Source organism: Eutrigla gurnardus (genome assembly GCF_963514095.1).
Source record: "Eutrigla gurnardus genome assembly, chromosome: 7".
Lineage (NCBI taxonomy): Eukaryota > Metazoa > Chordata > Actinopteri > Perciformes > Triglidae > Eutrigla > Eutrigla gurnardus.
Window position 1 is genome coordinate 18,985,411 of NC_139921.1, and position 69,717 is coordinate 19,055,127.

The following is a 69,717-nucleotide window of genomic DNA, read 5'->3' on the forward strand; positions in this document are numbered from 1 at the left end:
AATACTTTTTCAGTTGTTTATGTGAGAGTGTTTCAGTAGGGTATATGAGAGCATTTCACATGTGTGTGTGAGAGGTAATTCTGAATTATGTCCCAGACGGCCCCTCATAGCTGGGGACCAAGTCCTCACTCAGTCAACTGTGTCTTTTGAATGTTTCCAAAAGTCTACCTCATGTTGTGAGCACACGCACACGCACGCACACGCACACACACACACACACACGCACACACAGCGCCCAGGGCTTGAATGGGTCGTTAACTGGGTCGACTCAATCCCAAAATATTATCATCCCGCACATCCTGCGCACAATCACTATCTCTCTGGGTTTGTGTGCGTGTGTGTGTATATGTGTGTGTGTGTGTGTGTGTGTGTGTGTGTGTGCGTGTGTGTCGTGTCACACTGAGGGTGTTTAAGAGGTCATGATTCACACAAAGCTCTTGTTTAAAGTGAACACTTCATATTGATGGTTTTAATTGGTTTATAAGCACATCCACACACACACACACACACACACACACAAAGTGCTCTAATTAATTAGTGTGCAGTGACTCCCTCACTCCGAGCTCCTGTTATATCACAGCGTTGCTGTCCTTGTTGTAGGTTAATGGCTGGAAAAGCTTCATTCCTGGATGTTTGTGTGTTTTTTGTGTGTTCTCTCGTGTTAACAGGGACTGGATGTCTGCGGTGACATCGTTACAGGACGTTCGGCACGTCACCTCCATGTGACCAAAACAGCTGCCTTGTTCACATGATGGAAAGGAGCCTAATTAGAGAGGATCTTGTCCCAGATGCCATGTTTGGTTTCACCTAAATACCACAGAGGAAGAAAATGACACGCTTCGAGGTTCCATTTATTGTCATCATTCAACATGCACTGGGCTGTACAACAAAATGCAGTGTGTCGCCCCGTTGTGCTACATAAGAACTGCACACAACAAAGCAGAACTGGATTATGTGGTGGAGGGTGGATGACGAGTTTAGGAGTCTCTTGAGGAAAGAAGCTGCTCTGAAGACAGCAGCTGCCCTTCTGCATTAAATTATTTTGTCCGTGTTGTTTGGTCGTATGATCCCAATCTGTTTCATTTTGCTTACGTTGTCTGGTGTCGTGCAACAACAAAACCAAACAACTCGAGTGAAATAAGATGAGAATTCTTGCCACTGAAATTAAGGAGTTTTTGATTAACATCGTGCCTCCCATTAATTCTTCAGCTGATCCTGCTTTATTGTAGTTTCTAGATTTAATTTGGACATCAAACTGAAAAAAAGACATTTAGTCTCACAATGAGGAAACAGTTGAACAATTAAAATATAAAAAATGCAGTAAACAACAGCATCAGTAACAAGCAACAATATTCCTGCAGCCTTTAAAGAGAGAGTGGAGGAATTACTCCCATCTAGGGGTGAAATTGTATTTTGCAACGAATAGTGCTCTCTAGCGCGTCGCTTTGTTACAACTACGGTCGCCGTTATGTACCAAGAAGCTATGTCATCCAATAGCACTTCACCAGTATTCTTTCAGGTGATGAGGTTTCAAACAAACATGTGGGAGCATGTATAAGGAATGACTCCTCGAGAAAGAAAGTGATTTATCTTGCCATGTTTTTATTGGTTTATTTTTGGTAGCCTTCCATTACTATGTTGTAGCCTATAGCATCAGCTAACAACCAGACGCACCACAAACACAAACGAATGCTACTAAAGTGCTTGAATTGCTCTACAACACTGACTGTAAACGGCAAGAAGTCCGGGACGTCCACCACGGGCCGATGAAAAGACGATAAAAGTCGCTTTCCAGGAGCTCCAGGGGGAGACAGCGGGGTGTGTTTGTACCGGTCCCCGGGACTTATACATCATCGGCGGATGAAAAAGGCGGTAAAAGTCGCTTTCCAGAAGCTCCAGGGCTCGACATGAAATTCTTTTCTTAGGAGGATAAAACAGATTATTGGCAGAAGTAATTATACACTTATGAGGACCTATTTATGAATGAAGATATTGATTTTAGCTAATAAATTACTTAACATGTTACACACTGTCCCTTTAAAGGCTTCACCAAGCTTTCTGTCTTCATATTGAATCCAAACAGAACTCTGTCAAGCCATCCTCCAGACAGATTATGAGTAAAATTCACACGGAAGGAAGCCGCAAGCTGCTTGGATCCACACTATCCCACATAAGGTATCATCAAAGAGAAACTTAAAGGATTTGTGGGTAACTTACAGAGGTTATACGAGGATGAAATACCTGTTGTTTTAGAATGTGACTCGCTCTGCATGCATAATGTTCCTGGCAGTTATCATTTAATTACCAATATCTGTGAATGTAAGGATATTATTTAAAACTGAATTCATCTTTTTTGTTTTTATCTTAACAAAGAAGAGAAAACTAGTGTATTTATTGTGAATGCTAATGTTTCTTGCTGTTGAAACTATTTTGCATAACAACCTTCTGCAGTGAAGATATGTCAATCTGAGTTTACAGACTCCCGAGTTCAACTTTGACAACATTAAAGTGATGGTTCGGAGTAAAATGCACCCTAGGTCATTTCCACCGTGACATCCAGCCAAATACCCCCTCGGAAGCATTTTTAGCGATGGTCAGCATTGGTCAAGATAGGGCGATCAGCCAAATGGCTTGGTACTAGCGCTATGGTACAGTGGGTATATCTCGTGAATTACCCCACTAATAATGCATGGAATGTTACCAAACTTCTCCAGTAGTACACATAGGGTCTGTTCTCACAAAACGAGGCATTTGAAAGTTTGTAAGTACATCAGGAGTTTATTTAAAAGAACACTTGCCTGATAGCTTCTATCCTCAGCTGCTATGCTACCACAGCATAGACGTCCCTTCCGTGTTTACCAAGCTGTTTCCGTGACGCGAGTTTCACGCAAGAGTATGAAAAAGTTTTGCTGAATTTTTATAAATGCTTGTATTATCAGGTCAACAGATTTTTATAAATGCTTGTATTATTAGGTCAACAAGTGTTGACAAGTGTTGACCTGATAATACAAGCATTTATAAAAATTCAGCGAAACTTTTTCATACTCTCGCGTGAAACTTGCGTCACGGCATCGGCTGGGTAAACACCGAAGTAGCATCTACGCTGCGGTAGCGTTAGTTAGCGTTAGTAGCCGAGGATAGAAGCTATCAGGCAAGTGTTCTTTTAAATAAACTCCTGGTGTACTTACAAACTTTCAAATGCCTCGTTTTGTGAGAACAGACCCTATGTGTACTACTGCAGAAGTTTGGTAACATTCCATGCATTATTAGTGGGGTAATTTACGAGATAATCAAGATGTACCATCGCGCTAGTACTAAGCCATTCGGCTGATCGCCCTATCTTGACCAATGCTGACCAACGCTAAAAATGCTTCCGAGGGGGTATTTGGCTGTATGTTATGGTGGAAATGACCTATTTTACTCCGAACCATCACTTTAACTCTTTTTTGTATAATTTTCGTTGTTGTTTTGTTTGTCTTTAACTATCCCGGGTACCCCAGATTTTTCAACCTTTTTTCAAATGAAAGTAACCTGTATGTATTTTTTTTTTAAACTCTAACTAGACTAAACTAGAATTTGGGAACATTGGAAAAAATATATTCAGCTTTTGAAAATTGCAAATCAAGCTATTTCATAGTTTAATTTCAAAGAGTTGAATTCAGAACGAATACATTCAGATACATGGTTTTCATCGTAAAACATTTCACTGCGATGATTTCACTGGTTAAATGTCAACATGAATCATTCAGTGGCGGCTAGAATGCAAATACTTATGCTTACTTACCCTCTCGCTTTCATGCCAGGATGCACTGTCCAACAGCTTCATGCTTCTCGGGCCCCCGGCTTGAGAGGCACAGCCTCTCGTTAGCTGGGCGTTAAATAATTAATACTCACGAAAATACAGAAAAAGATGAAAACCTTGGACAAGAAAGAAAGGGATGCAAGGAGAAAACCTGACACGAACACATAGTGGCAGTGAGTGGTGTGCTTTGAACAAGTAACCAGAAGTTTGAGGGCGTTGGCGCATATTGAGTCAGCTTTATTGGGAAAATAAAGCATTATGTGCAACTGGAGACCTTGATGAACATTTTATGCCCACTTTCTGGCAAGTTTGTTTAATACTTTTTAATAAATGGCCCAGGGAGAACGGGCTATTGAAGTTTGTAACACACACACACACACACACTGATGAACCAGCTCCTTAAATATGAGATTAATGAATTCAGTGTGTTCTTTTATTATTTTAAGCAGTAAAATCAGTGAGGCTTAGATGTAGACACAGCACTTACACAGTCAAATGCATGCATACTGCACTTTTTATTACCAGCTGGTTTAAGTCACATTTGCATCTCTAGCCTCTTTACCTCTTACTCTGTTCCTTTTCTTGTTTTTCAAGCTGCCGTCTGAGGAGGCCTGAAGGCAGGCTTTGTTAGCGGGACATCGTGAGAGCATCATGTCCCCCCTCTAATATAATCAGTTTCAGTGAATTACAAGAGCGCCTAATGGCATTAGGACCTGGTGACACTCATTTAGTCCACTTGAGTATGCATGTCTCCGACTTTGGAAAGTCGGGACTGAAAGAATGACAGCCATCTAAACAGCATCTCTTCCTGGTGAGACGGGAGAATTGCAATGGGGATGTTTAATGCTGAAGGACTTCTGGGCATAAAAACTCCAAACTCCAAAAACTCATATTCTTCAAAGAGGAGATTATCTTGACTTGAGGCACGATCTGAATCTTAAAATACGATAATCTGTCCGAAGAAAGCTTAATTTTGTCATATGAAAAACACATTTGTCCTCAAATGTAAATCACAAACCTCTGAGGAAGTGAAAACTCTGAAGCCAAAAAAATAAAGGGAGCAGAAAAGAGACGGCTGCTTTGCTCTAACACATGTCCCACTTTCAGATTAAGTAAGAAGAAGCCAAATCAATTCTGGTCATTTATTCATACCTGTGTTGCTCCTTCTCTGGAAACATACTCGCCTGCTCTTAGCATCTTTAACACGGCGTTCGCAGCCTCGTACCTTTGAAGATTCTCTGCGTGTGATTCTGGAACTAATGAGATTGAGCTACACACAGCATTCGAAACAGTTATTAATCATCTTCAAAGCTCACTTCTTTTGATGTAAAAGGCGAAAAGAATAGTTAAGGGCGTTATCATGTGTACACACATGTACATATGTTTCATTCTACGTGTGCATCATTGAGTAAACAACATAGTGGTCATGAATGAATAATATGCACACTAACGCATGCGCTTGGGTCAGAAATATGTATTGCTAATAAGCATCTGGTGCCTAAATGTGTGTTTTTATTATCACAGAGACCTCGTTAGCCACGTTCTTGGATGTGGTTCCATCTTTTTTTTTTGTAACAGCTGATGTCTTTGCATTGCAGTCACAGCTAATTAGACTTTTAAGATCGGGGGGGTGAATATTTGATGAAGCCTTTAATATGTCCAAAGGCAGTTTTCTTTGACTCAGCAAGTTCATGGTCAAACTCTGCTGGCAGCAGCTCTGGTGTATTAATTTTTTATGATTCGACTTGTCTCATTCGTTACCACTCAACTTAAAGTGCTCGGTGAAAGGACAGCAGCAGACTGACGCAACAAATGACCATCGCTGACGATTTTATTTTGTAGCTGTTTTGAAAATATGATCATTTTTATCATTTTTAGTCATTTCATATTTCATATTCAAACTTAAATCCCCTTATCGTATCTTACTTTGAACTGTAATAATACATATTTGTTGTATTCGGTTGTGTATTATTAATTTGAACCTAGAAGTAAAATAGTGTAATGCAATATATTAGAAGTAATATGCAAAATCACATCTAATAAATTCAAACCAATGTTCAACACAATGACTTGTTCCACCGTAACATACAGAACGAGTTATAATATACAATATAATCATGTCAATGTCATCACAATATGCATCCATCCATACATTCTCCTTGTGTGGTGCACCACCTGGATCCACGATAGCACCTGGATTCTATCTGTATGTTTTCATATATTGATATGTAAATGTACTGTCCATTCATTGGCTCTTCATTCCCGAGAAGATTCTCCAAGCAGACATTTATTACAGGAATAATTACAGTTACACTTATTTACCAATAATACAAATTCTTCATTTAAAAGGTTTCACTTTAGAAGAGGCATTTATTTAATTGCCTCCAGATTCTTGCGGCTGAGTAAAATATTGTGAATCTGTATCTAAATAATAATATTATGTGATATATGTTGGTCTGTCATGTTGTCTGTCTTTTTATTTTCAAGAATATTTATAGATATTGCACGTGATTAATGAAAACATCTACTTTGCAGCTTTAATAAGTCATTCCAAGTTGTGTAATCACTACTCACATATAAGTGAAATACTTTTCTCAGCGTGAGGATGATTGAACTTACCTTCAACCATAATATTACATAGAGAATTGTGGAGGAAGGTTATTATTTGGCCTCAGAAATGGACAAATGGGATTGTTACAAAAGAATCCCCCACAGAAAAAGAAACATGTAGTACAACTCATACCCGAACCGCCAAAGACTGGGCTCAGTTATTAATAAACCCTGGAACAACGACCAGACCTTGCAATATGAATGGATTTGAAAGAACAACTATGTTTTATGAAATCTTAGAGACAGCGTTGGACATGCATCTTCCAAATGGATGCTACAAAGGCAGAGGATGTGCTCAACGAAGTAACGTGGCCAAAGGTAAGTACTAGGTAAAATATTTGATCTAATGTCCACTACTTGTGTAATTTATGATTAATTACACTTAATGTTTCTGTTATCTCTTTAATAATCCACATTGAAGATTCCCATTCTTAAATAATCCAATGCTCTCAAAAAAAAGGGGATATTAGTTCCTGCTGGGCTGCACTGTTCTGGCAGCAACTGTAGGTCCCAAACAAATAGAAACCTTTGTTTATTTTTTCTACAAGAAGAGGCTAGGAACAACAGATGATTGTCTTTACAAAAGTCACTTCCTTTTATAAATCAAACCTTTTTAGTGCTGTATCCACATGAGGAGGTTCGTAGAAAAATATTATGCAATCGTCTTGGGGAAATGTAGTGTTTATCATTAAATATATACTTTGTTTTTGCCTTACAGTAAAAAATGAAATAGCAGCCGTGGTTTTGCCAAAAGAAGATTGGTCTTTTAATGATCAAGTCTGGATGTACTTCCCCTATAGATTGAGAAATTGTATCATTAAGTTAAGTAGTGCTGCTTGCACATTCTTTTCATACGGAACAATTCCGTACATTTCCCCATGAACGAGACCAAATGCAGACCAGCGGTGGAGTGAACCGTGTGACCAGCACCCACAGGAGATACCATTGTCTTACACCTAATTACATGTCATGGAATTTCACTGGGAAACAAGAATCTAGTCTGTAAATGTGTAGACGTTCTGTCTTAAAAATAAAAACAGAAAAATCGGACCAGTGCAGTTTAATGGAGACCTAAACAAAAGAATGAATAAATCACGTCATCAAGCTGTCTCTTGCCAGTTTATGCTCCGTCACGTGAAAATGTGCATGGCGTGAACAAATTGCAAAGAAGGAACACGTTACCATGGAAAATGCAGCGAGTTTGGCGGTTAACTTAAAAAACAGGCTGCTCATTTTGACTAAGATGGATCCCACCTGTGTCAGCATGAGCTTCACAGGATATCAACCCCAGGTAATTGTTATGAAAGGTCTTTGAGCTGTTTATTCTCAGAATAGACTTATCTCACACCAAAAACATGTCTCAGTTTGAAACAGGGACAGAGAGGAGGAGGGGATTTTAGAGTAAAATCAGAAGGTTAAGCCTTCAAAGAGATTTGTAAGGTAATTTCCCAGTTGTCTTAGTATTATTAGTTATTGTTACTGGAGGGTTTTTACTTCTGAAACAGTCCCTGATGGGAATCAGTGATGTTTTGCATTTCAAGCTCCACTGTTGCTTGTTTGTTAAAATGTTTGTGACACAAAAACAAAAACAAAGTACATCTGGTTCCTCGTGAGGCGATTCACTGCGAGCCAGAGTGGGCAGGACATGATATTATATTATGTGATTGGTTAGATGGATGGGAATATCGCAGATCAATGTTCTCTACACATATCTATGTTTCTAAAATCATCACAACCTGATTTACAAGGTTTCCCGGTAAACCCCCTAAAGATTTATGTGCAACAATAAACTACATTTTCCTCCTCAAATTATAAAAAAAATGATAATATCCAAATCCAAGTGGAATATTGTTTAAATTGTCAATGTCATGCAGCTGAACTTGTTATCCCACTGAGCACAAACAGTGAAGCATAGAACGCACACCGGTCACGTGGGTATTTTTCCAAATCTGATTTATCGCGGTCGACAGAAGCTTCAATGGGAATCAAACAGGGCCTTTGTCTATGAAGCCTATGAGTGGATGTACTTTGTCCGTGATGTTGAGAGGGAATAATGCTCATCTGGACATTCCCACGAGGCCCAGTTTGGATGTTTAATCCAATCTTAATTTGTTCAAACTGACTGAAAACAGTATGCTGCTGCGCTATTTTAGTCAAAGTGTGCGGGGTTCCATCTGTTGTGTCAATAAAAAAACTCAACCTTCAAACACGGCTATATTTTATAGGCTATAACAGTTTTTGTAATTCAAGAATGAAAACATTACGGTTGCAAACTTGAACCCATGTTTTATTCATAAAACAAACAACTCCAAACACGTGTAAAGTAGAACAATTCCTCACTCTGAGATGCTAAAAGGTCTGTTTTTAAAAGTCATTTGACACCTACTTTGGTAAAGTGCTGGTGTTACAAAGAAAAACAGTTTTTAAGGACCTGCATCTGCATTTAAATGTTAGTATTTGTAGTTTAGGTTGACTTGAGTGGTTGTGTTTCAGTTCAGACAGGTTCAAGTAACCTGAGAACACTGATAATAAATCATTTCCTCATCATTTCAGCTGAAAGTCTGTAAAACAAATTATAAACTTTACCTTTATTATAAGATAAGTTTTATACAAACTTTATTCCTGTTTCATTATTATTATAAATCCACCTCAGTTTGGGTTTCTTTTGAGAAAAGAGGCCACAGATAATTTTCTTGTGACCGATCACAAGTCCGATCCTGATGAGAAACTTTAAGTAGTTGAAATGAATCTCTCACTTGGTGTCCTTTCGTTTTCAGCATCTTCTTCTCCAGTTCTATGTCTGTCTGTCCTGCAGTCCCAGAACACTCTCCAAGCGTTTCCTCCGAACTGGAGGCAAATGCTCGTACGTATCAAAGCCAAACTCTGAGTGCTGTTGTGGCAGACGGAAATGTAGCAAGTGGTTCCTCAACACCTGGGAAACAGACAAGAAGAGAGAGGAGATGAGAAGAGCAGTAGAGGTGGTGATTGCCAGGATGTATGAGGAAAGATTGTGTCACCATGTTGCATGAGAATGCATTAAAAACACACACATTAGCAAGCTAGCAGAGAGGTCTACACAGTTAGCGAGATTTAGCCTCTGGGGGCATAAACCAATATTAATAATAGGGGTCAATCTGAGGTCTTGTTTGGATTTCAAAGAACACAGTATTGGAGCAAGTCTAAGATCAGATCCAGATCAACAGGATTTTGAATTGTGTTCTGAAAGAAACAGTAGTTTGCCAAAAAAAAGAGGCAATACTTCATATTGTGCTACTTAGCCAATCATCCTCACCGCAGGAGGAATTCCTTCACAATGATTCTTCAACAGAATGGATAAACAACTGAAATAGCTAAAAGTAATGGATGGATGCTTTTTATATGTAGCGAAAGATAGCAGCTGAAATAGCCACACTAATTAATAAATGGTTCAAATACATTGCTTACAGTAATAGATAGAAGAATGGACCAGATGTACAAAAAGTACAACAGCCAGACGGACAAACTCAAAACATGTGTCCTCTGGGAACAGCTGTCGCCAGCATAAAGAGGTATAAAGAGGTTTTGGAGCCACCGGGATCAACAAAGCTTTCAAGTTAAGAACTACACAAGGTATGAGGACTTTTAGTGTGACGGTTAAAGATGCGATGCAGACCATCGATGGGTTCGAGTATATGTTGCAAAATGTATTCAGTGATGCTGAAATTACAGAGAGCTTCAAACTAATACAACAACCAGGAGAAACTTTAAAAAAGCAAGACACTCTTGACTGTAAAACAAATTATATAAAAAAAATAAAGAGGAGAGGATCACCACTTACAAAATGAACAGTGATACATAAAAATTTAAACTATGTGAAAAGTGAAGAAAACATGAGAGATATAAAATATACACTTTGAAGCACACAAAGATAATAGAGAGAGTGTAAAGCCGAATAAGGAATGAAAATACCTCATCAGTCAGGTAGTAAATTTTCCTCAGCATGCTGGTTCGAGCTGCTTCAACCTCCTGGAAAAAGGACAAGAGGATTAAAGATCAAAGGACCTCATTGATGACTGCACTGATGTACTTTTTTTTTAAGTGTTTACTTCATAAACTCGACACTGCATGAGCTGTTTCTGCACCACTGCTGTAAAAAAGGCTTTATGAATGTAGAAATCAGTTTAGGTCCGTGTGTTTCTTGCTGAAAGATGTTGATACAATCTGAAAGATCACCATATTTGGTGAAGAAAATTTGCTTTCAAAAGGACCATAGCAGTGTTCGTAAATCTCTTTGACAATTGACAACATCTACCATGTTTACCAACATTTCTATTATTGAGATTTTGTGAGAAAGTTTGTTTATGTTTTTGTCCATATTCAATAAACGTGAATTTCAGGCTCGTAGTGATACGGCTCCACAGTCCCCATAAAATCAATTACTTTCAACATCCCTCAGTACATCTTCATCATATTCATACTTATATTAATACTGAGGTTGTTCTCTGAGCAGTACCTTCTTCTCTACATTGAATTGTGTATAGTCAACCAACGAGCGTTGTTTATCACAATGCTTCTTGGTTACAAAGTTCAATCAGAGCCAGCAAGAGAACTTTTAGTCAAGAGGATGCAGTCGAGGGAACATGTGTTGTGCAGAAAGTAAGAAGAGAGTGTGCTTGTTATTGAGGTCGGCGTACACCAAAATATGACTCTCTTTAACTTGAAATTACTAGCTAGCTCCACCCGGGCCACTTACGTAAACTGGAAGCAGCCGGATATAAATAACAAGTAAAACCAGAAACTGCTTCTAGCTTTAGGTGATTTATTATCAATACGCACATTTTAATGGCATTTATAAGAGTTGTTTTGGATCAAATAAACCTTGCAGTGTTTTTCACAAGGTTGGATTGCCTAAACCCATCTCAGTCTCATCGAGTGTTTTCAAACACATTTTCTTTGAAGATCGGGGAAATATCTGCTCATGGCAAGAAGTCAGAATATTACTGGTATGATCATTAAAACCCCTGTAAAAACACTCATAAATCCAACCCCCTGTTCAGTGCTGCTGTAACATCCTCTGGATTTGCCAAATGACTACATCTGTGGCAGACTGCACTATGTTTCACTGTGGCTGAAATCGAAAAGGCATGAATCCAAGTCTTCACATGAATACATAATCAGACAATTCTCAGAGGGATGTCATAGTGCTGTACCTGTGCTGCAGCATCCTGGGAGAAGATGAAGGAGTTGACATGAGACAAGGTAACCACATATAGGACGGGACACCAGCAGGGCTTCAGAGTCCCCGTGACCAAAGAGCGGAAGTAGAGATGGAGGAGAGGGAGGGAGTCTTCAGGGGGAGAGGTGAACCGCTCGATAGGGATGGAGAGCTAATAGAGAGATAATAAATTCATCCAAATTATGTGTTATATGATCATAGTGAGAGTAAGATAACAATTGGTAAATTACTTTACAAGGCAACTAATGAAAATAAAAAGCAGTTACATTATTACCTGTTCCAGAGTGACTCCCAGTGACCTCAGTATTCCCACATGCTCTCCAAACACAGCCAGCCTCATGGTGGCGCTGTACCTCCTCTGCAAGGGTAAGAGCACCCAGCACCCAAACAGCCGGTCTCCAAAGGACACAGCTTCGTACTGGGTCAAAAGAGCGGTGTACAAGTCTTGGAAGGAGGCTAGACCTGGAGGAGGGACGTCCAGGTCCAAAGAGTCCAGCTTGGATTGCCTGTAAATGTAAGAGATTTGGTTTGACTCTGTTCTCTGTGATCCATTTGGCTTTTGTACTGCAAGAAAAAAAGACATCTAAACTTTCAGACCTGCTCTGCAGTCTGAACAAACCCCAGATGAGATTCTGAACAGGTCTCTCCAGGAACAAGTCACTGGAACACAGGAACACACAGAACAGGCGGGTGAGCTTGGCGACAGGAAGGATCACCTGTAAACGTGACAAAATGTTCTGGAGGTTAGTTAGAATAACACACAGGTCCTCGTACATAGCAGACACCCTGTCAGTCCCTATAAAGGGGCTGGAGACTGCAGGGCCTTGTGTACAAACAAACATTTCTTGAAAAGAAAAAGTCTAAAAATGTTGGGTTGCCCATTGTTTTTAGGGTTATTATTGTGTTGATTAGTCTGCTAAATAAAAGATAAACCTGACTCGGTTCTGTACCTTCAGTGCTTCCTCCCTCCAGACTTCCAGCAGCAGCAGCCACTGCAGACAGTGGGACACAGCCTGCAGAGCCCCGTGTGGGAGTTCTTCCACTTCTAACCGTCCGCCGTCAGACACACCTGTCCGCTCATACAGGCTGACAAGTGGGAGGAAATGCCAATCTGAAGGCACGGTGGGACCAGTGAGCTCTGGGAGGAGATGGGAGCTGATCCAGGAGTTGCGGCTAAGGAGAGTGGTCCGGGAAGTCAGTACGGATGACTCCAGATGGGCCAAGTGAGTGAGGAAGCAGCCTCGTATGGACGGCAGCTGGACGCAGGCTTCTCTCAGGAGGGCTGCAACAGTCTGCAGACGGGGAGAGGTGTCGTGTCTTGTTTCCTCTCTGAGTTTCAGCTCCCCCAGCTCTACAGCCTCCGGTCCTCCACTGTGGCCCTCTCTGGAAAACAATCAAACTTAAACTGAATAACAGCGTAAACAAGAGATAGAAAAGAATAACAAACATTACTTTTTGTGGAAATGGATAATCTGTTAATAGTAATTTGATCCAACCCCAAAGAAATTCAACTTTAAACAATCAACCCCGTTTTTCAAGCACTAAACGAAAACAAAGAAAAATATACAGCATATGTAATCAACAAAACAACAAAGGTTTTTTTTATGATTGATTGTGTTGGCACTTACTGGCAATCAAGCCCAAATTAAACTTCGGAGAATAAATGTTAACTTACGATATAAAGTCCTTGTTGAAGATGATGGTGGACAGCAGTTCATGTCCCAGGTATTCACTGCCTGGTAGTAACCATGGCAGCAGAACCAGCGCCACCTGGTGGTACAGTGAGGCATGCTTGGCTACTTCTGGCTCAATGGGGACCTGAGAAGAAACAGAGTTGTTCATTGGAAATAAGGATGGTATTAGGCATTACTAATGACACGTGGAATGGGTTTGTAACAAAAACAACCACAACCTGAAAGAAAACCAGAAGAAAAAATGGATTCTGATCTAAGTTGGAGCCTACCAGTCTGTGTGCCAGCCGGAGCAGGAGGTAGAGGAGGTGGTGTTCGTGACGAAGAAGCCAGGCTCTGCTGTGAGACATGCTGGGTGTAGCCTGACTGCAGCTTTGCAGGTAACTAATCACAGATTCTGACAGGAGAAGACCAGTGAACTAGAGATGGGGAAAGGAGTGAGGATTGAGATCAAATAAATGGGGATTTTTTTGGATGTAAAGAGAATGTTAAGTTCCTGGTGTGTTAGGTCAATATGTCACTGTATTCCTCAGCCCATTATTGTGGTTCCCTGTCCTCCGATTTAAAATGACTAAAAGTTTTAAACGTTAACCTTGCTGCTGAGGCCTTTGTGGATGCCTGTGATTGTTTCCAGGAGGAGCCCCAGCCCCGTGAGAAGAGGGAAGGGGGAGCTGGGTACAACCAGCCCCGGGCGATCCCTCCATCCCAGGCAGGCTAAACCAGGGAGGCTTGGAATGGTCTCTGGGCCCAGACGAGTAGACTGGTAATTACACACTGCTGAGGAAGACCTGAAAAAAAAATGAATAGAAAAAAGCTGTCAACAAATTGTTTTCTTATACTGTGCTGTTGCAAACAATAAAAAGGTCAAGAACACATTTTATAGAGACAAAACAAAGACAACCGCAGTCTGCTTTGATTGTTTAGACATTATTATCTGACAAAATAACAACAGGGACTACAAATGGTCTCACAGGATATCAGACATACTTTAGGTTCTTTATCAGGCCTTGAACAGCACGGTGGGACAGCAGGGGGAGGAGAACCTCAGCCGTCAGCCGCTCCAGTTCTTGAAGAGTTTCTACAGGCTTGAAACAGTTCTAAAGAGAAGAGTCACTCATATAGTTTTAACTTTAAAATGGTTTAATTTTGGCGTGTCAATGTTTAGACACCTAGAGTTAATGATATTTGTAATAAAAAGTACAACTTGATATGTCCGAACACTTGCAGTACCTGTCTGGAGAGCTGATAGTAGTACGCTTGTAGGTAGGCCAGGTAAGATGGTATCACAGCCAGGCTGCTATCTTCCCGAACTGGATTATCTAGGCTCTTCACAAAGCCCTTCAAATGTCCCAACAAGGGTGCCTGCAACCCTGCGACATGGCCCCAAGACACTGGAGGAGGAGGAGGGCACTCTTCTCCCTGAGAGCTGTCGTACAAACAGGCCGTAACATGTAGATAAAAAAAAGGATTCGATGGCATCGTGTGATGAATTCATAAAACCACTTAAATCCTCATCTGTACCTGACCATGCCTGCATGTAGTTCCTGGTGGCAACCAGCAGTGTGTGTGACCTGTGTGAGCAGAGAAAGCAGAGCCAGGACTCGCTGGAGCTGCAGAGGCAACAGAGCATCCGAGAGAGCCAGGACTCTGTGAACAGACTGCAAGGCATTCGCTAAGCCTTGATACAGGTCTCTGTGGGAACACAATGACAGTATAGCAATAAAAGACCAGCGCTGTGAGAGAACAGCAGAGGAAGCAATTAGACAGTGTCAAGCTACTGTTAATTATGTGGTATGATTATGAAACTGTTCTATACAGATTCACTGTCTCTTAGCAGGCTCTGCAATTATTATTTGGAGTGAAGAGGAATCTCTCTTGAAGCTTGAATGGATTAACTTGCATGTATAATTTGGAGGCCTGTCCGTAGCCGGCGGCCACAGCCCACAGCCTGTAGGCCTCAGTGGTGATCCTGAGGGCCTCCGCCGTTTCCAGCAGCAGCAGCTCACTGGGCTCAACACTCAGCAGAAAAGGCAGACGCTCCATCACTCCGACAGAGTTTAACTGAGGACAGGAGAAAAGAACGTACGTACGTAAATGAGTATATGGTACCACACATGAGCAGAGGTTACAAATACAGGAACCGTATAAGTATTTTATTTTCCATTTGACACTTTTTATACTTTACAGATGGTCACAACTTGTTGGATTTCAGACCCATGCACATACTGTGTTATGTACAACAAATTATTTGATCATGTTATGATCAATAAATAAAGGTGGATGCACACTTGACACACCACTCAATACTTTCACACAAGGCTCCATTAATATAGACAGTTTACACCAGAATTCATCCAGTGAGTAAAGACCTCTCTTAAACACACATTATCAGTCATTCAAACACGCTTGCTAGCACCGGCCCTTACAGATCCCAGAGACGCACTTACCAGTCTGGCACAGGCATGTCTGCCAGAGGTAGCCAACACTCTCAACAGCTTCATGGCGCTGGCCAGTGGGAGTCCGTAAACAGACTGAGGAAGGGGAGAAGACGGCGCTGTCCACGTAGTGGAGAGGAACTCGGACACCACTGTCTCCAATAAGCGAGGACAGTCAAGCACCTGGGAGTGAAATGCAATCTTAGTGAAATTAGGCAAAAAGGAAACTATAATAAACAATAATGAATGGTAGACAAATAGTTGATTAAGTGATTTATATTGTTGCTACCTGGGTGGCAGATGAGGAGGAGTGCCTCGCGATACGAGTCAAGATCTGCAGGACGTCCTGGACCACCCGAGGAGATGGCCGGAACACCTCGAGGATGTAACGCAGCCTGGGGAGCAGCTTCATCCTTAACAGACCCTGAAACACAGACACAATAATCATTCAACCTTCATCTACAGAACTTCTTAATTACTCACAATTATTATTATTATTCACAATCTAACAAAATGGAAGTCTGTCTGTGTGTCTTTTGATTTTTTTAGACAACTGACTGACTTCACATATTGCTGAGGACCCAGGGAAGTGAAGCATTGAGTGCAAGCACTTGAGAACATATTTATTAGTAATGCATTATATAAAACACACATTTACCAGAGGCCAAGCAATTTCCAGACACTCTTTCCGGACCGGCAAGTTTTCTGCAGCACTAATACAGTATAAATTGGAAAAAGTCAAGGAAAACAAATAAACATGTTTACCTTGACCACATCCTGCGTGGCCACATCATGATCGGTCTTTCTCTCTTCCTTCTCCTTAGCCGTTTCCTTCATACATTCTGGCAGCCCTTCATCCTCCTCTTCTTCCTCTTCCTGAGCAGACGGCAGCAGAGGGAAGGAGGAAAAGCCGCGAAACCAGGAGAAGGTACAGTCCAAACACTCCTGAGAGGCCAAACAATTTAGATATGAACAGGAAGGACTAGACATTGGACTGGAATACTCTTATAAAAGAAATGTAACAGAAAACCAAAGGGTGTTATTTCTTCTACAAATCAAGCATCCATGTTTCTGCCATAGTGTGGAAAATTACAATCATATGAAAACGGGATGTTTTAATGACATGCTGTCATATTAGAAGTCTTACTTCATCCTCTTCACACACAAGGAGTGCTTTAAGAGCATGCACAGCTGCGGACATCACTCCCTCCACACTGTCGTCCAACGCAAACCGGAGCAGGAAGAGCAGGCCGGCGTCCAGCAGAGTGGACACCACGCTGCCCTTCAGGACTGTCAGGTACTCTCCAGCACGTGCCTACAGGGTAAGAGATGCTGCCACGTGAGTGACTACAGACATGTGCATCTGCAGCGGCACTGTGTGTGTTTGTTTGCGTACCTTTGAGAGGATGTTGGCCAGAGTGCTGAGGGCGAGAGTCCTCTGCTGGATGAGCTGACTCCGAGACAGCAGGAAGAGTTCCTGCAGGGAATAACCCGCCCGCTGCAGAGAAACCCTCGATGTCAAGAGTAAAGTAATTACAACGAAAAAGACCTGGACCTTAGTTAAAAATAATCTGGTTTTCAGTCTCACAGTGATGCTTCACTTTTACCCGTCTCATAAAAAGTGGCATGACAATCTGTCAAAGCTCAAGTGGAAATTGTATTCAAGTGCATGTTATGTTCAAGGCTATCGGATTCAAACCTCCTCACAAATATGCTCTCTGGGGGAACTTATTAATGCTTATACATGACATCAAAATGATATTTATTGAAACAGATATGAGCAAATCGCTGCATTCAAATGAACTAAATAACTAACTGGGGTTAATGAGCCGTCATAACGGCATTTAAAATTGCAGGTAAAATTCAGCTGGTACTGCTCTTGTGCTCTTTGTGAGAAAATCCCAGTTACTGAATATGAAAGGAAAAGTATGAAGAATAAACCTGAAGGTGTTATATACATTTTAACAAAGACACATATGAAACTGTAATAATATTAATACAATTATCAAATATATATATATATATATATATATATATATACATTGTGATTGCCTACTGACCTCAGGCTCCTCTCCATGGTGATGCAAGCCTAAATGGGTGGGCAGATCCTCAGTAGGTGGAATCAAGGTGCCTGCGAAGTCAAACCGAGCCTGCATGGCCTATCAGGACGCAGAACCACAGAATGTGTTGGCTCAATGCAGGAAAAACTTGATAACGTGCCAGATATGAGTTGAAATGAATGAAAATAGCATCTTCTGGTATTGTAGGAAATGTATCCTTACATTGTTGGTTCCTTTCCTTCTGGGTGCAGGCAAGTCTCTCATCCACTCCATCTTCTCTGGCTCCAGCTTATCCATGTGGACCCATTCCTTCTGAGGCTTTAGCAGCAGTTCCTTCTCTGAATTCACACACACGGGTTAAAAGCAAGACTTGTTACAATTAATGATCGCTTGTATGAATTGGTAAAATGGTTGTCTGTTGTAGCCAGCGCAGATAGTGACCACTCTAATGTGTAACTACCCTCAGGAGCCTGAATTCCACAGTTATGATTAAAGATTCTGGCTTTTTATTCTCAACCCAAAAACAAAGATATTTAGTTTTCTCTAAAAAGGAAAGTAGATGAGCTAATATATCATCTTTGTGAAGAAAAGGGTACACACAAACACATGAGAAGGGTCCTTGTAACCGAAATGATGACTCATTCTTTTCCAAAAAAAAAAAAAAAAAAAATTCACAAAAGGAGAGTGGTGTGCACAATTCAATAGATGGTGCAAATGAAGTGCGAGATATGTCTTCATACAATCCATTAGCAACACTTTCATTAGGATGGGGAGTATTTTCTTCGAATGATCTGCAGGAACTTAATTGCAAAGAGTGGCTACTTTTGGCTCAGTCCGTCCCTTCTGCTAATCACACAAAGTGAAATCAACGATCAGCTTTACGCTGGGATTTTAGCCAAGCATTGCACATTAGTTACACAATTAAGAGAATGGATGCTTGAGAGAAAGGGAGAGCGGGAAGAGTGAGGGCAAGAGAATCAGGTGGGTGAGATACATCAGGAGGGAGACGGAGGCAGCAAGGGAGGCAAAGACGGCCAGGCGTGATGGTCCTCTTGACAGTGTCTCTCTCACGATAAATTACTAATGGATTCATATGACAGTCTAAGCAACTACGTTACAATTTAACAGTGCTAAAAGAAGCATGATTCACATTACTGCTGCATTAATGTTAATGTTGCATGTTCATAGTAATTTTAACTCCTTTGTATACTGTTGTTGGGTAGTTAATGTCAATGTTTCCAGCTTTTTCCAGCTGATCCAAGAAGGTTTTCAAATATCTATTCATCTTAGGAGACACGTGTTTTTCACTGGGCAGGAAGTTTGTGGAGAATCGTAATCTGGGAAGTAACTAAAGCTGTGAGACGCATGTAGTGGAGTTAGAAGTTCATAATGTACCTCTGAGATGTAGTGGAGCAAAAGTGTAGTTTAGTACAGTACTTGAGTTAACGTGCTACAATCCACCATGTCTAAGGAGGCAATGTGACATAATAGCATAGTCCCCCAGATAACTTAAATGCTTTTGATGTATTTACATCTCCAGCAGCAGAGACCAGGAACACCTGCAGTGTAGACGTAATAAAAAGGTAGCTTTTAAATCATACCAGTCAAAGCAGGTGGTGGTGATGGTGGCAGGTCCTCCTCCTCGTTCTCTCCTACCATCACTACTTCTCTGGGTTTCTGAAACCGTACAGCACCAGGGGAGTCTGACTCTCTGCTCACATCTCCAAGAGGAAAACTGTCCTTGCTGCTGTTGCCCTGGGGCGGTCTGGATGTCGAGGCAGAGGACAGGACATTCTGGGCTTTGCGAGATCTAACAAAGTCCACCAGTTTAGGATCTAGGAAGCAGAAATAATCGTGTTATATGCCGTGGTACCATCAAAATGTACTTTACTATTTAGGATACACACTCAACACATATCATTTAGTTTTTTACATATTAATCAACTACCATGCTGACAATATGATTGCCTACCGAGCTGACATAGAAGTTTATTCTGCTCCTGTAATATCTCAGACTGAGACATGGTCTGGAGTTTAGCCTGGTTCTCTTTGTGGATTCTCATGGTCTCTGTTGAGCTATCTGTGCCCCCAAGACCCTGACCAGACAGCAGACTGGGACCAGAGGCTGCAGTTGGTTCTAGTGAGTGGAGAGGAGATAGGAGACAAAGAGAAAGCGAGACAAAAGTAATGTGATGAGGGGTTCTGTGGAGAAAGATGTTATAACCCAGACCGACATATCCACTGACATATGAATTATATTTACTTACGAACATCTGTAGCACCAGACTGATCTGTATCCATGCTGGTCTCAGGAGGCAGATTCTGATCTCTGTGTTCGGGTGTCTGAGGAGCTTCAGACACACAATGTAAAGGTGCCTTTCCCTCCTTAATTCTCTGAGCTGCAATCTGACGGGCAAAGATACTCTTCTTGCCACCAGCTGAAGACAGTAGCACCTGGTCGTAAGGATGCATAAACTTAACTAAAATCACACCACTTATGAGGAATCTGCATTAATGTTCTTTTTTTTTACCTGACTGCTGGTTTCTGAGCGGTGTAATGCTTTGGGGAAAGCCACACCTGTAAGTGCTGGTAGAGATATTGGAGTGGAGCTGGTATCCCTCTCCTTAAAACAAAGAATCATTCTACTGTTTAAATTATAAATACAACACCGACTCATATCAAGCTAAACATGATACCAGCAAACTAGGAAGGCTGAGAAAATCTCCTAAAAAAATCGCTGGATGCATGTATACTTGGAGAGGTCCATCAGGGATAAGAAGCTACTTCATTTATTACACAGTCACTGATTCAACCCGTGGCACATTACAACATGTACTTACAATGATCCTGGAGAGAACAGCGCTGATGTGAGCGTCATGTCTGTCCAGGCTCTCACCAGCATCCTCATCCTCGAAAGTGACACGACTGGCTTTAAAGCGGGACTTCTTAGGAGGGGCTGGCGTCAGAGACGGGAGTTCGTCTGGAAGATCTGCAGGAACCATAAAAGGTATTAAATAATGTTACGTACCAGCATATATGGTCCACTGTTGGATGTGTGAATCTCATCCCTGTTCAGGGTTTTATTTTAGCCTAGTTTTGAGCCAGAGAAAACTAGCAATACATCAACTGTAAATTGGTTTTATTGTAAAAGCAAAGTAAACAGTCACATCTCTTACCTTCTATTGTGACAACATCCCTCTGTCTTCCGTTAATCTCCCCGTTATGTTCCCCTCTTTCCTCCGTCTCTCCAGCCTCGCCTCTCCTCTTGTCAGGTCTGCGGACCACATTGGCAGCAGACGGGCCACCAGAGGTCAGAAACTCCTCTTGTTCTCGTAGTAGGTCGGACTCGGAGTCAGTTGGTTTGGGACGCCGCAACATCCCTCTGAAGGACACAAAAGACAATATTAAACTCACTGTTATGTCAAATCTCCAAAAACGAACCTAAGCCGGAACACTATTTGACAGGGAGACATACACAAGACTTTAGGGGTGAAATGGTGCGACGATATAAGGGACTTAAAGCTAGTGGTGCTCACAAAATAACGTGGGCTGACACATAAATAATGACATTTTAACCGAACTCTGCTCCGGCAGCTTGGAGACCATCGTAATTTAAGACGATATTGTGATTTGAGGCTGAACTTTAGTTAGCGTGGCTAATTTTAAGGCGAACTACCGTTATATAGGAGCGTAAGAAAGCGACATACTTTAACTAATTAAACAAATAAATTACCCTCGACTTGCCCTGCAGATATAGCTTTTTTTCGTTTTCACGTGCGACGTTAGCTTAGTCAAGTTTACATCCGACACGCACCGGGGATGAATGTTACAGTTAGCTAACGTTAGCTTAACGTCACTAAACAATACCACACAAAAATACTGAACTGTAGCATTATAATATGGCACACAATATGGTTTAAGTACGTCAGAATTTTGTTGGGTAACCTACAGTTAGGTGCAGTGTCCGTGATACACAACTCTCGGAAGACCCGTGTGTGGATCCTACACGGAAGGTTTCTAATGTGACACAAAACCCCACCTTCAAAATAAAAGCTCTGCCGGAACAAGGCAATCGAACGCATAGCGTCCTTTCGCTCGACATCGCCTCCTTTCTCCCGGATAAAATTTGGATATTTAGAGACTTAGATGTCTTTGAGTTGTCGGTGAAGATATTTATTACATCAGCGGTGATTAATGTCGTATATCGCGCGGGGTTTACCGCATACCTAAACCACATCTCGCGTTATACTGCCTCTCTCCTCCAGGCCACACAGGACAGCGCACCTGCATACGGGGGACCACTGTGCAGTGTGTGTTGTCATTAAGTCATTTAAATTGGCCACTGACAACAACCCTCGCTTACTGCATCATGGTCAACCTCTGCTGCCTTTGCTGCGGTGAAATCCCTCAACCCCGCCCCCCTCCGTCCGGCCAGGCGGGACCACCGCGGGATCCCCGCTCAGCGCAGCAACAGCAGCCTGCTGGCTCCGGCCCAAACGGTGTGGGGCCGAAGGGAAGCACGGAAAGGGGGAGCAACCCGCCGCGAACCGAGCAAGTGAATAAAAGCAGTGAGTTTAAAAAAGCTCTCTGACATGCGAAAAGTGCAGCATGCTGTCCTCCGATCCGGACTCTGCGGAGGACACGGCGGCCGGCGCTCCCAATGATGCTGAGGGAGAGGGGCAGCAGCTGGAGGAGGACTCGCCAACTGGGAGTGATGTCCTGGAGGAGGTAGGTGTTGACATGCCAGACATTCATTATCTTGTTTTTAAACAGAACACCTTTAAAATACATGAAAACATCAATTGGGAGTAGTTCCGATCAATTAACTAATCAACTTTTATAAGAAATAACAGCAATTATTAGCCATAGACATTTGTTATGCAGATAGATAGATAGATAGATAGATAGATAGATAGATAGATAGATAGATAGATAGATAGATAGATAGATGTGTGTGTGTGTTTCCTCCACCATGCCCCCTGTCTTTACTGTCATGGAGTGATTACTGTGATTCCATCTGGGGGATTGGTTGTGTTCAGCCAGCCGTGCACAGATAGTAAGAGAGCACGAGTTGTCCAACCTCAGAGCCTTTGACCATGTAACTGCTAGCTGGTATTTTATATCGGATGGATTAAAGTACAATTAATTAGAAGTAACGCGTCTTTAAGACAAAATGCAGATTTTGATGGTTAGGGCTGATATATATTTTGATTGGTATAACCTTAAATTGACATAGACATTTTACTGAGAAGGATTTAAAGGGAGACTTTTTCACATGAAATCAGTACGTAGTCAGTAATGTCTGCAGTCAGGAGGCCCGGACTACTGAGGTCCATCCTCTCTGGTTCACAAGAATTGAATCCCTGTTTGCTCCATAAATAACTGAGGGGGAACCAGAGTGACATCCCCACCCCTGTGTCAGCGCAGTAATGGATGGGCTGGTTGTCAACATAAATCGTTTCACTCCATAAAACACCAGAGACCACAAGAACACAGAATCTCATGGGGACAATTGTCACCATGAAACCAAACATATTAGAAAGTACCAGAAATCATGATAAATGGCATCAAATTCATTTTGAAGGTGTGAAGCTCCTACCCTCCTTGAGGATGCAAACTTAAAATGTTGCAGTGGTTTGCTCGATATGCATAAAGGATTACGCTCTGGCTTCTTTTACTGTTAGTGTCACTGATGAAATAGCTTTAGGCCAGTTTGCCTTTGCTTTCTGTTTGTCTGTCTGAGCTAACCAGCCATTACTCAGAAGTAAATGGAGATCAGAGGTGTGTGTGTGTGTGTGTGTGTGTGTTACAAGTAAAAGTAAAAAAAATATGACTTATAAGTAAAAGTAACAAGGTATTTAGTTGTTAAATACCATTACCTTTGTTTTTAAGTGTAAAAACACATGAATTAATTAAGCGTTTAATCGTTTTGGGGGTTTTCTTGTTGTTGTTGTCATTTTCTTCTATTTCACTGTGGCTAGAGCATCATTTCTGTTCAAGGTGCCTATGCTGCTTTATGATTTAAAGGTGAGCTACGTAACAAGAAATTTAATTACAGACAAATGTGTGTTGGTCTGTCAGGCTCTAGTTCTACAATGAAGTTTAATCTCCAAGATTTTTAGGATTTTTCTCTACATAATAAACAAGAGTTACCCTGTGAAATGTGACAACTTTGACAGCTAGTACTTTTGCCCATGTGCAAAATAAACTTCAGAGAAAGATGTGTGAAAACAGCTGCTCACAGCAGCTGCTCACAGCCTCCCAGGGACACTGAATTGTTTAATTGAATTCCTTAATAATAATAAAAAAACTTTATTTTAAGGGTGACGTCGCTTCATACATAAAATTTGACCTCTGTATTTAACCAAGCCTAAGCATTTAGGATCAGTCTCCCCCCCCCCCCCCCCCCCCTCCACTGAGCTTTCTTTAGTTTGATTTACTTTGTGCTTAGGTACGATAAAGTTTAGCATATATAGTGCAGCCACGGTCATTTGCATTTCTACTGCCAGGTTTCAGGGCCTCATTGGTCTAAGTGCCTTTTCCTCATTACTCTCTCTCTCTCTCTCTCTCTCTCTCTCTCTCTCTCTCTCTCTCTCTCTCTCTGCAGCAGCATCCAGTCAAGCAATCCCTGGGTGCTTGTGTCTGCCGGGAGTCCCATTGGCGCTGCCTGCTGCTCTCTCTGCTCATGTACAGCTGCCTTGGCGCGGTGGCCTGGTGTCAGCTGACCCGGGTCACCAAGATCAGCTTCAACTCCGCCCTCACCTCCTCTTTCACCGCCTCGTTCACCTCCTCGCTGCGGGGGGCCTCCGGGATGGGCATCGGAGGACACTCGATGATCTACCACGACAGCCCCTGCTCTGACGGCTACATCTACATCCCTCTGGCCTGCCTGCTCTTGCTCTACGTCTTATACATGGTGGAGTGCTGGCACTGCAGAGCCCGGAGTGAGCTGCAGAGCAAAGCCGACGTGGACAGCGTGTACGAGCGCGTGCTGCGGATGAGACAGGCCCAACCGTGCATATGGTGGAAGGCGATCAGCTACCACTTTGTCCGGCGGACCCGGCAAGTCACTCGATACCGCAACGGCGACGCCTACACCACCACGCAGGTGTACCACGAGAGAGTGAACACCCACGTGGCTGAGAGTGAGTTTGACTACAGCCACTGCGGGATGAAAGACTTGTCACATGACCTCAGAGGCTTGGAGGGACACCCGGCAACTCGCCTGCGCTTCACCAAGTGTTTCAGCTTCACGGAGGCCGGTCCGGAAAATGATTACCTCAACCAGAGGGCCAGGTTCTTCTCTGAAATTGAGGGTTTGGACGATTACATGGAGGCCAGGGAGGGGATGCAGCTGAAGAATGTGGACTTCAGAGAAAACCTGATCGCGTATGTAGACCCAGAGAGGATGCCTTGGTACACTTCCCAGGTTGCCTTCTGGCTGGCCGCTCTGCTGATGTTGTCCTGGCCTCTGAGAGTGCTAATAGAGTACCGCACTGCTTATGTGCACTACCGCATAGAGAAACTATTCGGCTTGGATTACAGCCCTTCTCCTCTGGATGAAGACCGGCCTCTGGGGAATAACGCTGGTTGCGTTATTCCAAGAGTGGACACCCAGGACAGCACTGAGATGGAGTGGCACATACGCTGCAACCGCCAGGTGGTTCCCAGCTACTCGGAGGCCATGCTGATAAACATGAGCACAGCAGACTCATTACAAGACACTGAATGCACCTCGTCCTCGGACTGCTTCCTTCTGGACAGCAGCCAGACGGCTCAGAGTTACGGCGCTCTGCAGAGCCAGGGGGACTGCGAGCAATGCAGGGAGCCGAGCGGACGAGGTGACGGGGGAGGCAGGAGGAGGGCCGTCACCAGCTCCAGCTGCTCCTCTATCTTCTCCTGCCGGGGAGCGCTGCTCCACTCGCACCTCTCCTCGGACACATCTCGCCTCTCCCTGTGCCGCATGTACGGCTCCCACCGCACCGTGGCCCTGTGGAGGAGCCGCAGCAGCAACCTGACCGACCCCTGCTGCGTTGACGAGCAGTGCTGCCGCTCCGACTCCAGCCAGCTGGCACTCAGCGATAGTCCCCCAACGTATAGGGACGCCCGGTTCTTCCCAGTGCTCATTGTGCATCGGTCTGAAGGCCGTGGCAGCGAGGACGGGAGGGAGGCGAGGCGATATTACATACGGAGAGGGTCGTCCTGCGTGGAGACGCATCTGTGAAGGACACGGTGACACATATTGATGAGCCACGATGTTAGACAGAATGACATTAATGAAGATTTATGGAGCGCTTTCAGAAGTAATAAGAATACTTCTATTTTTTTTTTATATTTACCAAAAGGTCAAAGAGTCCTTGTATTAAATTGAATATGTCGATATTCTTACAGTTAAGAAAACACAACAAGCAGTGTGCAGTGCGTCTAAATGTGTCACCTCCGCATTGTCAACCCCTCCTCGTGGCAGCAACAGTGTGTATGATGACAATAATTATCTGATTAAATGGTGCATACTTGCTATTGATACGTGAAAACTGCACGACCTCAGGATCCCACTGTTTTCATCCATCATATTAAAAAAAAAAAATACAGGATAGAAAACGGTGTTATTATACATGTGAGGATTGAGCCATTTATAGGTAAGAATAAGACAAAAGGAAAGTTGCATGTCATTACTAAAAGGTACTGTCTTTTCGTTGATTAAGGGTAAAACCAAAGACACAAGTATTCTGTTTTGTTTCTTTGTTTTTCCCCCAAAGAATTTCATTAAAGTGAGGGATATGCTGACTGGGAACACAAATTTAATGCCACAATGTTAGCAATGAATGTAATCCTGATGGATTATTATTGCGTAGGAGTACTGTCACTGGTAGAATAGGAGTCTAACAGGATGGGATTGTGATTTTTTTTTTTCCAAACGAGTTGATTAAAACAAACAATGAATCAAATCACTGTGGGAAATTTCTATTTTTTAAATTACAGTACAAACAAAGTACAGTACAGTCCTTGTTTGTGTGTGTGTGTGTGTGTGTGTGTGTGTGTGTGTGTGTGTGTGTGTGTGTGTGTGTGTGTGTGTGTGTGTGTGTGTTGATATGGAAGAGGAAAAAGAAAAAAAGAGAGAAGAGTTTCTCCTGTGATCATGTTGATCTGAGGTGACAGACACTCACAGCTCACTGGTTCTTCAAGAACAACGAGAAGAAAAGAAAACACTGGGATGACTAAAGTGGCAATCAATGACTTCAACCAGGAAATATCCATTGTGGTTGCTAGACAGAGGGTGGTTAGTACAAATAAACCATTCATGCCAGCAAAATAGGCAAATAAGTCATGATTTGTCATGATACTCCTGATAGAATGTCTTGTTTAAGATTTCAAATACAAACTTAATTGACATTTGTAGACAAACCGAAAATCTAAATACAGGCAAGGACACAAGCCTACATTTAAACTTTATGGTTAGGTTTTAAAAAAACAGGAGTTTAGGAGATGTCTGGTTAGATTGTTATAGGGAGAAGAAGAACTTATTATCAGTGGTTCAAGTATTAAGATGAGAGCAATACTTATAATAAATAAATCTATTACAGCCTTACGTAAAAGTGCAGAAGTATTCAAACTAAACGTAGAATGTTATAATAATAATAATAATAATAATAATAATAATAATAATAATAATAATAATAATGTATTATTCTTGTTATATTATGCAATATGTTGCACTTCTGGATTATTTCCATCAACGTGTTCATGAGTATGCAGCACTAAAATTTTAACTTCTTTATAGTTCAATCCTTAAAAATGGGTCAAAGTTTCTACAGTTATCTCTTTAGGTTAACTCTTTCCTTCTGCTAACCACTAGATGCTGCAATTGCTAATGACTAAATTAGTATATTTATATTTGTATAATATTTCTTCACTGGTACATTTGACAAAAAAGAAGACAAAAAAGACTTAAATGTTATGGACTTAAAGGTTTGTTTTTTTGTCAAACCTCTATAGATTGCTTCATGATTAGCCAGCATAAGAAACATTCATACCTTTGAAAAAGCAATGCAACACTTTGTTACAAGTTAAAGTCCTGCATTCATAATTTGACTTCAGGTATGTATATTATTATCAAAATAGAGCCTTGTTGAACAGCCGAAAGTAGAATTTGGCTACTCATTATGCAGAATGGCCCATTTGAGAATAATTTAGATTACTGGATTATAATAAGTAATGCATTAAGTGGAGCTAAATTTAAGTTAGTTTTCTTAAAATGGAAATAGCCGACATCATAGTGTATTGTTGATTACATTTTGTATTATAAATCTTGAATCTGAAAAGTAACAAATTAAATATAGAAATGTTGTGGAGTAAATAGGCTACAATACAATATTTGTAAGTGAAATGGCGTAGAAATTTAAAATAGCAGAACATTGAAACACTCAGTAAAGTAGCATACAAGCACCTCAACATTACTTCCCACCGCTGGTGTCGCTCGTCATATATTGTCAACTTAAAAAGTGATCCAACGACAAATAAGGATCTGCCCACGAGCGTCCCTCTCCAGCTCAACGCGCGCCCGGGCGGGCTGAGCGCTTCCATGACGTCACTTCCCACGCGCGCGAGATCATGCTAACGGGAGCTAACCAGCCTACTGACAACCGCAAACTATCCAGGGCCTTTCACAGTTTGTCGGCATACTGTCCAGCTCACCGCTGCTGTCCGCTGAAGGCTTAGTGTACCCGCTGCCAGCAGTGTCTTCGACGGCCGTTCAATGCAGCTGCCCGTCGGTCGAGAGGGCTGGTCGGGTTGTTGACAACCATGAGCAGGACGGATGTTCGTTGTGTCAGTAACGTTAGCTCCGGGGACGTTACTAGCTAAGCGTTACTTTTCGCGGAAGTTTCCTACTAGCCTCTGGTATGCATTTAAACCCTTAGTTCACTCCGACTCGGCGTTAAGCCGAACTCCCAAGTGTTTTTTTTGTTTTGTTTTGTTAGCTTGCGGTTGGGATGAAGCTGCAGTGTGATGTCGAGGTGGTGAATCGGATGCTCCCCACGTTTGGGATGAAAAGTCGAGGGAAAGGGGCGAGGGCGGTGCTGTCCATCGGGAAGCATTTAGACAAGACGAGTCAACGTAGCAACATCTACATGATGATCTGCACCGCTAAAGACCGATCGGGCTCCAAGTACAAGGTAGGTGTCTGTTGTTATTGTTGATTGTACTGTACTGGCTACTAAAGCTGGAGTTGAATTCATGTGATTTATCCCTGGGTGTGTGGTTTTCAAAACCGTAATGTATACAAATACAGTAGAGTACATTTATATCGAGCTGATTGTTTGTTTTTTACCTTTAAATTGTCCTATTTTTGTATCTTTTAAGACTAAAACTGAATTTCAATCAACATAAAATCGTGCATTCAGCTTCATTTGTAGAAAAACAACATAAGCCGGGTTTTCTACATGTGTTGTTTTCTACATGTGTTGTTCACAAGCCTTATAAACTATTGTGTTATTTTGGAGGGTCTGAGTATGTGGGATTTGTTTATATTTCAGTCCATCTTCCAGGGACTTTCCCAGCATGCATTTGCACCACAGTATTCCCTTAAACACTTTTAAAGCACAATTAATGCATGAATCCTCTCCATGTTGTTGCTGACCTGGTGGCTCAGAGTTACATGATTATTATTATTATTAAAACAAGGGGATTTGTAAATGTCCCACTTCTCTTTGATCGGTGTTGTATGTTTGTGCTGCTGTATCATTTAATTCTGGGTTAATGTACCCGGTTGCCGCTGTTGTCGAGTGGCTCATCAACTATAATTAAAATGAATTCATGGTCATTTAACAGTGATTCACAACATGGTTCATCCGACATATAGGTCACTTTACAACAAAGCATTTTAATACGAATAAGAACAGCAATTTACATGCTGCATTCCTCTAACCCTAACCCTCTTTCCCAAGAAGTATAGTTTAATACGACGGAAAATAACTTGCTCTTCATGTGATAATGTTAGACAGATTTCTACACTTTCTTTCTGAAACGGACAATAACAGACATTGCATTAGCAACACATTCCAGCAACTTTGACGGTGTTTTTGGTTTTCATTTAATTCAAATGCCATGTCACTTTAGTTAATCTACTTTTTCCCAATGATTCATCATTAAATTTCCCAGAAAGACCTGGAAGATTGGAAACTCCAAAAGCATCGTTTTCATGGTCTCAGATGCTGCCTTTGGGCGCTCCTTGGGCACTTCTGATTTATTAGTGTCATAGCTCTGTGAAGATATAAACCTGTTTGTTGACAAAAAGGTTTTAAAAAAAAAAATGCTTTCAGTATTCGTGACTGCACTTGTTGGGGCAGTGAATCATTTGAGCAATAATACACACCCACTCTGTTGTTGTGTCATGTATTTTTCCATCGCTGACATTGGCCAACTTTCTCTTACAGTTGAAAGACAACATAGAGAAGTTCTTTACTTGGTTTGTGGAGGACGGCAAGGCCACTGTGAGATTGAAGGAACCTGCTGTTGACATTTGTTTGAGCAAGGTATGACGTCCAACGTGTAGTAAACACCTGTACAGTTTGTTTATTTATTTTTTTTAATTAATATCAAAATGTTCCAGTTTATGATGAAGCAACGTCAGTGTTATTTCCTTGAAAACAAATTGTCACAAGACTCCGAGCTGAGAGTCAAGCTGGTTGTTTTGACCACAGCTGATGCCTAGACAGTCACCATAGCAGCCTCATTGTTTCCAGCTGCTATAAAGCCCTCCTGGCTGTTTTGAGGTCAGCAGTGACCTTTCATCTAGATTCTAGTTCAACCTGCCCTGTTGAAAGAGATGCACACACACACACACACACACACACACACACACACACATTAGGTAGATAAACAGGAGTTCCTAAATTAGTTTGAAATTAAACCAAACTTCAATTAACCTGCAGGACCACAATTTTATAATCATAAATTAATTGACCCTACATTTAAATGAACACCACAATATGTCTTGGGTGTTTTTCGGTTGATGGTCTATTATTTTTGACCATATTGGATTGTACGCGTAATCACGAAATCATCTTCACATCCGCTCAGTCGCTCACAGTTTTTTTCCAGCAAGTAAAAGTTAAGCATGTTCATTCAAAGGAACTGTGTCAATATATTCTAGGCCAGGGAATTTAGGTCAGCTATATCGAGGAATCCAATCATTCACCACCAACTGAGAAGATACTGTGAATCTGCTTCGTTCTTACCTATTAATCCTCCTGTTACTCCATTGATTCACAGGCTGATGCAAATAGCTTAAAGAACTTCCTCTCAGCCGCTCGTTTGGCAGACAGAGGAAATGACACGGGCCTTCCTCTCGCCACGCTCACTCCTGTTCGCGGCAGAGACGTAGAGCAACCCAAGAAGAAGCTCACCATCGTCTCCAAGAGGGACTACCCCCTAACCTCCAGCTTCCCCTACTCCCTGGAGCAGCTGCAGGTCTCCTACTGCAAACTGTCGCGGGTGGACATGCGGATGCTGTCCCTTAAAGGTAGAGTGAATTGACAGGGTTGTTGACTGAAGAGTTTAATTTTGCAAGATGACAACATTGATTGAGTTTAAAGGAACACTCCACTCTTTTTACACATGGAGGTCTGTTTACACATCATTAGGAGTCCTACTTAGAAAATAGTTCTATCATGTATCTGTGTCCAAGTCCTGCAAGTTATGCAATACTAAATTGCGGGATTGCTTCTTTTAAGTAGTGGTCTTTGCATTTGTTTTCTGCAGCTCTACGCAAGCTAGACCTCAGTAACAACCACATCAAGAAACTCCCCGCCACCATCGGTGACCTCGGCTGCCTCTCTGAGCTCGTCCTCCACAACAACCACCTGGAAGCCTTCAGCGAGGCCCTCTGCCTGTCCACCCTGCAGCGGACCCTCCAGCTCCTGGACCTCAGGCAGAATCGGCTGCAGTCGCTCCCCGCTCAGTTCTGCCAGCTCAAAGAACTAGTGAACCTCAAGCTGGATGACAACGAGCTCGTCTGTTTGCCGTTCCACGTGGGCCGGCTCGCAAAGTTGAGGTTCCTGTCAGCGGCGCATAACCAGCTGGCCGTGTTGCCTTCGGACTTCCGTAAGCTGAGCCTGGAGAACCTGGACCTGTTTGGGAATCCATTCATCCAACCGAACCCTCTTGACCACACAGTGAAACTGACATTCCCACTTCCACTTCAAGAGATGGCTTCCAGAGCTGTGGCCAACCTCAGGTTAGAACGAAACACGCAAAGTTTATCACACTCCATCTCCGCTGTTGTTCATCCAGCAAACACCTTATTGTATCCTTTCTTGCAGATTACCATACGGACCTCACCTCATCCCGGCCCACTTGTGTCGGGACCTCGAAGTAGCGAAGACCTGCGACTGCGGACGTGTCTGCATCAATTTCTACATCAAGACGTCGGTCAGCATGAACCTGCACCAAGTCTCTCACACAGTGGTCCTGGTGGACGACATGGGGGGCACGGATGCTCCGGTGCAGCAGCACTTCTGCTCCCTCACCTGCTACTCTGAGTTTTTAGACACCACCCTCCAAAGGGGAATCAGATGAGGAAGAAGAAAGTCTTACGTTGGACAGGAAACACAGCCAACAGATGGAACGTGCTGTGGGTGTTGCAGTCGATTGTTATGAGATGCTGTTGGAGGATACAGTTTTCTGGTAATGCCTCCAAATGAAAGAACATTGAGACTATTAAGCTTTTTACAAGTGATTCAAGCGGCCTGTTTTACACTTACATTCAACTTATAAATGCACTTCTCACTTACCTGCTCCATCTAACTGAGTAGCACTGACTTTGGGGAATAGTGGGCAGGAAAACTGACAGTTGACACTGCCATCGCTCGTGGTAAGTGTCACATCTTTCCCGTCCTTCCTGCAAACTGCAGGAAGTACTGAAAATAGACAAATCTGTTTAGTTTTTTTTCCTGAACACAGTGTCTCAGGGTCAGTGAGCATTGGCTAAATGGAGTTGATTTTTACTGTTTTATATACATGTGTTAATTTCAATAAAATAAAAGTATTCATCATGTTTTCCTAAGTAATTTATTCAAGGACGTTGAAAGTTATGTTGTATATGTGAATTAAGTGACGAAAGATAAAGGTCAGGTTGTAAAAGTAACATTTAATAGTATTAGAAACAGCTTTCAAATCTGCTGTAATACAAGAAAAAACACTTCATGGACTCCTCAGTCCAGCTCATACATCAGTGAGTTTTGGAAGATGAACCCAGCAGATGTGGAATGATCGCTGATGCTCTTTTCGTTTCCCTCTTTATCAATTTCCCTTAATAACACAGGTTCTGGTTTGTGAAGGATTTGCACCGCCGGCAGGTCGACTTTTTCTACACTCTTGCTCTCCTGCCTTACTGGGCTGCTTGACTTGTTTGTTTCATCTGTGGCCGGCTCCTTGAAGCACTCCTGGGAAACGCAGCAGTCCTTCATGTTGTTTTGGTTACGAGTGTCGGCTGTAATGGACGTTTGGGGTTCCTCACTGGATCTGTTATGTAGAAATGCAGCGTCTGTTTCCACCTAGAACAGAAACACAAGCAGCTTAGTTTCATCACAAAACTTCCCGTCGACACATTTGTTAGGATTTGACAGATTTATCTCACTTTCTCATTTCCATTTTCAGTCTCCTCTTTGAAGTCTGAAGTCTTCATCATCGTTGGTGGCTCCAAACAAGAGTTCAGCTTTACTTTTCCCTCCTTTCCCGTGCAGCTTACATTCTCACCGGTGATTAAAATGGGCTGGTTTTCTGTTTCAGGTGAGGCCACGAGCCCGTCATCAACAGGCAATGGGTTTTCTTCTTCAGCAGAAACATCAACAGCATCACACTGAGAGCCTGTTGGACCAGAACTCCTTCCATCCTCCTGTTGCTGCCTTTTCTGTAGGTTAAACTCTCCGACTTCTTTTGCATCTTCATGCTTCTGCTCTTTCAATTTCTCCTCCTCCACACTTTCTTGGCCTCTTCTTTTCTGCTTGTTCCACTTTGCCTCCTCCCCCACACCAATTTCCTCTTCACTATTTTCTCCTTCCCTCTTCTGCTCTCTCCATCTTCCCTCCTCGCCCACTCCCCTTTCCTCTGGCACTCCACCTTCCTCGCCTTCCGTCTCTCCGCTCTCCTGACCTCTTTCTCCCTTTTCATCAACTTTCTCCACCCTTGTCTGCTGCTTCAAATCCTCCTCGACACACCTTCGCTCCTCTTCACTTTCCCTCTCCCATTTATCCTCTTCATCCGTTCCCCTTGTCTCCCCCTGTCTCTCATCGTCACTAGTGTGAGCAGAACCTACAGCGAAATCAAAAGCCTCATCAGAAGGAAGAACGGGCAGCGTGACTGTAAGCTGTCCTCTCTGTTTGTTGAATTTGGCCTCTCCTTTATCCTCATCCACAGGGTAGGCTAATGGCAGCTCCAGCCTGTAGGCTGGTTTCTTGGACTCCAGCAGCAGCTGTCTCTCTTTCACTTCAAGGCTGGCATCTGAGGCCGCCTTCAGAAGCGGAAGGTCGATGGTAACCACTACCTCTTTGGGCCTGGGACTTTGGGCAGAGTCTCTTGAACATCTGAAGTCCTGCAGATCCACAAAGGAGCGGTATTTTACTGTGCATTTGGGCTTGGTGGGCTCTTTGGCTTTCGGAGGCTGGAAGCTTTTGTTTTGAGCGTCTCTGCTATCATTTGTGGCAGATAATTCTGCGGGCTTGGACTGCAAGGACGTGGTGGGAGGTCTTTTTTCACCCGGGTATGGGAATGCAAGAGGGTCAGGCTCTTCTGAGGGCTCCTTGGTTTTATATCCAGATATGGGTTTTCGGATGACACAAGGCTGCGGCGTGCCTTTGTATTTTATACTCATCTCCCTCACGTTGTTTTTATCCAGGACCACTTTAAAAGCATCCTGGATTCCCTGTGTGGCTGTGCTGTCCACCATCTCCATGAATCTCACGTTCCTGCTGGCAATGTGGAGGGTGTCAGGGTGGAATATAACATCATAGATCATGATCTTGTTCCCCTTCGGATCCGTGTCTTGTCTCCCCGGGTGCAGACTGTGAGGCAGGGACCAGCGCTGGCCTTTGCGGCCCCCCTCCGACACCCCCCATTTACATTCGGGCTTTCCAATTTTCACATTGGCGCAGATATTAATGAAACACTTCTGCTTGCCGTTCACACTCGTCCTGAGGCACCTGAAGGCTTCTGGGTGGACAAATTCAATCGCGTTTCCTCTCTCTTGCTCCAAAAGTTTGATCTCCTCTTCATACCTTTTCTTATTCTCGGGGTCGGATAATTCCTGGGCGTAATCGCGCAACATTTCTCCGAACTTTTCGTCTCGCAAAGCTTTTGTCAGTCTCTCGACTTCATCCGCGGTCATGTTTAGTTCCTTCAGTTTATCTCCGGCCTCCATGTTGGTGATGCTTACGAGGAGAACGATGAGGCAGATCAAGTTAGCTTCCACACAACTTTCGGAAACTAAATGTCAAGAAATTAAGTCCAGAAGCGAAGTTAGCTTATTTTATAAAATGTTATAAACTGTCTTCACCGGCAGAAAAAAAGTACAGCGTCGCTTTATGTCAATGTCCATGTATTTTAGCTCACTCCGGACGCCCAGAAAACGGTCCTCGCTGTTTTGATGTAACCATAGCAACACCAGAGTCTTTGGTGTAACAAGGAAACACTTCCCCGTGAAACATTTTTCTTGCATTAAATCCGACTGATTTGGATACTTTTTATAACACGAATTAAAAATAATACTATGATTCTAGAAAATTCTAAATATAGTCTACCAGTTTCACATTTGCCATTTTGTCATATCAAACGTAGTCATGTTGCATTAAACATCCTTAAACATATACGAATATCTTCATAGCCGACAAAAGCCCATATTCATTTGAGTTTGGTTACTTTTATAGTTTATTAGTGTTGTTAAAAAGTCAGTGTTTCCCTGAACTACCTTTAAAACTAGGAAACCACTAAACCTAATTGTCAATTTGACAATACTTAAAGGTAAACTGATCCTGGTCCTGGTTCTTTTTATGTTAATATGGATATTATTATCATTATATCATTACTAGCAATATGATTTTATGCACAAAAATAAGATGAGGGATATTAACTCTCACTTTTCCCAATTGCCTTTTAAATGACACGTAAATTGATCTGCGACTGCAATGAATATTTATTCACATAATCGAGTACCAGTTTTGGGCAATAAGCACCAAATGTGAAGTGCATTGCGATCAGCCATGCTTTTCTAAACATGTGAAACGTTCTCGTGCAAATTGATGAAATTGACAGGAATCCGCCACCAGGTGTCGCTGTAGGTCACCGCTCAAGTGGCACACAGCCAGTGAGTAAGTCGGTCAGTAAGGCAAAGGGGCGGGTATGCAGGAAAGAGAAGTGATTGGTCGCACCCCCGACTGTTCATATTTCTCGACGTCTGATTGGAAGCGGTGTGCTGTTACTGGGTATGGGACCACTGCGACTGAATGTGTAGGTAAGAGAAAGGATGGAGGCAGCACAGAGAACCACTATGTGGTCCAGCAGCATCTTAACGGTTTCTTTAAAATGTTTACTTTATAAAAAAAAAAAAAAATTAAAACACTTTCTTTGGCATCCTCACATTTTCTCCTGTTGAAAATGCCTTCTATGTTAATTATTTATATGGCCTGGGATGTTAACATACATTTTTGCTATTACTGTACACCTGTCTACTAGTAATTTTAATTAATTAAAATTACATTTTGCTTACCTGATTCGGTTTTATACATATTTGTATTGTCATTGTTGGAGGGAGCCTGCTTTACCATTCATTTGTGTGCCTCTGAACTTTTAAGCAGTAAGCAAAAAACTGAACCGTGTATTATGCAAGTCACACACACCCACCACCTCCTTGTCCCCCATGTGACGGTGCTGAATGGGCTCAAATGATCAGTTAATAAACTAAAACAAATGAGTCAGTCTTGTCTGCTGACTCATCAACACTCTGAGCTCTGAGCTGATGAAAAGGACACAATGTCCCTAGATGGTCTCACCAAAAGAGCTTTTATAACACCAAAAAAAACAGGAGGGGGGGTCAGAGTGTCACACAGGATGTGGGCAGGCAGCACTCACCACATATCTGCATGACACACTGGGAAATATTGCTTACTATACCTAAATCCCACACTTCTTTTTTTCGGGAATAGACGTCAGACAGAATACAATGACTAATTTAATATTTTTTTATTACAAATATGTATTAAATAATATGAAAAGTTAAGGAGATATAATCAAGGTATAATCATAGTGATATTCAGAAGATTTTTTCCTGTTTTCTCAAATATGACAAATAAATGCTTTTCAGAGTACAAGCAATCCACAGACACACAAACATACGTATATATGTGTTTATGTATATATACATATATATATCTTTGGCAAGAGTGCATTAATATCAATTATATCAAAGTAAACAAAAGAATACTTTAAAGAAAAATACATGTACAAATGAGCAGTAGAGAGGGAAAAAAAGAGTCCAGTGCATGTTTTTTTTTTTCATTCCCATGAGTAAAATAACAGCAGCCGTGGGTGCTTAGCTGCTCCCAGTGTTCCTGTGTTATCTCGGGAGTGGGTAGGATGGCAGAGTTCATTGTCTACTTTGAGCTAGCAGGTACCGGCATGCTTAGTGTGGCAAGGCCAGATTTTGAGGGAGGTGTTTTGGCAGCCGCCATTTTGTTCAGGCTCCGAACATCCATCTGCCAGGAGGGAATTTTCTTCGTGGTCATGTGGCGGCGGGCGTGTTTGGTGAGGTGATCACTGCGCATGAATCGCCGGTCGCACACGGGACACACAAATTTTTTCTCACCCGTGTGTGTTCGCCGGTGACGGGAGAGCTCGTCAGAGCGGGCAAACCTCTTATCACAGCCGTCCCAGCTGCAGCTGAAAGGCTTCTCACCTAAGGGAGGAAAAACAGGGAGAGTCGGAATTCAGCAAATGAGTCATATGGCAGTCATACAAACTTCACAGATCACCCTGTTGTGGCTGAAATATAACAATGAGCCTACTTTATTCCCATCAAAAATGACGAGGTCTGGTAATAAATGTTTAACAAACAGGATGCAACTCTCATCTGTTGTCCCATTTTATTCCACATCCTCATGAGTATCGACCACACCAAGCACGTCTGTGCAGTAAACTCTCACCTGTGTGTGTTCTTAGATGAGCCTTGAGGTGTGAGCTCTTGAAATACGTCTTCCTGCACCCTGGGAAGTTGCAGACATAGTTTCTCCTGCGAGAAAAGTCCATCTTTGTGGCTGTTGTACCGCCACTGGGCCCCGCTGGCACATACACAGGGGCCGGGGCCAGAGGTAGCAGCTTGGTGTTGCCGAGGGTCATGACAGTCTGGGGGCAGTGCGGGGCCTGAGAGACAGAGGATTGAGGGAGAACCAGCATCACCGTGCCCTGGGGCATCGCTGAGCCCACGATGAGGGACTGCTGGACAGGGGCGGCGTTAGCCGAGGCGGGCTGGGGGAGAATGGGAGTGGTGGTGGTCCGAATCCCACCATTGGATGTCTGAACTGCACCGGGGATGAAGGCTGAGATTATACCCGATTGGCTGGTGACAGGGAACATCTGGCAGATGATTTGAGGGCTAGGGATTGTGGGCGGGGACAGAATTGTGGTAGCATGGTGAGTGGGTGGGCTGTTGTGCGGTTGCATACTGATAACAGCAGGGGTGGACACACTGTTCAAACAGAGTTTTGAGGGACTGGCGTGCTGCTCTGTTCTGGAGGTGGTTAATGTGGGTGTGAGAGGATCATGAAGAGATGGAGGTGTGGTTATCTGCTCAGTCTTTGTAATGCGTTGCTGCTGTGGTTGCTGCTGCTGCTGCTGCTGGCAGACGACTGTTGCAGCCGTTACTGTGTCTCTAGTTTTCTTTGAATTGGGGTCCAATGGAATGCGGTGTGGGCAGGGGGTGCTGTCCGCTGTGTGGCGGATGACGCTGGTCGCCATGGCTCTGCAGGGCTGTGGCGGGGGAGGGAGGGAGGGTGTCTTTTCAGCAATGGGCGCCAGGACAGGTTGATGAAGCCCGGACCCGCAGTGTGGAGAGGACACAGCCAGGCCAGAGCTTACCTGGAGCACAGCGCTGGATGCCTCAACAAAGCTGGGGCTGTGTGGGGGAGTAATGCACTGGAAAAAAAGGAGAGAAGAACATAAGAAATGAATTAACATATGGGTTTCTGTAGTTGTACAGGGGAGTGTTTGCAGAGACAAGTATCACAGGTGGCAAGCAGGAACTCACATGAATAATGATCACTCTGAGGTATAAAGAGCTATAAACTGTGATTTTTATAACCCTGCCTCTGACATGAAGAACTTTGTCTGAAGGTCAAACAATCCACTCATCTGCCTCAGTCTGCCGTCATAAACGGCAACCTCACAGTTATCTTTGGAGTACGTTTAGACTCTCGGGAGTGTTTACTCATCAAACATCTGTAATCTAAATGGTTTCACAGCTGGGATTTCAGTGCCTGGTACTATTAAGAAGGAGCAGAACTTGATGTTGCAAAAGTGACATACATGGCCTATTATAAAATGGTTTGAAAACCCATACAGCACGATAAAGGCACTTACCAGGGAGGACAGGGACACAAAGTCCTTCGGCGGCTCTGGAAGTTCTGATGGCATGAGGGAGTCACAGGAGTCCGAAGCCGGGGTGAGGGGTCGTGGCTTGCAGGGGTTTGGCCTGCTGTTGCCGAGGAAGTGACCCTGACCCCAAGAGCTCATACACACCAGCGCTTCAGCTGCCTCCAGGTCTGTGTACTCCAGGCCAGGAGGTTCACTGTCATGCCTCCTTCTTTTTGCGTAGGACCCACAATGATCCATGTATTCAGTCTGAAAGGAACAATAAATACACTTCAGACAAGTATAATTTAGTAATATTGCCACATCATTAGGTTATCTGCGTTTTTTTGTTTGTTTTTTTGACTGTACACAATGGGAAGCTTTCTATTTTATTGACCAGAATGGGGGGGGGGGGGGGGGGGTTCCTCATCTCCTCCGTCACTGTTCCTGTATCGTAAGTTGAGATACTGCCAGACTACACGATGCTGCACATAAGGGACAGGGGGGGTGTTGGTGACTACACCCCAGCCCAGCATGCACTGCCTTTGGCTCAGAGCCAGGACACCTCCCATTGCCAAATATAGACCAAACAGTGACGTGCTGCTGAGAGGAGCCGTGTGAAATCCCCATGAAGCGGGATACATCAGGAAGTCATTTAGGCTTATCACGTAATAACTTTATTACACATATTTACAGCAAACATAGCAACATTACTGATGCTCGACAAAAACTCAACAAGACTAAACAACATGTCAAAATTGAAGAGGCTAGTTGTTGAAATGTAATCATAGATAATCACGCGTAACGTTAGGTAATTACTTTTATAACGACTGTACAAGCAAATTCCAGTAAATAAGCCATGTGAGAAAAACAAGTTATCACATTTTAATCTATTGATTTGGCACCACTGGTACGTTGACGTGACAAACGTTAATGGAATTGTACAGAACTGTTGAATCTGGCAAATGACTTAGCTTCACTACTGAAATATCAAATCACACAGTAAACAAGTCACATGTTACTGGACTGCAAAATAAATGTCGCGCCCACGCTGAAGTAACGTTAACAGTTTAAACAAATCTTACCCCGTTTGAGTCCATCTCTGTAAATTTTCGTAATGGCATTGAGGAATAAAATTGAGCGAAAAGAAATGACTTTTTTTGTTGTCAAAGCCAGAACAAAGAGACGGCGGTTGCCAGTACTGATGCCTGTACTGTTGCAGGGTTGAGGTCGCTTTTTTTCTCTGACTGGCTGCCTTTTCTCTCAGCTGTGTGTGTAAAACATGGGGTGGAGAGGGGTAAAAAAAAGAAAAAAAAAGAAAAACAAAACTCGCAACACGTACTGGCGGCTGGCAACACTCGACCAATCGCAATTGAGTGTGTGCGGAGCTTCAGCCAATGGGAGAGCAGATAGCGCGTGAACAGTGCGTGCTCGCCGGACGGTTGGAGGAAATAGGGTGCGTGGCCGTTGGTGGGCGTGGCCACGAGAGTCAGCAGTGTCAGGGTAAACCCGATGAACTGCCATCCGCTAAACTAGGCGAAAGGTCGATCGAGTCTATGCTACATTCAGGGGGAGTAGGAATAGCTTGTTGAAAACGACCTCATGGCTCAGTGCAACATTTTATAAGTCAGCCAAAAGGGAAACATATTTTATTAACATAGGCTATCTATTCATTGAGTAATATCGGATTTTTTGATAAAGATAAATTACAATTACAGCAGTTACATTACAGATAATCCAAACCAAATCTCTTTTTGTATACATAAGTTAAATTCACAAAAATCACCTTCTCTATTGTGTGTTTTTAGAGTTAGTTTCAATTTAGTTTCCAAAATTTTAAAACCAAAGCTATTTATTGAAACAAGAGTGTGCCTGTTTGTTTTATTCTGTCAGATAAAAACAAATAGGCACTTCGAGTGTGGGTTCCAAAATGTTGCCTTGCCTCTCTTATTGAGCTAAAGCTGAAGTCAAAATGCAAAGGTTTGACATATGATGCCTTAAAATGTCAACCAGCTTCCAAAGAACTGACCTTCCTTGAAAGTTTCCCACTTGCAACTTTCAAGGAAAGATTAGGTAGGCTATGTTAATACAGGTTATAATGACTTGATTATCTTTTAGGCTTATTAGAAATTGACATTATTACCCTTGACTTGATTCCATATAACTTTTAGTTGGCAAAGGTCGATCCAAAGAAGCTCCATTGTCAACTTGAAAGGGAGGGGGCCAGAATAAAATGTAATTTATACCACCTTTCCCACAACGCTTGAACGCAACACCAGTGTCCAGATGAAGGCGGGTTTCTCTCTTGTTTTTTGGAGCTGTTTGTTCAGCTTTATCACAGAAAAAGCAGATAAACAAGTGCTACATTTCATAGCCTTCACATTTCACAGCACAAACACATAGTCGCTAAGCTATGAAGTGGATAAACTGTAATATTGTGGTTTCCCATCAAACCAGTTCACCCGTGAGAGGCCACCAATTAGATTCTATAAATGACACATACGGCATGCAGTACAACAATTCAACTGGTGTACCCCACTCTTATGATCTTGACACTTGTTTAGTTTGTGGGTGTAACCACTCTAGGAAATTCTGGGGTGGTGCTGACCTCAGTGCCCCCTTATACATGTGGACTATATAACATCTGCAGACAAATTAATTTTCATAGGCCTTCAAGTCTACAGATGCACGAGACTGATAACCTTTAGTCCTGGATATTGTTCTTTGTTCTCCCAAATTACTAAATATGTTCTTTGAACTTTATGTAAAGGTATTATATCATTCCCAAAAGTGTATGTAAGAGAAACCAAATTGGCCTTGACCTACATATGGTGTTATATCACCGGCTGCGTTTAGACAAAGAGAAAACGTGTCAGAAGTCCCAGTGAACTTAGAAGCCGTGATGGGAAAAAGGCTCCAATTAGAATTCAGAAATGTTAGCCTTCTAATTCAATATAACCAATATACTTTGTTAAAAACAATATGAGGCTCAGTGTCATTTTCACCAGACCAAAATTGTGTTCTGTTTTTGATTTCTCCTGATTTTATTTAAACCAAATTGATATGTAGCGTATGAAATCAGGAAATGTTTGTTTACTGCTTGCTTGCAGCATAAGGTAGTGTAGCAGGTGTGTTGGCCCAGCTCTGGCATTGCCTAGCTACTAACGGAGGACGTGCCTCAGTATGAATCACATAAGCATGACCTCAGGGGGCAACGAGGGCTTGGAACTGTGGCAATATAGCTGCAGTGCCAGCAGTTAGTGGGAAGAGAAGGGAAGAGGGAGGAGTTACGAGAAAAACGAGTTAGCACGCCGGCATGACTGGCAGCCCGGGCCGAAGCACAGCAGCCTGTTTGTGATATAAGTGGGGCAGGCCGCTTCAACTTAGTTAGGGAATCTGGAGGAAAGGTTACGTTGGCCCTATCTGGGCCTCCTCATGCACACCTCCCCTGTCCGGCCCACTCCCCCCGACTCAGGAACTCCAGGAACAAATTCAAAAAGGGGGGAGTTGCCCCAGCAGGGTTAAATATATCACCTAGGGGCTATATTTCACTAACAGCCCCTGAACTGTGACAGGCAGCTATAGTCCATGCTAGTCCAGCTCGAAAAGACATGATGTATATCCACTGTGAATGTAAAATATTGTTATAATAGGGAGACTGCATTGACAGGTTTCAGCATGATCAACACATAACGAATTATGTTTTTATGAATTCCTATTCTCTTTGAACTCATCTAAACTCACATTGAGGACTGAAAAGTGTAGCATGTTTGCAAATAATTTTGATGAAATGTAATAAGAGAGCTGTCAAGGAGGGAATACTTCAATGAGATTGTTTTATTTATTTATACCATTTAAAGGTAAATGCTGCAGGTATTGCATGTAGTATCCCCCCAAAACTCACTAAACTCAGTTAATTATTCTATTTATTTTTACATTTTATTTGTTATTTATCATTTAATTGTTATTATTTCGACACCAAACAGGACAGATGCAAATTAATACCTTCATGCTACTGAAATATTACAACTTTGGTATTGTGCAATCGCTTCTCAACACTCTCAACGTTCAGAGCCAAACTGGATTTTTCAGATTATTGTTGAAAAATAATGTCATAACAGGTGGCTCTGGCTGATTTTTATTATAACTTTATAATAACGATTTAGTGATAATATATTTTAATCACACAAGTCAATGTTATACACAGCACAGCAGCACAGCAATCAAGCAAAAAGACTCCAGGCTGTGTAGACCTCTAAAGAAGGATCTTTCATCCTCTCTTCTTGCCTTTCTTGTGTCTTCTTCATTTTGTTCCCTTCTTTGATTGCTTTTTACATTTCAGATCAATGTAAATACTGAAGACAGACGGAAAATAATGTGGGAAAAGTCTTCTGCCCTGTGTAGTATGAAAAAGGCGACGGAGAAGCACATACAAATAGACAATGCTGTACTTTTGCAGACACCACACAAGCAGACCATTATGCAAACAAACAAAAAAACTCGCTGACACTAGTATATGGCTTAATTGCAGATAAGCTTAACTTCTCAAAATACGGTAACACAAAATGAAATCCATCTCTCGACTCAAACCGTCTCTACAACCTGCAGCCTGTTAGTCGGTCACCAGGGCAACACGGTTGGTTACGCGGCGGAAGCACGTGATTTCCTTCTTGTTTTGTTATTGTGGCGTTAGCACCACTGCGTTAGCACCGCTGTATGCCGTGGTATTTCCCCGTTAATAGTCTGCAATTCACAAACTGGTTTCATACTTGGGTGTCGGACATACTAATACATCTCACACAGTGTTGTGGTGACTAAATAGCGTGTTGGCGAGGAGTGTCAGGCGCACCCAATGGTTGAGTGTTGGCTAATGCTATTAAAAATGCTAAGCCAACCTAGACATTTACCACAGGCGTGCTAACGCTAGCGCTACTGCTGCTGTGCAAAAGGTAGCTACAGCTGCTGTGGGGGATTTAAATTTCAGACCGATGAACGGTGAACACTAGCTTTTCGATCCACCGTATTCATTCTGTTCTGGACGTGTTGACTTCTCCAGCTTTGCATTTCGCATTACGAACACTGCGATGTCCGTGTGTTGAGCCTTGAATGCGACTGTTTCTCCTGCTCCAACAACTGTGCTCTCTTGTTTACATTCCTGCTTTCTGTATGCCAGAATGCTATTTTGGCATTCGATTTATCATTTATGCATGAGTCATGGCTCTGTGTAGTCTGGTTGGGAGTGACACACAACTGCCGGAGTGAAATGCACGGTAGAGCGTTTTAAATTAAAACTTCATCTTCAAATGGAATTTCCATCTGCAACTATTCACTTCAACGTTTAACCCATTTCCGCCTTTATTTAAGCTTCTAAAAGTTAACACATCTTTGTGTATTCAGCTTATACTGCTGGCAAAATGGCCCTCAAATGTATCACAAACCCATATTTACATTACCTCCTACATTTCATAGTAAAGGCATGTGTACCTACAACAAACTAGCAATAATAAGAAATTAGAGATGAAGGGCTAAATATTGGGTCAATACATCATAGTCAATTTAATTCTACATAGAGCAATCCCTTTAATACTGAAGTGGTTGAGAGCCTCGTATTCTTCAACGTGGACAATCTTTGGCATGATTTCTGTCCAAAGTGAGCATGTTAATGCAAATCTAATTGAAATTCTTTCTCAAAAAAGTTCAGACACACCACAAAAGCTCACAATGGCAATGCCTAAAATGCTATCTCTCACTATCCACAGAAGTGTGAGAAAAGCTTTCATTGATGACATTTTTAGCCGTCTTGTGCATTATGTGTTAAACTGATTTCAAAATACCACATTATCGCTTATTGCATGGGTGTGTGTTATAGATAGTAAATATTGCCTTACAGTAAACCACAGATGGCTTGCTGTTTGAGCCATCTCCTATAGTCCACACTGCATTGAAAGATGCTTTGTGTATCACACGCAACACAGGCGGCCCCACCTTTTCTCCTCCTACTCACTAGAATGGTGCTACAGCAGGGATTCCTTTCCAAACACCGGGCTCCTGATTGGCCAGAATGAGATTCTAAAGCCAATCTGTTGCTATGAGACACGACTCGTGTGCTGCCAGCTCGCTTCATGTTGTCCTGGCAACATGAGGAACAGGAGGCAGGATTGAGGGCTCCCTGGAGGAGCTCCCCTAGAGAGACGGTCTGAGCATGTGTGCTGCCTAATGATGAAGGCTCGGAAAACTGGGATATTATTAAATAATACACTTTGAATAATTTTCTTTCTGGCTGTCTGGCTGAGGTGGAAAATGGTATTTTTCTGCCATGAAAGAAGCACATACTTTTCTGTTAATCATCTCCTTTCGCCTCAACGACACTCAAATAACGAATAAATTAAATGTAAATTCAGCAGCAAACTGTCAAAAAAATAATTCTTGATTGTGAACAACATTCATAATCAAAATGAGGAGTGAAATAGAGCCAACCTATTCTGCATAACTCAAACAATGACTAACCTAATTTATCATTTAAACTCTTGTGATTGGAAGCATATACTTGTCTTTTTAATGTCAATTCCAACCTTGGGAATAAAATAATATTTGTGACCTGCCTGTCCTAATTTAAGATAAGATAATCCTTTATTTACAGTGTTGCAGCAGTAAATTGGATAGTTATACCAATAACAAGAAGCAGTTTAAAAAGCAATACAGGCCTGTAAATAATCAAAAGATAACCATAGGAAAATAAAACTGAAGGGTTAAATTCACATTATTGTAAAGTGTTGTTTTACTGAGTTGATGTGACAGGAAGGAGGAGCTGCTGGAACTGAAGCCTGTCTGTGAACTAGCTGCTTATAGAACCAACAACGCGGGGAGAGGACGATGCGCTGAAGTCACCTGTCAACCATCAGCGGGCGCATTATGGATTTCCCCGGACCTTTATTCCTTTTCTTTTCTTTTAATTCACCATAAAATTAAAGTTACAAAACCGTGTCGCCAGCAGGGTTCAGGGGGACCATTTATGGATCATACAAAAAAATAAATTAACACGTAATTTATGTCGAAATCTGAAAAAATTCAAGAGAATTTACTGCGCTATATATTGTTTGCTGGATAGAAACAGCGAGTTGAATAACGCAGCCAATACCACCGTTATAGCGTCTTTTAGAAGCACCTAATATTCATCATCTGGAAGCTTTTGCTTTACTTGAGTGCTGTTCATTCATTTAAAACAAGTGAAGGGTGAAACTGTTCGCATTTGTGCTTGATCTGTTACTTTGAGCTCGCATTGTGGTTCATTCCAGTTTCCCGCAAATGCGTAAGTGTGCGCATGCGCGAGTTTGATGGAACGCGCTCCCTGGAGGGACCTGGCACGTGACGTATACTACACAGATCACACAGATCAAAGCGCACGTGACATATAATACACGTCACAGATCAAAGCGCACACGTTCCAAAGTTAGTTATTTAAGGAGGCAAGTGACCTAATACCACAGTTAGAAACCAAAGTGAGGATCCACACGGACAATTCACAGGAAGTTTCAAACTACCGCCAGCAAAGCAGCCTTGGGAACGATGCCTTCGCCACGAAAGGATCAAGACAAATCAAGGATGAACAAGAGTTGCACACCAGAGGATCTGCTGCCCATCGTGGACAGATACTCAAGGGCAATCTCTGAAGTACAGTGGGTCATGATATCGGCAGAGACCTGGGATTCAGACACACAAGCTAAACTGGCTGATATGTGTACTGAAATAGTACAGACAATCGCCACAAACATCCTTAGAATTCTCATGCCGGTGTTTGTGGAGAAGGATGAAGTATCTCAAGCTGATATCACTACAGCTTTGGAGGATTTCAACGCTGGCCTTGGAGACTCCCTTAGCACTAGCTTTGCGGCTGCTCTTAATGTGCCACAAGTCAAATGTGAGAGTGTGGAAAAGCTGACAGAACTGGTCAAGACTGAAGTGTCACAGAAGGTACACTTCTTTGTATCTGTGGCTAACAACAGCACTGTTTGGCAGTCAGAGCCTGCCCTTTTTGTCAGCAGCTCCATTTCCAACACCAAGTCACTTCACGACATGGTGTTGCACGCTGCCAAATGTCTGAAAAGATATCTGGGTGAGCTGAACCCCGAGTGCTTGGGTCTGTGCGCAGAAAGCACAGAGGTTGCCCTGCAAAAATGCTCTGAATCTACACCACAAATCCTGGAAACATTAGATCCAGAGAGATGTAAATCATCTCAGAGCGTAAAATGCAGGATCTCTGTCCCGTATGCGACCAAATCTGTGACTGACATCCTGGTTAAATGGTCCAATGACACAACAGACATTGAAGGAAAGGCTGAAAATGTTCTCCCTCCCAGCGCATCTCCTGATGCTCACTTTGCAGCGTCTGAAATTGTCAGCAGAATAACCACAGGCCTGCACTGCAGTGAGGAAAGTTTCTCACCGATATCTAGTGTTAACATGGGGTTAATACATGATGAGGTGAGAGACTTTTTAGACTCAGTGGCTGCACCACCAGAAGATATCACCAACGAAAACAAAAAACACTTTTTCATTTTCGCTCGAAAACAATTTGAGACAATGAAAGCAAAGCTGATGAAAGCATTTACAAGAGATGACAGCAAATTCCTCGTAAGTCTGAAATCGGCTTCAAGGGCCTCTCAACACAGTATCAAAAATGAGGACTCTGATGAAGATGCTTTACCAGGAGTTGTAGTCGAATCTCCTAGGTCCAAACCTAAAGCAAGCAATCTGTGCAACAGTCCAGTACTCATTGCAGTCAAAAAGCGAGCGCCTTCCCAATTAGAGTTTGAGACCATTCAAACTCATGTTGACAACTTGTTTAAGATAAAAGGGTTACTCAACATGGACATGATGATGGAGTGCTCGAGGGAACTGACTGATGAAATATTCGACTATCTGATGGCTGGCCCGACATATCAGATTCCCTTGGTTCAAAGCGGAAAATGTCTCTCTGACTCAGTCATCTCTGAGCTCAAGACCAGTGTGGATACCAATTATTCCCACATTTCTCCTGAAGTTCTGTATGCTATGACAGAGGATACAGTGGGAAAGTTCATGCAGCAGATGCTGCTCTGGTTGGAGATGGAGCCTTCAGAACAGGCAAGTCATGGAGACAAAGTGTCTGGTGCACTAACCGACATCCATAAATTGATGGATATGTCTGTTGTCCTACCCCCAGAAGAATATGCCACAATCAAGCAGCAGTCCCCTGAAGTCAGCAACAGTAGTACTACAACATCTTTTAACGACTCCCCCTCTGATGATGTTGATTTTTTGTGCATCCAGGCCATTGATAGCCTGGATGTGATGCGACACGAAGAAGAGTTTAGAGTAGAACCTTTGGATCTGGGATCTCTTTATTCCCAGAGCCCTGACTCAGCTTCTTCAACGCTTGACAGTCTGGCATTTGTCCACAGTCTGGCACCAAAGTCAGTCCGTTGTGGCACTGTCAATTGTCTGAAGATTGTAGCAGTGACAACTGACACCTCAACCCCTCCAACAGAAAAAATCAAAAACCTCATCACTGATCTGGTCAAGAAGCTTGTCAAAAAAGCAGATCAGAAAACCAGAAGGTCCGTGCTAGAGACAGACATCAACGCCATGGTCCAACGGCTATCAGACAAGGTGCAGAATGAAATCAACATCATTGGATATCCTGTCGAAGAAATGGAACACTGCATGAAAAAAATCAACAAGGCTGTGATCAAAGAACTTGTAAAGGAGTTTGGCTCTCATAAAACGCTGTTGGGGGTTGCAATGGCATCAGACAAAATTTTTGATGATGCTGTTGTGGAGTGTATGATACTCCATCTGAATGCTCCACCCCATAAGAAGCCCACAGTTGCCAAGTTATTTAGAAGAACTGGACGGGCCATTGTCATGGCCTGCTTGAGATTCTGGTGCATCTCAGTTGACTAAATGTTTCCTCTGACAGCAGGAGGAATGGGTTTTCTCCGGGTGCTCCGGTTTGTCCCACATAACATAAAATGAAAAAAAACTTGCAGGGGCTCAGTCTTTAATGGCCTCACAGTGATCGGTAGGTTGCTTTTCCCCACCACAATCACGAGCTTTGGCGTATTCAACGCTGGCCTTGGAGACCCCCTTAGCACTAGCTTTGCGTCTTTTTCATAGAGCTCTGACTCAGCTTCTTCAAGACTCGACTACAGTCTGGCATCTGCTGACGTTAGTTCTGTGTAAAGTAGGCTAAGAAAGCTAATATTGATTCAACGTCTGTCAAGGAAAACATTGTACTAAAGTTACTTTGAATCTTACAGAAATTAAGAGGAAAGGTAGCATATTTAGTTTTTTCTCACCAAAGAAAAAGGAGAGAAAAATAGAAAATGAACTGAGCAAGGTAGATGGAGGAGATGAGGTGGAAGGAGAGAGAAAAGAGGTGGAAGGAGAGAGAGAAGACGAATACGAGGTGGAAGGAGAGAGAGAAGAGAAGGATAAGGTGGAAGGAGAAGGAAAAGAGGTGGAAGGAGAGAGAGAAGACGAATACGAGGTGGAAGGAGAGAGAGAAGGGCAACAGAAAGGTGACAGAGATAGAATACAAGGCCAAGGCGACCAGGGACAGGAGGAGGTGGGAGAACACCAACAATTGTCAGGGCCTTGTAGCAGTGACAACTGACACCTCACTCCCTACAACAGAGACCATCAACAACGTCATCACTGCTCTGGTCAAGAAGCATGTCAAAAAAACCAGATCAGAAAACCAGAAGGTCCGTGCTAGAGACAGACATCAACGCCATGGTCCAACGGCTATCAGACACGATGCAGAATGAAATCAACAACTTTGAATATCCTGTCGGAGAAATGGAACACTGCATGAAAAAAATCAACAAGGCCATGATCAAATAACTTGAAAAGGAATTTGGCTCTGAAAAAAAGTTGTTGGGGGTTGTAATGGCATCAGACAAAACTTTAGATGATGCTGTTGTGAAGAATATGAAAGTCCATCTGAATGGCCTCCTTAGTCCAACCCAAAAGAAGCCCGCAGTTGCCAGGTTCTTTATTACAATTGGACGAGCCATGGCCTGCTGGAGACTCTGGTGCATCTCAGTTGACTAAATGTTTCCTCCGACAGCAGGAGGAATGGGTTTTCTCCGGGTGCTCCGGTTTGTCCCACATAACATAAAATGAAAAAAAACATGCAGGGGCTCAGTCTTTAATGGCCTCACAGTGATCGGTAGGTTGCTTTTCCCCACCACGATCACAAGCTTTGGCAAATTCAACGCTGGCCTTGGAGACCCCCTTAGCACTAGCTTTACGGCTTTTTCACAGAGCTCTGACTCAGCTTCTTCAAGACTCGACTACAGTCTGGCATCTGCTGACGTTAGTTCTGTGTAAAGTAGGCTAAGAAAGCTAATATTGATTCAACGTCTGTCAAGGAAAACATTGTACTAAAGTTACTTTGAATCTTACAGAAATTAAGAGGAAAGGTAGCATATTTATTTTTTTCTCACCAAAGAAAAAGGAGAGAAAAATAGAAAATGAACTGAGCAAGGTAGACAGAGGAGATGAGGCGGAAGGAGAGAGAAAAGAGGTGGAAGGAAAGAGAGAAGAGGTGGAAGGAGAGAGAGAAGACGAATACGAGGTGGAAGGAGAGAGAGAAGGGCAACAGAAAGGTGACAGAGATAGAATACAAGGCCAAGGCGACCAGGGACAGGAGGAGGTGGGAGAACACCATCAATTGTCAGGGCCTTGTAGCAGTGACAACTGACACCTCACTCCCTACAACAGAGACCATCAACAACGTCATCACTGCTCTGGTCAAGAAGCTTGTCAAAAAACCAGATCAGAAAACCAGAAGGTCCGTGCTAGAGACAGACATCAACGCCATGGTCCAACGGCTATCAGACACGATGCAGAATGAAATCAACAACTTTGGATATCCTGTCGAAGAAATGGAACACTGCATGAAAAAAATCAACAAGGCCATGATCAAATAACTTGAAAAGGAATTTGGCTCTGAAAAAAAGTTGTTGGGGGTTGTAATCGCATCAGACAAAACTTTTGATGATGCTGTAGTGAAGAATATGAAAGTCCATCTGAATGGCCTCCTTAGTCCAACCCAAAAGAAGCCCGCAGTTGCCAGGTTCTTTATTACAATTGGACGAGCCATGGCCTGCTTGAGACTCTGGTGCATCTCAGTTGACTAAATGTTTCCTCCGACAGCGGGAAGGAATCCGCTACAACATAGACCATCAACAATGTAAAGGAGTGTTGTGTTTGATCTCTTTTAGGGTTTGCTCGACACTGTCATATGTGCATACATGTGGTGCACTCAATCATACTCACCCTTTCTTGCACTTGTACACTTTTCCAACCTTATCCAGAGGTAATTCATACTTCTCTGAAATCTGGTTAAAAAAAACAAAACACAAAAGCTCATATGGAACAACTGTCTAATCCTTTACAGACGCCCGGTCGAACTGTAATAGCTCATCAATTCCACTTTTTGTTCCCCAGAATTACTGTGCACGACCCTGATGTAGATTCAGACCTGCCTCTGTTTATACATTATTCCTGGGTCAGTGTCCTGTCAGAGCTTATTTGACCTGACATCGTCGACACACAGAATTCTGGGCCTTTTACGAAACTGAAACATAAAGTGAGAAAACCAGCCAACTTACAGCTTCCACCAGGCCTTTCAGTGTGGGATTCTTCAGCATGAGGGCATCAAACACCTCCTCCGTCTTTTTGCGCACGTACAGCAGGACTGTGTGGTGAAAAGACAAAGAAAAAGCACACGTTCATGGGTTGGAAACGAAAACAATCCCCAAATCTGGCCTCAGACAAAAGTCACTGGCAGGCGTGAGGCACGTTTTTTGCGTCGGTCGGAACAGCTCGCCTGCTAGCGTGATTCATTCGTGTGGGTTTGAGGATATGTGGCTTTACTGCATCTTCGGAAAAACAGCCAAATTCAAGTAGATGCCCACACACGTTTAACCCATTAGTACATTTGAAGATGCACCAAATACTGCCAGACTCTATAGGCCCTCATTCAGACACAATAGAAGTGGCACTTGGCACAGACAAAGCACCATAAGATAGAAAAACCATAAGAGACTGTAATATCTGTGGCCTTTAAATATGACTATAAGACTATGTGCACAGGAGATTTGTCACACTATGGTAAGTGAATGGCGTTTATCAATGCTACAGTATACAGTATATAGGCCACAGTTCATTGTGGTCTGGAGCTGCTCCGGTGCTGTTCAGCACATTGCCAGTTTTCTCTTTCAGTCAAACGTCAACATCATTCCTTCCAAACCAATCCCACGACCGCCAATTTTCTAAACACAACAGCTGCCATGGAAAGAAACGTCACTTCATCTTTAACTTAGTTAGGAATGGAGTTTGATTTAAACTTGGTGACAAATTGGCCATGAGTTTCGCCGGGTCAAGCTTTATCTTAGATCTAAAACACCAACTTCAGACGTCATGTCTACTTTTGACCTCTCCTCACACGCTAATGGTTGTATATTTGTGACATGAGTTGTGAACAGACCAAAGAGCACTTAATGATCATTTTAGCTTCTGAGATTTTTTTTAAAGGTTTTAAAATGACCAAGGCAAAGTCCATGATAAACTCTTCTACAGCAAATGTTTTTATTTGCTTTTTATAAGTATTTATTTGCACATTTCTGTGTTGGGAAGAAAGATTGTTGCATGCATATGAATGGGATGTAGGGTAAAGGGCACACACTTGTCTGCTTGTGTTTGTGCACGTAGTTATCAGTGGTATTTTGTTGGGTCAGTGGAGGCCTGGGACACGTGTGTGTGTTTTGAGAGACCTGAAATAATCACATGACTGAGAGAGAGAGAGAGAGAGAGAGTGAGTGTCTCCAGGGACACATTCAAGTTATACCTTTCTTTGGTTCTTCCCCTCTCGCCATCTTGTTTGGGGGCGAAGCAAACTCATCATCACTGAAGGGTAATCTCTTCATACCCGAGCTGCAGTGGACACACAAATGCACAAATCACTGCTTAAATGCACTTAACAGCCAGCTAGCAGGCTATAAAAAACTCACGTGTATGCACAAAAAGCCCTGGGGCATTTCCTAGAAGCAACATGTAACTCTATATTCCTTTAAATGGGAAGGAGTCAAAGGTTGTCTTGGTTCAAAACTGCTCGAAAAGCAAGTGCAAGTGTGAAATCAGGGCCTCAGCGAACTCACCTGTCCTCTCCGTCTTCTGTCGAGAAAGGCTGCAGATGAAACAGAAACAGAGAAATTAACTCAACTATAGTATCAGAGGTGACTTTATATTACTAAAAGTATCTTAGATACTATCATACGAATAGATTTCAGAGAATTGGGTGCTCAATATTCATGGCAAAACCCGACATTAAGAAGTAACTGCTGCAGTAACTCCTATATCATGAATAGCTGAACCTGCTAGTTTTATTTCTAAAGCACCTTTCAAATACAGTGGCAATTCAAAGTTTACCTAAGGTGAAGAAATACATTTAAAAACACAATAAAAAGCTGAATACTGTAGAATCAATTAAAATAGGTTAAAATGAGATTTTAATAACTCTAAAATCTACAATTAGGTCAAATACATAAAGAAGAAATACAGTTATGGTGCAGTTACATTGCAGTAATGTTTTTGTAAACTGAAAATTTCGATGCATGAAATCTTTAACCACTTAATCTTTTAAAATAATGCAAAGGATGAATCACACATACGTGGTCTTTTTTTAATTCTCAGAAAGCTGCTGTTTTTTGGGAGCCTGTTTGCTTTGCTACTGTATTGATTGCAGGCGTCGCTCCGAATAGAATTCTATTCTGAGAGGGAACGCAGTAAACCCAGAGTTTATCAGAAACTGATAGCTGTTCAGTCAGGTTCAATGTCATCGGCAACGCCAAAAATAATCTTCTGTCCCTCTCTCAGCCTCGCTGGCAGCAAGGTAAACTTAATTAATCTGGCATACAATGTGACCAGCAGGGGGCACTCAAAGGTAACAAGCAGTGAAATGTATTTTTCCTGCAGTTATTTTCACTACAAATAAAGCAGTTCATCCTGCAAGTCAAAGAAAACATCCCAAAACCAAAGTGTACATGCACACACATCTTTGGAAGTGTCATGTGAAGTGTTCAACCTGACTGCAAGAAGCAAAGCTCAGAGTCCAGTCACAGAGGAAGATAACTTGGCCGGTACAAGTCACATATCTGGAATCTACACATCTCCTTCTCTAAATCCACCTCTTTATTTTCCTCCGAGCACGCAAACACATTAAGCTGGCAGCAAAGGTCGTATCTTCTGAAACACCCGGTATGTTTTGAGCCACCGGTAAATGATTCATCCAGCAGTAAATTAGAGTCATCAGTACATAGGACTCCTATCAGAGCGTGAAACCAATACTCACTGTTCCTGCCAACTAGCGAGCAAGCATGTCACCTCGACCCAGCTGGCTGATGAGCACTTTGTGGGTCATCCAAGAATGTTACACAAGTGTAGTAAACCAAGACGCTCATGGTCAGAAATAACAAGCAAGACGTGTTGGTCCACGCGAGAGTTTTGCTTCTGTGGCCGGGCACTCACGTGGCGCTGGAAGGTTGAGAAGTGGATGTCAGGGATGAAAAGGACAGGCTGGGTCTCGTGGTCGTTCATCATCTTGAAGATGGTGACGTTGTTGCGTTAAATCTTAAAATCTACATTTATATATTGTTATGGCCGCTTGGGAGCAATGGCTTTAAAAATGATAGGCAAGATCAACCAAAGAGTAAAATTCCTAGCCAGGAAAGCTACTTTGTTAGACAGCCCTGCCCTTCAGATGCTTGGTGGAACTCTGGTCCAGAGTCATTTTTTGACTATGCTGCCATCTCTTGGTACACAGGGCTCTCACAACTTCTGTAGAACAAACTACAGACTGCACAAAACAAACTAATCAGAGTCATTCTTAAGGTGCATCCACGCTCACACCTGGATTCTCAGCATTTTAAAAAAGTAAACTGGTTGACAGTTGAAAAGTGGGCGGTCTATATGAAGATGCTACTTACTTTTAAAGTAATTTTAAATAATTTTTTGATGGTGGGTGAGTCCCACAAATATTCCACTCGAGGTAGCTTCCCGGACATCGTACGCTGCCGTTTTAAAACCAATATGGGTAAAAACAGTTCAGTGCAGCAGTTCAGTGGAACAAACTAACTAAGGAGGTTAAAACATGCACTTCTCTGATTGTTTTTAAAGGAGCTTTAAGAAGCTGGCTACATAATGACACCTAATTAGTTTTTAGTTTCTATATAACTAGCTGAATAGCTTTATTTATTGTGTTATCTTTTATTCTAATGTTTATGTTATAAAACATATGCACTTGCTTTAAATTTAAAAAATAATTACATGTTTATACAGCTTTATATTTTATATTTTTATGCATTTGCCTCCCTGTTAATGTGTTGTTTTTATGTTTTTATTGATGTTTGTTGTTTGTTGTTTTGTTTTGTTTTTTATGTTGGTGAGGACCACAATGGAAATAGGCCTGAGAGCTTTATTGTGTTTTTATCCTCGGTGATGATGACTAGTTGTTGTAAATGCTTATGGGCTCTTTTCTGTGCATTTACCAAGTAAAAAGTAAAAATCAATCAATCAGCAGCACAAGCTGTAAAGCAATGACATAGTATGACTTTATATCCAGCACACACACACAGCAACATTGTCTTTTTGAGGTGTGTGTCTGGGCACATCTAAATCCAATATTCACTCGATTTTTTGGCTCTATTTCATTTTCCAGTAACCTGGTGGGAAACATCTGACTTATTAGCTGCTAAATACTCGTCAAGATTCACTAACAAGTCAGTAATTCAGCGGTCTGCTGTTTGGCACCGGGCATGTAGGCTAACTTTAGGGAGCAGGGTTTTTTTGTTGTTGCTGAAAATAGCACCTGCTGGAGCTGTAAATAAGGTACATATTGAGTAGTATGTGTGGGTTCATTACAATGAGTGTCCACTTATTACACATTGCCATTTATAGTTTAAATGTGAATTGCAACTTTTGGACAAAAAAACTCTTATAGGTGAGGTTCTGTATTTTTTTCATGATATGAAGTTGTATTGCTGAAGTCCTCTGCTCGTGCATGTTTGGTCGTGCGTGTTATACTCGTGCATGTGATACTCGTGCATGTTATACTCGTGCGTGTGCTCCTGAGTGACTCACACGCCAGGCCGGGGTTGAGTTCGGCGACCTCCCCTTTCCTGCGGGACTGCTTGTCACAGAAGACTTTGATCTGGCAGGTGGATGGGCTTGATGCTGCGGTTGTTTTTGCTGTAGGTGTCGATCTGCAAGTTCAGAGGAAGACCCTTCAGGAGGAGAAGTCGGTGCTCAGACAGTTGACGGAGATGAAGATCTGTGGAGGGAGGAGGGAGCAACAGTTGTGTTTAAATTACAGATAAAGTGTTCAACTTGATCCACGTTAAGCATCACAGTGGACACTGAAGGCCCTTTCTGCAGTTCCATCCTCAAACTACATTCATGTTGTATGTCGCCCTCTATTGGTCGACTGCAATAATCACAGGCTCATGTTTTTCCAAACGTGGAGATGCTCCTTTGTCCTCCTGGTGCTTGTAGTGAAAACAGGTTATCATTGTGTCAACAAAGGCAGGGCAAGGCAACTTTATTTGTATAGCACCTTTCATACACAAGGCAGACTCAAAGTGCTTCACAACATGTCATACAATAAAGTGCCACACAATAATAACACACACTATCCATAATACCACACTATATTATAATGTTTGGATCAAGATCCTAACAGAGAGGAGCCAAGGGGAACGCAGCCGATATAACTGAGAGAAGAAATATTATTGGAAGGCAAAAAGAAAAGGTGTCTACCGGTATGTTGTCTTTTCATGCATTGCATGAAGTAAAACCCTCTGACGAGTAAATATGTTGAGCTTGTTTTATTTATAGTAAATATACTTTATTTATATTTCATGTAGAGACAAGTGGAGAAAACCAGTTGAAAGCGATGATGTCTATCGAGTTGACATTATATCACTTTACATGTAAATAGACTGTATTATAGATCTATTTTAGGATTTGGAAAAACTGAGTCAGAGGTCCGTGAAAAATCAGAGCAGATCCAAAGGTTCGGCTCTAAAAACTATTTTGTGTTGCATCAAAACCAGGCTATCAATGGCCTTGAAGCTGACCCAATCAACATACCTGCAGGTGGAGTCGTTAAGAGATGGTACCAGGCTTGAACTGGACTAAAGGTGTTGTAGTCCTGTAGTACTGTTGAGGTCTTCAGGGGACTGCTGCTTGATTATGGCATTTTCTTCTAGGGATTGGAATTGCATATTCAACTCATAATTTCATGCAGACATATAGTAACTGGAAATGTGTTGATAAATGTGAGTGGACAGGGAAAATAATTCAATTGAACACCTGACAAGTGTTTAAAAAAAACGAAACTCAAATAACAAATAAATTAAATTAAATTCAGCAGCAAACTATCAAAAAAATAATTCTTGATTGTGAACAACATTCATTATCAAAATGAACAAATACACAACCTCCAAAAAAGGAGTGAAATAGAGCCAACCTATTCCGTACAACTCAAACAATTAATAACTTAATTTATCATTTAAACTCTTGTGATTTACGACGGCGTATTAGTGCTACTGTCGAAAAAAAAAAAAAAAAACGGAGCCGAGAGAGGTGGGCAATATTCTGAGATTAAAAGTTACAAATTTGCTACTTTTAAAGTGGCAAATTTGCGACTTTAAAACTAGCAAATTTGCGAGTTTTAAAGTGGCAAATTTGCTAGTTTATTACGATGCTAACAACCGGCATTATGCTAGCTAACTTCCCATGAATGTAGCTTTTATCTGTCTAATTAATCCATCCCGTGTGTCAATGCGTTGCTAAGGTCCTTAGGGTGATGGCTCTTGATGGTTAGTGTTGGTTAATTTGATATGGGCCAAATTGTCATCTTACGGTATGTGTGTTTCTTGATCGGGTGGTTTGGCTAAGCTAGCGGTCATAGAGGAAGTAATCACGTAGCTTGACACGGATGTTTGCCGTTGCTATGACAACAAGTGAAAGCTACTGCTAGCTTAGGCAAACTACCTGCTCAATAAACACAAATAAGATGACAATTTGGCCCATATAAAATTAACCAACAATGACCATCAACAGCCATTACCTTAAGGGCCTTAGCAAAGCGTCACACGTTGGGATGAATTAATTAGAAAGATAAAAGCGACATTCGGAAGCGAAGTTAGCTAGCATAAATGCAGGTTGTTAGCATCGTAATAAACTAGCAAATTTGCCACTTTAAAACTCGCAAATTTGCTAGCTTTAAAGTCGCAAATTTGCCACTTTAAAACTAGCAAAACGTAGCTGGATAGAAACAGCGAGTTGAATAACGCAGCCCATACCATCGTTATAGCGTCTTTTAGAAGCACCTAATATTCATCATCTGGAAGCTTTTGCTTTACTTGAGTGCTGTTCATTCATTTAAAACAAGTGAAGGGTGAAAATGTTCGCATTTGTGCTTGATCTGTTACTTTGAGCTCGCATTGTGGTTCAATCACGTTTCCCGCAAATGCGTAAGTGTGCGCATGCGCGAGTTTGATGGAACGCGCTCCCTGGAGGGACCTGGCACGTGACGTATACTACACAGATCACACAGATCAAAGCGCGCGCACGTGACGTAAAATACACGTCACAGATCAAAGCGCACACGTTCCAAAATTATTTAAGTTGGCAAGTGACCTAAGACCACAGTTAGAAACCAAAGTGAGGATCCACACGGACAATTCACAGGACGTTTCAAACTACCGCCAGCAAAGCAGCCTTGGGAACGATGCCTTCGCCACGAAAGGATCAAGACAAATCCAAGATGAACAAGAGTTGCACACCAGAGGATCTGCTGCCCATCGCGGACAGATACTCAAGGGCAATCTCTGAAGTACAGTGGGTCATGATATCGGCAGAGACCTGGGATTCAGACACACAAGCTAAACTGGCTGATATGTGTACTGAAATAGTACAGACAATCGCCACAAACATCCTTAGAATTCTCATGCCGGTGTTTGTGGAGAAGGATGAAGTATCTCAAGCTGATATCACTACAGCTTTGGAGAATTTCAACGCTGGCCTTGGAGACTCCCTTAGCACTAGCTTTGCGGCTGCTCTTAATGTGCCACAAGTCAAATGTGAGAGTGTGGAAAAGCTGGCAGCACTGGTCAAGACTGAAGTGTCACAGAAGGTACACTTCCTTGTATCTGTGGCTAACAACAGCACTGTTTGGCTGTCAGAGCCTGCCCTTTTTGTCAGCAGCTCCATTTCCAACACCAAGTCACTTCACGACATGGTGTTGCACGCTGCCAAATGTCTGAAAAGAGGCACAGAGGTTGCCCTGCAAAAATGCTCTGTATCTACACCACAAATCCTGGAAACATTAGATCCAGAGAGATGTAAATCATCTCAGAGCGTAAAATGCAGGATCTCTGTCCCGTATGCGACCAAATCTGTGACTGACATCCTGGTTAAATGGTCCAATGACACAACAGACATTGAAGGAAAGGCTGAAAATGTTCTCCCTCCCAGCGCATCTCCTGATGCTCACTTTGCAGCATCTGAAATTGTCAGCAGAATAACCAAAGGCCTGCACTGCAGTGAGGAAAGTTTCTCACTGATATCTAGTGTTAACATGGGGTTAATACATGATGAGGTGAGAGACTTTTTAGACTCAGTGGCTGCACCACCAGAAGATATCACCAACGACAACAAAAAACACTTTTTCATTTTCGCTCAAAAACAATTTGAGACACTGAAAGCAAAGCTGATGAAAGCATTTACAAGAGATGACAGCAAATTCCTCGTAAGTCTGAAATCGTCTTCAAGGGCCTCTCAACACAGTATCAAAAATGAGGACTCTGACGAAGATGCTTTACCAGGAGTTGTAGTCGAATCTCCTAGGTCCAAACTTAAAGCAAGCAATCTGTGCAACAGTCCAGTACTCATTGCAGTGAAAAAGCGAGTGCCTTCCCAATTAGAGTTTGAGACCATTCAAACTCATGTTGACAACTTGTTTGAGATAAAAGGGTTACTAAACATGGACATGATGATGGAGTGCTCGAGGGACCTGACTGATAAAATATTCGACTATCTGATGGCTGGCCCGACATATCAGATTCCCTTGGTTCAAAGCGGAAAATGTCTCTCTGACTCAGTCATCTCTGAGCTCAAGACCAGTGTGGATACCAATTATTCCCACATTTCTCCTGAAGTTCTGTATGCTATGACAGAGGATACAGTGGGAAAGTTCATGCAGCAGATGCTGCTCTGGTTGGAGATGGAGCCTTCAGAACAGGCAAGTCATGGAGACAAAGTGTCTGGTGCACTAACCGACATCCATAAATTGATGGATATGTCTGTTGTCCTACCCCCAGAAGAATATGCCACAATCAAGCAGCAGTCCCCTGAAGTCAGCAACAGTAGTACTACAACATCTTTTAACGACTCCCCCTCCGATGATGCTTTTTTTTTCTGCATCCAGGCCATTGATAGCCTGGATATGATGCGACACAAAGAAGATTTTAGAGTAGAACCTTTGGATCTGGGATTTCTTGATTCCCAGAGCTCTGACTCAGCTTCTTTAACGCTTGACAGTCTGGCATTTGTCCACAGTCTGGCACCAAAGTCAGTCCGTTTTGGCCCCGTCAATTGTCTGAGCCTTGTAGCAGTGACAACTGACACCTCAACCCCTCCAACAGAAACCATCAAAAACCTCATCACTGATCTGGTCAAGAAGCTTGTCAAAAAAGCAGATCAGAAAACCAGAAGGTCCGTGCTAGAGACAGACATCAACGCCATGGTCCAACGGCTATCAGACAAGGTGCAGAATGAAATCAACATTATTGGATATCCTGTCGGAGAAATGGAACACTGCATGAAAAAAATCAACAAGGCTGTGATCAAAGAACTTGAAAAGGAGTTTGGCTCTCAAAAAACGCTGTTGGGGGTTGCAATGGCATCAGACAAAATTTTTGATGATGCTGTTGTGGAGTGTATGATACTCCATCTGAATGCTCCACCCCATAAGAAGCCCACAGTTGCCAGGTTCTTTAGAAGAACTGGACGGGCCATTGCCACGGCCTGCGTGAGATTCTGGGGCATCTTAGTTGAATAAATGTTGCCTCCGCCAGCGGGAAGGAATGGGTTTTCTCCGGGTGCTCAGTCTTTATATGCAGGGGCTCAGTCTTTAATACTGGCCTCACAGTGATCGGTAGGTTGCTTTTCTCCACCACGATCTTTGCTATGTGAACATTAAAACAATGTCATCTGTGGATGTGGCATGACTGTAAAAACACTGTCAGTTAAAAAAAGTCAGGCCGGAGAAAGTAATTGGACGGCCTACATGTCTGTCAATGCTTACTTCCTGGTTCATAGATTACAATTAGATTAAGTATGTTGTCAAATGTTAAGTTAATAGGTCAAACGGTATGAGAGAACCGAAGAAAAAGTCGAAGGCAACCAAAACAGAAGCTACTGGAGAGCCTTTATTGGGCACTTTGTGCATCAAATCCTTTACAAAAAAAATCATTTAAAAACACATTAACGTTTTGTCCCTTGACATATAATGTTAGAATAACTTCATATAAAAAGGAAAAAAAAAACATTATATTAATAGGAATAATAGAAATTTGGATATATATATATATAGTAAAAAATACAATGACCCACATCCATCTCTTAATAAATATATACACAATAAGTACTGAGATACAAAAGGAGGGATGAGAGAGATCCATTTTCAGTGGATATATACAACAATATTTCCATTAAAAATCTTTTTCTGATAACATGTAGTACATACTGTAGTTATGGCAATAGAGGAGTACTTTTTTCTGAATGTCTGAACCTAAATGTCATATTGCACTTCCAGAACAGCCTGACTGTACTAGACATTCATTGACCTATTTTATCAACATCCAGAAAACTACTCTACAGGGGAAGGGTAGCTGTGTTTTAGTATCATTATCAATATATTTAGTGGCTATTTAATACTTACAAAGAGGCCATAATTTATATTGATCTGACAAAAATCTTAAGACATTTCATTCACAAACATGTATCCTATGCTAAAAAATACTAAAATACAAAAAAAAGGAATAATATTTACATCATTCTACCCTAATTGTATGATGGCTTAAGAGTTTTACACACTAAATACTGCAATGTTGTTTAGTATTAATACACTGAACCACTGGGGCTCCATCAACAATTTGCTGTCTTCATTTTGTGCATGAAATAACTAACTTTACAGATTGTAATCATCAGTGCTATGGCTTTAGGAAGGTAATGATGATCCGTTTCTCCTGATAAAAAGAAAGAAACCCTGCTGCTTGCACAGCATGAGGTATAGCAGCACCACAAATGCTCTGCACACAAACGAACAAACTTAAGCATTGAGGCACAACTAACTGAATCTAAAATAATGGTGTCAAAACAAGCAAACCTGTCCTCACTTGTTGATTTGCGTGGACAAAGAATGTTTTTAAAATGGATCAAAATGTATAACTTGCATACCTAATCAACATTAAGGTCTATTAAGAGCTATGGCTTTTGAAAATTCCGCTCGTGGGCTCTTTTGACATGATTACAGCATAAAGACAACATGATTTAAGTTTCAGATCAAGTCCATTATCGCTAGATGTGTAAACAACTATTCCTGACGGCTCCATTTCATTCGTCATCTATCGGGCCCGGGCAGTGCCGCCTCAGATTTCAGTGAGGGTGAGTTTGTACATGCCGCCCATCTCCTCCATGGTGATCTGGAAGGTGTCTTCGTTGGAGTAGTGTTTGATGATATTGTCGTCCATGTGGACTAGGATCCTTTTAGAAAAAAACATGTCTGTTAGTGACTTGTTTATTTCATCCTCATCTCCCAAAACCAAAATCGGAAAAAAATATTGATGAATGCACGAAGAAAGCGATATTCAGTATACGTGTAAAATGTGCAATGATCACTGTACATTCTAGTTTTAAAGCAATACTTTGACATTTTGGGAAATGCTCTTTGTGACGACCCTCTCTACCCTGTGTGCCTGTTGCTTGGTTTGTGTGCCAGCGCTCTCCCTTAAAATCCCTCTTGGCGATCAGAAGCTGGTTCTCCCTCTTCTCTAAGACTTCTCTAAGACACTCGGAGTGTTGTGTTTGATCTCTTTTAGGGTTTGCTCGACACTGTCGTATGTGCATACATGTGGTGCACTCAATCATACTCACCCTTTCTTGCACTTCTTGTACACTTTTCCAACCTTATCCAGAGGTAATTCATACTTCTCTGAAATCTGGTTGAAAAAGAAAACACAAAAGCTTGAACAAAGATCATATGGAAAACAACTGTCTAATCCTTTACAGACGCCCGATCGAACTGTAATAGCTCATCAATTCCACTTTTTGTTCCCCAGAATTACTGTGCATGACCCTGAAGTAGATTCAGACCTGCCTCTGTTTATACATTATTCCTGGGTCAGTGTCCTGTCAGAGCTTATTTGACCTGACATCATCGACACAGAAAATTCTGGGCCTTTTACGAAACTGAAACATAAAGTGAGAAAACCAGCCAACTTACAGCTTCCACCAGGCCTTTCAGTGTGGGATTCTTCAGCATGAGGGCATCAAACACCTCCTCCGTCTCTTTGCGCACGTACAGCAGGACTGTGTGGTGAAAAGACAAAGAAAAAGCACACACGTTCATGGGTTGGAAACGAAAACAATCCCCAAATCTGGCCTCAGACAAAAGTCACTGGCAGGCGGTCTGAACAGCTCGCCTGCTAGCGTGATTCATTCGTGGCCTTTAAATATGACTATAAGAGTATGTGCACAGGGGATTTGTAACAGTATGGTAAGGGACTGGACAGTGGCGTTTATCAGTGCTACAGCATACAGTATATAGGCCACAGTTCATTGTGGTCTGGAGCTGCTCTGGCGCTGTTCAACACATTGCCAGTTTTCTCTTTCACACAAACATCATTCCTTCCAAACCAATCGCACGACCGCCAATTTTCTAAACACAACAGCTGCCATGGAAAGAAACGTCACCTTCATCTTTAACTTAGTTAGGAATGGAGTTTGATTTAAGCTTGGTGACAAATTGGCCATGAGTTTCACCGGGTCAAGCTTTATCTTAGATCTAAAACACCAACTTCAGACGTCATGTCTACTTTTGACCTCTCCTCACACGCTAATGGTTGTATATTTGTGACATGAGTTGTGAGCAGACCAAAGAGCACTTAATGATCATTTTAGCTTCTGAGATTTCTTTTAAAGGTTTTAAAATGACCAAGGCAAAGTCCATGATAAACTCTTCTACAGCAAATGTTTTTATTTGCTTTTTATAAGTATTTATTTGCACATTTCTGTGTTAGGAAAAAGCTTGCTGCATGCATATGAATGGGATGTAGGGTAAAGGGCACACACTTGTTTGCTTGTGTGCGTGCACATAGTTATCAGTGGTATTTTGTTGGGTCAGTGGAGGCCTGGGACACGTGTGTGTGTTTTGAGAGACCTGAAATAATCACATGGCTCAAGTTATACCTTTCTTTGGTTCTTCCCCTCTCGCCATCTTGTTTGGGGGCGAAGCAAACTCATCATCACTGAAGGGTAATCTCTTCATACCCGAGCTGCAGTGGACACACAAATGCACAAATCACTGCTTAAATGCACTTAATGCACAGCCAGCTAGCAGGCTATAAAAAACTCATGTGTATGCACGAAAAGCCCTGGGGCATTTCCTAGAAGCAACATGTAACTCTATATTCCTTTAAATGGGAAGGAGCCAAAGGTTGTCTTGGTTCAAAACTGCTCTAAAAGCAAGTGCAAGTGTGAAATCAGGGCCTCAGTGAACTCACCTGTCCTCTCCGTCTTCTGTCGGGAAAGGCTGCAGATGAAACAGAAACAGAGAAATGAACTCAACTGTAGACAACTATAGTATCAGAGGTGACTTTATATTACTAAAAGTATCTTAGATACTATCATACGAATATATTTCAGAGAATTGGGTGCTCAATATTCATGGCAAACCCAACATTAAGTTGCAACTGCTGCAGTAACTCCTATATCATGAATAGCTAAACAAAAACCAGCTACTCGGCTGTAGTTATATTTGTGCAGCGAAGGAGTTTTATTTCTAAAGCACCTTTCAAATACAGTGGCAATTCAAAGTTTACCTAATGTTAAGAAATGCATTTAAAAACACAATAAAAAGCTGAATACAGTAGAATCAATTAAAATAGGTTAAAATTCGATGTTAATAACTCTAAAATCTACAATTAGGTCAAATACATAAAGAAGAAATACAGTTATGGTGCAGTTACATTGCAGTAATGTTTTCGTAAACTGAAAATTTCAATCCATGAACTCTTTAACCACTTAATCTTTTAAAATAATGCAAAGGGTGAATCACACATACGTGAAAGCTGCTGTTTTTTGGGAGCCTGTTTGCTTTGCTACTGTATTGATTGCAGGCGTCGCTCCGAATAGAATTCTATTCTGAGAGGGAACGCAGTAAACCCAGAGTTTATCAGAAACTGATAGCTGTTCAGTCAGGTTCAATGTCATCGGCAAGGCCAAAAATAATCTTCTGTCCCTCTCTCAGCCTCGCTGGCAGCAAGGTAAACTTAATTAATCTGGCATACAATGTGACCAGCAGGGGGCACTCAAAGGTAACAAGCAGTGAAATGTATTTTTCCTGCAGTTATTTTCACTACAAATAAAGCAGTTCATCCTGCAAGTCAAAGAAAACATCCCAACGACCCCAAAAAAAAACCAACGTGTGCGGGTCAAGTGTACATGGACACACATCTTTGGAAGTGTCATGTGACGTGTTCAACTTGACTAGAGTCCAGTCACAGAGGAAGATAACTTGGCCGGTACAAGTCTGGCACATATCTGGAATCTACACATCTCAGAGCGTGAAACCAATACTCACTGTTCCTGCCAACTAGCGAGCAAGCATGTCACCTCGACCCAGCTGGCTGATGAGCACTTTGTGGGTCATCCAAGAATGTTACACAAGTGTAGTAAACCAAGACGCTCATGGTCAGAAATGACACGCAAGACGTGTTAGTCCACGCGAGAGTTTAGCATCTGTGGCCGGGCACTCACGTGGCGCTGGAAGGTGGAGAAGTGGATGTCAGGGATGAAAAGGACAGGCTGGGTCTCGTGGTCGTTCATCATCTTGAAGATGGTCACGTCGTTGCGTTTCTGAACGATGGGAATTTTGACATCCACAACTGGGAGGAAAAAGACACAACAGGGAGAAGACTTCGTCTATTATTAAGTGGCTTTTAAAATCTAAATTGGCTGTATTTCAGTTTCCAGTAACCTGGTGGGAAACATCTGACTTATTAGCTGCTAAATACTCGTCAAGATTCACTAACAATTGTTATACTTGTGCGCGTTATACTTGTGCGTGTTATACTTGTGCGTGTTATACTCGTGCGTGTTATACTGGTGCGTGTTATACTCGTGCGTGTTATACATGTGCGTGTTATACTCGTGCGTGTTATACATGTGCGTGTTATACTCGTGCGTGTTATACTCGTGTATGTTATACTGGTGCGTGTTATACTCGTGTGTTATACTCTTGCGTGTTATACATGTGCGTGTTATACTTGTGCGTGTTATACTGGTGCGTGTTATACTCGTGTGTTATACTCTTGCGTGTTATACATGTGCGTGTTATACTTGTGCGTGTTATACTCGTGCGTGTTATACATGTGCGTGCTATACTTGTGCATCTTATACCCGTGCGTGTTATACATGTGCGTGTTATACTTGTGCGTGTTATACTCGTGCGTGTTATACATGTGCGTGCTTTACTTGTGCATCTTATACCCGTGCGTGTTATACTTGTGTGTGTTATAATTGTGTGTGTTATAATTGTGCGTGTTATACTCGTGCGTGTTATACATGTGCGTGTTATACTTGTGCGTGTTATACTCGTGCGTGTTATACATGTGCGTGCTATACTTGTGCATCTTATACCCGTGCGTGTTATAATTGTGCGTGTTATACTCGTGCATGTTATACTCGCGCATGATATACTTGTGCATGTTATACTCCTTTATGTTATACTCGTGCGTGTGCTCCTGAGTGACTCACACGCCAGGCCGGGGTTGAGTTCGGCGACCTTCCCTTTCCTGCGGGACTGCTTCCTCTCCTCGTCTCGGATCTTCCTCTCGGCTCCCTTGTCACAGAAGACTTTGATCTGGCAGAAGGCGCGGTGGATGGGCTTGTTGCTGCGGTTGTTGTAGCTGTAGGTGTCGATCTGCAGGTTCAGAGGAAGACCCTTCACGCCCTTCTGGGAGGAGAAGTCGGTGCTCAGACAGTTGACGGAGATGAAGATCTGTGGAGGGAGGAGGGAGCAACAGTTGTGTTTAAATTACAGAGAAAGTGTTCAACTTGATCCACGTTAAGCATCATAGTGGAACACCCGAAGGCCCTTTCTGCAGTTCCATCCTCAAACTACATTCATGTTCTATGTCGCCCTCTATTGGTCGACTGCAGTAATCACAGGCTCATGTTTTTCCAAACGTGGAGATGCTCCTTTGTCCTCCTGGTGCTTGTAGTGAAAACAGGTTATCATTGTGTCAACAAAACACACTATTATAATGCTTGGAAGCTCCTAACAGAGAGGACCCAAGGGGAGAGCTGCCGATATATCTGAGAGAAGAAATATTATTGAGGGGCAAAAAAGAAAAGGTGTCTTTGTATATCTATATGTCTATTCGTGCATTACATAAAGTAAAACCCTCTGGCATGTAAATATGTTGAGTTTGTTTTATTTATAGTAAATATATTTATATTTCATGTAGAGACAAGTGGAGAAAACCAGTTGAAAGTGATGATGTCATGATGTCTATCGAGTTGAAATAATATCACTTTACATGTAAATAGACTGTATTATAGATCTATTTCTTAAATTTTTTTCTGCTGTTTGTGTGTATGAATAGTACAAACATATTTTCTACAACCTTAAAGTGTTTTATGATCATATTTGGAGTGGTTATCAATAAAGTTTTTTTTTTAGGACAACATCAGTAAACTGCCCCAGAGCAGGTAAACATAAGGGATGGGCTGCCTTTTGCAAATACGCCACAATACATATATGCTGGAGAGCAATCACCCTGGGGGCAAGTCACACACCTGCACGCACGCGCGCGCACACACACACACACACACACACACACACACACACACACACACACACACACACACACACACACACACACACACACACACACACACACACACACACACACACACACACACACACACACACACACACGTACACAATTCATCTTCATCTGTCATCCGACATCTCAGTGATGAGATGCTCAAACAACGCAGCAGGGTGGTGCTCCAAAAAATACACACAAGGATGAACATCCTATGGACACAGGCCTCGAGTCATGAGACAGTTAGACCCACATCCTGGTGCGTGTGTGTGTGTGTGTGTGTGTGTGTGTGTGTGTGTGTGTGTGTGTGCGTGCGTGCAAGAGAGGTTTGAGCATGTGACTGTTTTTAAGTTGTAGCCCTCAGAGAACAAGACGCTGGAGCTGGAGATGAGCTGTGGCGCCATGTTGTCCCTTCGTCTGTTTAGCTTGTGTCCTCCATCTCGGGCTGACACTGGATCAGTGCCAGAGGGAGCTGACATGAGGGTCAACAACAAATGAAAAATGGACGAGAGGACAGGAGATCCTCCTTTCAGTCACCTCTCCTACCCCGTCGAACAGGGTTTTATTTGTTAACTCTCTGATCCGGTCTTCACCCCCAACGAGTTTCCTCATTCCTTTGTTGCACCTGTCTCGTGTAAAATACCTTAACACGCGGCATCACAATAGGGGTGACAGGCAGGTTGGACGAGTCAAGAAAACCTCCATGTGTCTGCGCAACGAGACTAAACACACAAGTAGAGGGGAGGAACAACGCGACAGCATCCTCACTCTTCTATTTAGGCCCCAATTTTCTTTAACAACTGTTTTGGAGGATCCCAACGGACAAAGCCGCCGTTGATCACCGACAAAGGGGCGTCAACACCTGAAACCTTAATTCTGGTCTGTGGCAAAAAAAGCACACAAGACCTTAAAAAAGAGAAGCAGTCTATTTTTGGCTTAACGTGTTAAGTGTGTTGATGTGAAGAGTTCAAGCCCCGGATGTTTATGGGAAACCTGTGGGCCAAAACCCTGAACTTGTTCTTAGAGAATTAGAGAATTAGAAGCAGCTTTGTGATCGGAAGGT

The 69,717-nt window shown here is 42.4% G+C and overlaps 7 protein-coding genes across 8 annotated transcripts in view; 2 read left to right on the plus strand and 5 right to left on the minus strand.

Moving 5' to 3' along the window:
• Positions 1-8,648: 8,648 nt before the first annotated feature.
• rpap1 (RNA polymerase II associated protein 1) lies at positions 8,649-22,103 on the minus strand. 2 transcript variants are annotated; one of them, XM_084014234.1, is made up of 27 exons: positions 22,041-22,103; positions 20,991-21,196; positions 20,655-20,803; positions 20,345-20,437; positions 20,081-20,267; positions 19,786-19,950; positions 19,415-19,648; positions 18,036-18,151; positions 17,814-17,912; positions 17,150-17,251; positions 16,901-17,068; positions 16,519-16,698; positions 16,043-16,177; positions 15,766-15,936; positions 15,219-15,379; positions 14,840-15,010; positions 14,549-14,744; positions 14,306-14,415; positions 13,911-14,106; positions 13,591-13,737; positions 13,303-13,445; positions 12,578-13,010; positions 12,225-12,343; positions 11,902-12,133; positions 11,602-11,778; positions 10,361-10,417; positions 8,649-9,344 (listed from the first exon to the last, which is right to left on the minus strand). In XM_084014234.1, exons 1-27 carry the CDS (start codon positions 22,049-22,051, stop codon positions 9,207-9,209), a joined length of 4,296 nt encoding a protein of 1,431 aa, XP_083870360.1. In that variant the 5' UTR covers positions 22,052-22,103; the 3' UTR covers positions 8,649-9,206. The 2 variants fall into 2 exon arrangements, with proteins under 2 accessions (XP_083870360.1, XP_083870361.1); XM_084014235.1 differs by lacking the exon at positions 22,041-22,103 and adding an exon at positions 21,764-21,822.
• A 308-nt stretch (positions 22,104-22,411) lies between these two features.
• LOC311016509 (transmembrane protein 151B) lies at positions 22,412-26,214 on the plus strand. The gene is made up of 2 exons (XM_084014236.1): positions 22,412-22,542; positions 24,422-26,214. Exons 1-2 carry the CDS (start codon positions 22,423-22,425, stop codon positions 26,036-26,038), a joined length of 1,737 nt encoding a protein of 578 aa, XP_083870362.1. The 5' UTR covers positions 22,412-22,422; the 3' UTR covers positions 26,039-26,214.
• A 2,210-nt stretch (positions 26,215-28,424) lies between these two features.
• Positions 28,425-32,865, plus strand: lrr1 (leucine rich repeat protein 1). The gene is made up of 5 exons (XM_084013320.1): positions 28,425-28,988; positions 30,249-30,347; positions 31,087-31,336; positions 31,576-32,050; positions 32,136-32,865. The coding sequence occupies exons 1-5, from the start codon at positions 28,806-28,808 to the stop codon at positions 32,389-32,391; spliced, it is 1,263 nt and encodes a 420-aa protein (XP_083869446.1). The 5' UTR covers positions 28,425-28,805; the 3' UTR covers positions 32,392-32,865.
• Positions 32,866-32,986: 121 nt separating this feature from the next.
• dnaaf2 (dynein axonemal assembly factor 2) lies at positions 32,987-35,330 on the minus strand. Its single transcript, XM_084013356.1, has 2 exons — positions 33,452-35,330; positions 32,987-33,368 (listed from the first exon to the last, which is right to left on the minus strand). Exons 1-2 carry the CDS (start codon positions 35,228-35,230, stop codon positions 33,027-33,029), a joined length of 2,121 nt encoding a protein of 706 aa, XP_083869482.1. The 5' UTR covers positions 35,231-35,330; the 3' UTR covers positions 32,987-33,026.
• A 1,746-nt stretch (positions 35,331-37,076) lies between these two features.
• LOC311015588 (Krueppel-like factor 11) lies at positions 37,077-40,695 on the minus strand. Its single transcript, XM_084012938.1, has 4 exons — positions 40,515-40,695; positions 39,439-39,699; positions 38,007-38,994; positions 37,077-37,759 (listed from the first exon to the last, which is right to left on the minus strand). Exons 1-4 carry the CDS (start codon positions 40,551-40,553, stop codon positions 37,458-37,460), a joined length of 1,590 nt encoding a protein of 529 aa, XP_083869064.1. The 5' UTR covers positions 40,554-40,695; the 3' UTR covers positions 37,077-37,457.
• A 10,984-nt stretch (positions 40,696-51,679) lies between these two features.
• On the minus strand, positions 51,680-55,222 carry LOC311016434 (grainyhead-like protein 1 homolog). Its single transcript, XM_084014106.1, has 5 exons — positions 55,006-55,222; positions 53,637-53,665; positions 53,327-53,412; positions 52,089-52,174; positions 51,680-51,815 (listed from the first exon to the last, which is right to left on the minus strand). The coding sequence occupies exons 1-5, from the start codon at positions 55,075-55,077 to the stop codon at positions 51,750-51,752; spliced, it is 339 nt and encodes a 112-aa protein (XP_083870232.1). The 5' UTR covers positions 55,078-55,222; the 3' UTR covers positions 51,680-51,749.
• A 6,728-nt stretch (positions 55,223-61,950) lies between these two features.
• grhl1 (grainyhead-like transcription factor 1) overlaps positions 61,951-69,717 on the minus strand; it is a 13,207-nt gene continuing 5,440 nt past the window's right edge. The window contains exons 10-16 of the mRNA XM_084014105.1: positions 67,579-67,822; positions 66,580-66,707; positions 65,325-65,353; positions 65,011-65,096; positions 64,046-64,131; positions 63,697-63,761; positions 61,951-63,306 (exon numbers count right to left, since the gene is read on the minus strand). Of these exons, the coding sequence (XP_083870231.1) occupies positions 63,192-63,306; positions 63,697-63,761; positions 64,046-64,131; positions 65,011-65,096; positions 65,325-65,353; positions 66,580-66,707; positions 67,579-67,822 (753 nt within the window). The 3' untranslated portion in view covers positions 61,951-63,191. The remainder of the gene's footprint in view (positions 63,307-63,696; positions 63,762-64,045; positions 64,132-65,010; positions 65,097-65,324; positions 65,354-66,579; positions 66,708-67,578; positions 67,823-69,717) is intronic.

Bases quoted from the DNA above. Each gene is read 5' to 3' on its own strand.
- rpap1 (XM_084014234.1), bottom strand. The intron at 16,178-16,518 runs GTAAACATGTTT...TCTGTGTTTCAG, and splicing joins CCACGCAGGATGTGGTCAAG to GGTCTGTTAAGGATGAAGCT. The intron at 15,937-16,042 runs GTAGCAACAATA...TTTCACTCCCAG, and splicing joins CCTCCTCATCTGCCACCCAG to GTGCTTGACTGTCCTCGCTT.
- LOC311016509 (XM_084014236.1), top strand. From the start codon at position 22,423: ATGCTGTCCTCCGATCCGGACTCTGCGGAGGACACGGCGGCCGGCGCT. The intron at 22,543-24,421 runs GTAGGTGTTGAC...CTCTCTCTGCAG, and splicing joins GGAGTGATGTCCTGGAGGAG to CAGCATCCAGTCAAGCAATC.
- lrr1 (XM_084013320.1), top strand. From the start codon at position 28,806: ATGAAGCTGCAGTGTGATGTCGAGGTGGTGAATCGGATGCTCCCCACG. The intron at 28,989-30,248 runs GTAGGTGTCTGT...TTTCTCTTACAG, and splicing joins GATCGGGCTCCAAGTACAAG to TTGAAAGACAACATAGAGAA. The intron at 31,337-31,575 runs GTAGAGTGAATT...TGTTTTCTGCAG, and splicing joins GCGGATGCTGTCCCTTAAAG to CTCTACGCAAGCTAGACCTC.
- dnaaf2 (XM_084013356.1), bottom strand. From the start codon at position 35,230: ATGGAGGCCGGAGATAAACTGAAGGAACTAAACATGACCGCGGATGAA. The intron at 33,369-33,451 runs GTGAGATAAATC...TTTCTGTTCTAG, and splicing joins CTGAAAATGGAAATGAGAAA to GTGGAAACAGACGCTGCATT.
- LOC311015588 (XM_084012938.1), bottom strand. From the start codon at position 40,553: ATGCCATTACGAAAATTTACAGAGATGGACTCAAACGGG. The intron at 39,700-40,514 runs GTAAGATTTGTT...TGTTCCTTTCAG, and splicing joins CAGAGATGGACTCAAACGGG to ACTGAATACATGGATCATTG. The intron at 38,995-39,438 runs GTAAGTGCCTTT...CTTTTTTTCCAG, and splicing joins TTGTGTCCCTGTCCTCCCTG to TGCATTACTCCCCCACACAG.
- LOC311016434 (XM_084014106.1), bottom strand. From the start codon at position 55,077: ATGATGAACGACCACGAGACCCAGCCTGTCCTTTTCATCCCTGACATC. The intron at 53,413-53,636 runs GTGAGTTCGCTG...TGTCCACTGCAG, and splicing joins ACAGAAGACGGAGAGGACAG to CTCGGGTATGAAGAGATTAC. The intron at 51,816-52,088 runs GTAAGTTGGCTG...TTTTTTAACCAG, and splicing joins TGAAAGGCCTGGTGGAAGCT to ATTTCAGAGAAGTATGAATT.